The sequence below is a fragment of the Arvicanthis niloticus genome, chromosome 21, assembly GCF_011762505.2.
Source record: "Arvicanthis niloticus isolate mArvNil1 chromosome 21, mArvNil1.pat.X, whole genome shotgun sequence".
Classification (NCBI taxonomy): Eukaryota; Metazoa; Chordata; class Mammalia; order Rodentia; family Muridae; genus Arvicanthis; species Arvicanthis niloticus.
Window position 1 is genome coordinate 10,649,879 of NC_047678.1, and position 72,089 is coordinate 10,721,967.

The window sequence follows — 72,089 nt, forward strand, 5'->3', positions numbered from 1 at the left end:
TGAAGAGATCACCTACCCAACATCTCCTTCATGGACGTGCCCAACTAACCTAACTTCCTCCCACTAGGTCCTAGTTCTTAAGGCTCTATCACCTACTGGTAGTGTAACAGGCTAGTGATCAAGACTTAGCAAAACAATAGCACTAAATTTTGGACAGTGTTTTCATTTTGACCTTTTGGTAAACTCTTGTTCATCTTTCAAGACATAAATGTCAACATTATTTCTTCTCAGTTGCTTTTAGGCTCACCCAGAGTCACAGGCTCTTCTCTCCCAATGATCTGTGTTCATGTCTCATTGTGGTATAATTATTTATTTATGCATCTTTCTCCCATGTTGGCTTGAAGCTTCCTGAAGATAAATCGTTTGATTCCATTGTTTTTCTCTGATCACAGTACTTAATACTTGTACTGGAAGAGTGAACAGGCAGATGAATGGATGAGCAGATGCAAAACTAAGTGAATGGTTCAGCAGACTCAGTATCCCATCCTGCCCTTGGCAAGTGTACCCCAGACAAGATGTTTTGCCCCTATGGTCTAGTTCCCTACATTCTTATTGGGTTCCTAATATTGTGCTCTCGAGGACAGAGCCTTTCCCTGTGGGATCCCTGACTCCGGTGCTGGATTCCTGGAAGGGTAGTTCAAGTTCTCCCAGTAACTGTCTACTTATTTTTCAATGTACTGCACTCTGCCTTGTCTGTGGACTGAATTTTTGTGCCCTCTGGACTTATATTTTCAAATATGGTGGGTGAGTCTCTGGTCTTTGAGCTTTGAGGAGCATGTTACCTGGTGGTTCCTGTCATTTGCTTCTAACTTGACCCTCAGGCCCCAAAACTAGGCTCCCAGTCTCCCCTAGGTCCATCCCAACCTTTCAAATTAGAGAAAAGCATCAACATCGATCAATTAATATCAATTAATTAAGCATCAGGTGCTTTCTATATGGCTTTGTATCTAATCCTCTTGAAATCTTATGAGATCTGGGTTATTTCCATTTATAGAAACCCAGAGAGGATGAGACTTGCTCATATTTAAACAGAAGATGGCAGATGGCAGTAATCAACCTCGGGTTTGTCTGATACTAAGCACTATAACCCTTTCACATCTTCCTGTGAATGCTGGGTTGTTTCCTGGTAGCTATTTACAAATGCTATTCATCCATCTCAGCTATTCCAGAGAGCCTCATACCCCACTGAGCCTGCAAAGGCCAGAGACCCTGGACTGTCTGGCTTGTGTCTTTCTCATTTTCTTCTGTGACACCCAGGGTCGTGCCAATTATTCCAGAGTTAGTCAATTCCTACATACAGTAAGCAACTTGTCTATAAGCATATTTGTCAAAAGTTAACCAACTACTCCAGAGCCCAAACATCAACCACCCCATTTCTCATTTTCTCACATTCTTGGCTATTCTACACTTACCTACACTTAAAGACCACGTTATAAATCCATTTGAACTAGCCAATCCTAAACATTCCTAAGCACTCTTACCTATTCCTTCCCTTAGGAATCATGATAAAGCTACTTGACCAAGGTTTCATTTCTCTTCCTCAGGGCCTTCATCACATGATCTACCTCCTGTCATACATCATAATCCCCTTCTCTTGAATGCTTTTTGTGCTCAGTGGCCATCACCTCCTTGTCTGTTGGCCCTTATGGCTCAAATTTTCAAGCTTGATGGGGTATGAATCTAAGACTCAAGATACCAGTTACATAATCTTAGATATGTCTTTGAGCCTCTGTTTACTCTGCTGAGCAATGAGGGTGCTGTTATTCTACTTAGACTAATTGTAAGAATTAAGAAATAGATTTCCCGATATATGCTCAGTGTTGAAGAGCTAACTGCTGGTGTACTTGGCAACACTGAGACTTCATACTTATTAAGTTCCTAGCACAGTACAATGCACAACTCGTGGTGGACAGAAAACGATCTTGATTTGAACAGTGACAGTTGGTTAAAACTCCCTTCTCTGTGCAATTTCACGTTGATCCAAAAACAAATTAGCAGCCCTGTGATGCTGAAGAGCTATAAATTTGTTTGAGAGAGGCAAAGAGTAGATATTTTCCAGTCTTGGGAATAAAACATAGGTGTACTAAATAGCTGACACTGCCATAGCAATATAGAAGCAAAGGTTTAACCTTTACCATCAGATTAAGTAGATTTGAGAGACACTTGGGAGACTGGGTAAAGCACAATACCCCTATAAATCTGTGAGGATGTTTCCAGAGACAGATTATAAGGACACAGACACCATAGTTTAATACACTGATTTGTTAAAAACGAAAAAATAAGAACATTCTGAATAAAGTTGCCAAACCCCATATTACTACTGGGCTTCCAAGTTTACCTCTAGCTATTTTCTTCTTTAGCAGCTCTAGGGTGAGAGATAGAAGCCAACCACATCTATACCCCGACTCTCTTTCTCCCCAGAGCACACTGTTTCCCTTCCCTACCAAGCTCATTCCTCTTGTTGTATTCCATGAATGGAGAATTTGTTTTCACACTGTAGACACCAGACTTGGCTCTATGATTTGGCTTTGCCATGAGATGTGAATACATAGACCGTGTGCCAAGAACCAGCATGTACTTCTGCCATCTTTTCTCCTGTGATGAGGCCAGCATGTCCTAGACACAGGTTGCTCATTCAGCTTGGTTGCTGTGATGACAAGATGAAACCAAACTGCATCCGACCGCAAAGAACATGCCTGGCGGGACGTAAATACATCTTTGTTGATATAAGCAACTAAGATTTGGTGACCATAAGAGTAAGATAGAATAACTTTGACAGCAAAAAACATTTTCAAGGAAAATGATGCTGGTCTGATTTTCAATGGCAAATACTGGGTACATACATGGCAGCATGCTGTATGATCAGTGCACTGAATTCACCAAACTGTAGAGTTTAGGAGAGTCTTATAGGATGAGCAGTGTTGACAATAATGTACTGTGTATCTCAAAATAGAAGGAAGGGGGGATTTTGAATGTGCTCACCATACAGAAATATAGTAAGTATTTAAAGTGACAAGTATGCTAATCACTCTGGTTTGACTCTTATACAATATATACATGAATTAAAATGTTATATCCCACAAATACGCTAAATTATTATATTGTCAACATTCAAATACACAAAGCTATCATATAAGAGCCCAAAGGAAGAGAAATCAGATGTGATATGTCTTAAAATCCTAGATAGTGCTCCTTCTAAAGTTTGCTTTAATCAATCAATCAATCAATCAATCAATCAATCAATCGGTATTTACCCTCTTCCTCAAATCTCAAACACCAGGCACATCCTTGATGTTTTAATTTCTTCCCTTTCTCATGTGCAAGGGCAATTGGCTTTATCTACAAATATAGGTTCAGATGTGCTGCCTCACTCCGGTCCCGGGTTATTGCAAGCAACTCCTGACTAGTCTCGCTGTTCTTCCCCTTGCTTCTGCCACTCCAGAGTTGACACTGAAGCCACGTTGATCTACTAACAATATGTGGATGATACTGAATGATATGGCTCCGTGCTAGCAAACTTCTAATCTCCCATGTTTAAAATGACATTTTACCTCCTTATTAGGGCCTAAAAGAACTCGAAAACTCTAGCCCCCACACTCCTTAGTTTAATTCAATAAGTTCAAGCTTCCCTGAGGTCCTCTCGGTCTTCATGCTTATTTAAAATCCTTTGCACTTTACTGTGAATGGTCTTTAGTTGTTCACACAGCATCATCTCCAGGAGGCTTTCCCTGGCCTCTCCAAATTGATATCTTGCACAGTATTTCATTTCTTTCCTTTCATTTAGCTTCACTATTAATTGTCTGAACACACACTCACACTGAAGTTATGAGAGGCCAGAGGAAAGATTTCATTCCTTACGTTACTGAATACTCAGGAAACACTTACTAGGCATCTGGTATATAGGAGACTGAAGGATCCACGGGCATCACAGGTAACAAGTCATCAACAAGGCAGTGCTTTGAATATACTGCTTAGTCAGTAAATACCAACTGGAGAAGTACATAAATGAACAAGTCAAACAGCGGGGGTGGAGGGAGGTAGTTGTTGAATTAGAAACTAGGTCCAATGTACACTGTTAGTGATGAAGCAGAACTGTAGTAAGGAAGCAACCAACTGCTAATTAAGCCTGTAGGTTCATGTACATCAAATGTGGTTGACAGAAAATGAGCTCCTTTTTGGGACTCTTGAAATTATACAAGACTCTTTAAAATGTAGAACATAACTCTGAGTCGCCAGCATGAAAATGCCATGTCAACTTCTTTATTAGTGTGGTGACCATTCAGGCATCTAGGCATAACTTATTAAGTGCTTTCCATGATAAATGAAAGAAAAGACTATTTGTAATAACCACACTTGCACTGCTGCTTCTAACAATGCTTTTATGTGCAGGACTTGAATCTTTTAGGAATTTTAATTAAACCACAATGAGCTGGAATCCATGTTGAGATTCACAGAGACTGTTTATCAGGGACATTCCTCCACTGGCTGAATGCAGAACCTGCTTCCGCCCAGAAATTCACAGGCTGTTTTCCTTTATTCAGGTTCTGACTTACTTTCCAAAACTATGAAGGTACTCTCTTTCCTATTGTTCTTGGGAAAGGCTGTTGCTGTTATGCTGTGGTTTTGCTTCTGGGTTTGGTTAGTTTTAGATTGAGATGGCGGTCTCAATCCTGGTTGGCTTGGTACTCACTATATAGGGCAGTATTCTCAAACTACTGGCAGCCATCCAGCTCAGCGTTCTAAATGGTGGAGTTCTAAGCATGTGCCATCACTCCAGCCAAATGTAGTATCTTTGTGCAACATATAGCTTGTTCTGTTCCTTGCCATCACAGGGGCTAATGAAGATATAAATAAAATCCAAGTTCAGCAAGATCTCAATGATTCATGTTCATGTTAGACAAAGCCAGTGGGAAATTACAAAGCCTGAATTCTAGAGAACTAGGAAGTGATATGTGCTTTTCCAAAAAGTATATTCAATAATGTAAAGTAAATTAACCAAGTATTGACTTTTGCTTCTACTTGGATGGAGGAAGCTAAATTAGTAATAGATTAAAATGCCTTTCAGGAGCATATTGCATATTGATTTGTCTCTTTAGGGAGGACAGACATTTATTTTCCTACAAGATAGCTTACATATTTTTTAATTCACTTTTTCAAAGCACTTAGAAAAATGTCAAGCCAGATGCAGTCCAACTAAATGAGAACTTTGGATGAGTACATCTGGATTAATATTTTATTAGTTTTTATTATTTTAGTTTTATTAATGTTGTATTGTAAAACAGAAATGTATTCTTTAGCCACCATTGTATATGTACCCTAACATTTTTCCAAGCTTGTCTCAGAGATTTCTGTTTAGATGTTGAAGTATTAATAATGACTTCTTCCAGTGTGTTGTGACTCATACTTCAGGTAATCACTCTTCTCTGATGATTCAAGCAGCGAAGCCAGTGACATTTGAGAACAATAGAAGGGAGAAAAGGAACCAGACACATTCTTTCCTCAATATCTCTCAAGACATCATCTCACAGATTGGACTGAGGCTGCTGACCAAGTCAGGGGTTATTCACTTATTTCATAATTGAGGAATACCTCTGGGATAACAAAATTATGTTGAAGTTGCATTCACAAAAGAAAAGAGTACATCAATAGAGCAGAATAAAAGTCCAGAAAATCATATAATCAACTTTACATTAATGAGGAAAGATGGTATTTCTAATAAGTGGCTCTGATTAATAGATGGTAAAATGTTAAAACAAACAAACAAACAATTCTTAATCTCCCATCTTATATCAGGTACAAAAAAATTCCAAAAAAAAATCACAAACATAACTAGGAAAAAATATCCTACAGCACCTTCAAGACTCTGAAGTCTATAAATATTTTTGACCAGGACCCAATTGTCAACAACAAGAAAGAAATTATAAATTTTTATATTAATACTAAGAACTTTTATTTATAAAAATGTATCAACAAGACAGTTAAAAAATATAGTTCACTGAAAATAGCATTATAGTATTATAGTTGAAAATAGTATTCTTATGTATATCTATAAAGAAATTAGTGGACACTATGCAGAATTAATTCCTGTAAATCCAAAAAAAAAAAAAAAAAAGGCACACACTCAACAAGGAACTGGATGACTATAAACATAAAGGAAAACTTCTGGGTAAAAAGAGAGCCAGAAACTGTCTTCATATGAGCTAGTAGGACGAGGATCATCATCATCATCATCATCATCATCACCACCACCACCACCATCATCATCATCAACATCATCATCATCACCACTCTATTGTAAAAAGTGGAAGAGCTTTAGAAATCTACCAAGGATATGACAGGATACATAAAAAGAACAGGAAAGATGGATGACTCTGACAGTCAACCACAAACAGCTTCAACCATACAGCCCATGATCTGAAGAGAAGCAACAGAAGACACTTCCGAGAGCATCAAATTGTCTCCTCACCGAGCAGTACTGAGACTTCAAAGATTTTCTGCTCAATAAGAACATCACACGCAAAAAAGAGAAGCAGCGTAAACCAACAGATGCACACATTGTAATATGACAAACACAAGAAGGCAGGAAAAGCAAGGCAATGTTGCTTTCGAAATGCCATAATTCCTTAACTATTGTCCACAAATATAGTGAAATAGAACAAGAAAAGGTCAGAAGATTTAAAAGATGGTAAATTATATAAAACAGATAGAAAGAAGCAAATGAAATCAACCTAGACCCCAGAGGGGAAGTGAGCAAAGCAGGAAAAGATCAGTAAAATGGAAGAGAGAACAGTGACATGAATGAAAAAGTTAGCAACAAGGATGGGAAAATCCAGCAAGGACATTCAGATTTTAAACATTAGAAATGTTGGAAATGAAAAAGTGAATGAATGACATTTTTAAAAGGAGGAAGCATCCCTGACAAAACTTCCTTCAGCCAAGCAGAAGGAAGAATTTCAGGAATGATGAATTTGTTTGGTAAAATATTATGTTCAAATATTAATAAGAGAAAAAAATGACCCCAAGCATAACATCTAATATCTTTGGAATATAGTGGAGAAAATAATCCTAAGAATCCATGGGTAGAAGAAGCTGAGATAAACATTAAAAACAGACATTCTATTTAATGAATTATAGCATAAAAGATGCCAAATGTAGTGATGAGAATATAGCTCAGTTAGGTACAGGCTTACCTAGCATGGCTGAAGCTCAGGATTAGACCCCCCAGATCTAGTGTTGTACTATTTTTGAAGTCAAAAGCCAGAGGATCAAAAATTCAAGGACATTGTCAGACTCTATAGCATTTTAAAAGGCAGCATCTGCTACACAAGACCCTGTCTCAAAAAAAAAAAAAAAAAAAAAAAAAAAAAAAAAAAAAAAAGGCAAGAAGACAGAAAAGGAGAAAAAAGAGGAAGAAGAGCGGGAACATGAAAAAGAAGAGGAAGAGATAAAAATAATTGTCTTGAGTTCTCCCAAATCGAGACACAGAATTAGCTATCTATACACAAGAGGCATTTTAAACCTCAAACAGACATGAGCAGAGCCAGAGCCAAACCACTCCATGACATGTATTTGTCAAGATGTGAAAAATACAAAGAAAAATATTAAAAGACATAAAGGGAAAAAAGCAGCAACTCACAAAGATAGAAACACCAGTGCAACAGAAAATCTCTCATTGGCAACCCCAACAGTCAGAAAAACATGAACAGTATATTTTGAGTCCTGAAAATAAATAATTGGCAACCAAGATTACTATGTTTAGAAGACCTGCCCTTTGAAATTGATAAAGGAATAAGAATATTTTTAAGAGGAGTACAAATTAAGGAAGCTTATGTCCACCATGTAAGCACTACAGAAGGTATATAGTATTATTTACAGTGGACGAAAAAATATTTAATTAAAAAAAACACAGGAAATGATAAATTTCATTCCAAAAGTAGGTAAGCAAAGAAGTGAGAAGGAATCCATCTTGTCTGACAGTTAGGCATCAAATCTGTGATACTTACAGGGAGACAACCAACAAAGTCAGAGAAATTAGTAAACATCTCTCAGTAATAACTTTAAATATAAATAGACTCAACTCACCAATAGAAAGATACAGACTAGCTAACTGGATTAAAAACCATAAATCGAAGTACTTATTGTCTCCAAGAATCATACCTCACTAATGAAGATGCCCACTGAGAGACTGAAAAGACTGGTGAATCAAACACAAGCTGGTATAGCTTTTTTGATCTCTGACCTGGTAGATTTCAAAGAAAAGCTCATTGGAAGAGGTAAAGAGGCCATTACATATTTTTTCTAAAAATCAATCTATTAATAAGATATAACAATTATTCACATTTATAATAAATAATAAATAAGATATATATTCTGGGACTCCAAGTTTCTTAAAACAAATATTAATGCATAAAAATATTATGTCTTATGCAATAACAGTGGTGATTTCACTATCCTACTCTCATCTGTATATATGTCATCCAAACTAAAATTCAGCATAGAAACTTCATAGTGACATTGAACTGCCACCTAATGACTTATTGTTTTACCCACCCATTAGTGCATCTCTCAACTTCAGCTTTATAGTAGAAGCTTCCTTTCGCTTCTACTTGTTTTGATTCTAGATGGAGATTACCGCAGAGACCCACCCACAACCGGTCAAGATGGAGCGAATAAGAGGTTGTGTGATGCTTAACACCTACATCACAGATTACACAGTATCTGCATCACATCATCTCCTCCCCCTTCCTCCTCCTCCTCAGATAAAGTGCTGTTAGCAATCGGTGGCTACTGGGAGGGGGATGGCCATTTTTCCTTAAGAGAGGGGCTCTGGGTATATTAACCTTACTCCAGGGGAAAGCCACACATTCAAGGATACATGGGTAGCACAAATTTGAAATGATGGGCTTTAAAAAAAGACACAAAATTGAGAGCTGTGTGGGAAAGGAGATGAGTGTGGGTCCAGGAGGAATTTGAGGAGGGGATAAATTTTATGAAAATACAATGTATGAAATTCTCAAAGAACTAAAGACAGAAAAAGTAAAACCAGAATGCACCATGACAATCATACACTATGACCAAGGCGGTTTCATTCCATAGATGCAATTTGATTCAACATAAACAAATCAATAAGTGAAATACTTCACTATACTTAAGAATAGAAATCATATTTCAATAGAGGTACAATCTATCTCAATTATATCAATTAGAGGTACAAAGGGCTTTTGATGAAGTTTAACATCTTTTCACAATAAAAGCCCCGAATAAACCAAGAATAGGAGAAATTCCTCAACATAATAATAAAGATTATATATCACAAGCCTACAGCCAATATTATATAAAACGGAGAAATACTAAGAACATCTTACCTAAAGTCTGAAAAAAGATAAGGGTATGCATTCTCTCTACTTTTATTCAATATAGTTCTCCTTAATTTTTTTTTTCAGGAAAATGGATGCACCAGAGATCATTACATTAAATGAATGAAGCTATACTCAGATAAATATTGCATTTTCTCTCAGATGTAGATTCTCGATTTAGAATTATGCATGCATGTTTATTTGTGTGTGTATGTGTCATAAAATTGAAAAGGTGATCATGACAGCAAGAGATCACCTTATGAAAGGAGAAGAATAGGACTCAATAGCATACATGTGACATGAAAGTAGAGAAGGGGACTAGCTGGCAATATGGAAATCAGCCAGAGTGGGGCAGGTCACACAGAAGAGGACAATGAGAAAGTAATAATCGGAACACTCTATGATGACACACCAGTATAAATGTGTCATAGTAGAACCTACGGCTTTGTATGCTACCACAAAAATTATTTTAGATTTTTTTATATCATTAAAACTATCTAAAGGAACACTTCACAAAATAGGATATCCATTGGACTAATAAATACAAAATAAAAAATTCCATTATTCATCAGAGTAATGATATTTTATTTTATTATGTGCACAGGTCTGTGTGTGTCTAAGTATATGCATGCCACAGTGCACATGGAGAGGTCAGCAGAGAACCTCAGATGTCAGTCCTAAACTTCTACCGTGTATGAGGCAGGATCTTTGTTGTCTAGCACCAGGCTAGCTGGCCTGTGAGTTCCTAGGGATTCACCTGTCTCTATCTCCCGTCTCACTATAGGATGAGTGGGACTGGTTATAGAGGCTTGCTACCAGGCACAGTTCAAATTCAGGCTTGTGCAACAAGTATTTTACCCATGAGCCATCTCTACAGCTTGGACATAGTCTAAAAATAGTGATGTGTCACTGAATACCCATTAGAATGAAAGAGACTCTAAACCCTGTTAGAAAGAATGGAGCGATTGACCCTCCATATATAAACCAAATATCAGGGCATATTTGCAATGCTGTATGTAAGAAGTCTTCAATACTGTCTCCTAATCTAGCATTTAAGCATCTCTCATGACCCAGAAGTAATATGCATTACAAAAAAGGTATGTCAAAAATAATCATAACCCCAAACCCTTTTCTCTAGAAATGCCAATACTCATCTTTCAGCACACATTGACTGGAATCATGGGTCAATTCCAATTAACCACAGTACTCTTGCAGGTTGGACCTGAATATCCACTTATTAATAGAAAGAAGAGATAAATGATGATATATTCACAAGTTTCTGAAACAACAGGAAACTGCTAGTGGAGATATTCTTCACATATGTCATATCGAGTGACTGACAACATTATTCAGTAAGGTTTCAGTAGGTGTGACGCAAGAGGAGAACTAGGCTGCTCACATATTTTAATTTTTACTTCAGAATCATACAATTTGAGAAAAAGAATTAAGACAGGCCATTTTTAATATGTTCGTAAACTAGAACCATGTAGTTTATAGATAAAATAAAGTCTCCATGCAAGTTGCTGCATATTTCCATTTATTTTGATTATATTTTGAGAGGCAGATTTTACACGATAGCTTCAAACCAACATTAACCAAATTTTACACGAGCCATTTGAAAAAAGGTCTAAAAATGTGCTTAGTTATTGGTATTATATAACATTTATCAAGCACCAAGAGTGTGCTGAGAGCTGTACAGAACAAACATAGAAAGACACAATCCCTGCCTTCAGAGAAACCCATCCCTTTAGGGTCTTCACATAGAACTCTGCCTTACATTTCACACTCTATTGTTCATAAGGCATAAATAAGAAAAGTTGCTGCATTTCTCACTGTTACTTAATAAATATCTCAGACTCTTCAGTTACCAACAGCTACTCAATCTTTCCCTTAAAATACAAATTTCTGTAGTACAACAATATATAGTATATAATGATTTGGTATTCACACAATTGACCACAATATTCTTGTAGGTTTGGCTATAGTAATAATAGGAAACATGTTGAGTTCCAACATTTATAAATTCTCATACCGTTTGACCATTAGCAGAGGGGCTTAGTGCAAAAATATAAAATACAGATAAGGTGTCACTGTTCACAAAACGTACACTGCCTGTGTCTGACAAGGAATTAAGACAACGACAACAGTAGTACAGATATTCAGAACACTGATAGTTTTATCATATCTATTAAGCTAACCTTGCAGTTATTATTCACATGGATGCATGCCCTAAAATAATAAACAATTTATGATTATCTGGCAGCAAATGATGGGTGATTGGCTTCTTTGTGTCAGTAGTTTAAACAAGGGAATGCTGGAATAAAATGCCTTATAGCAGAGAGCAGAAAAGTTCTTTTGATGATCTTTTGGTGATTGCTTTTCTGCAAGGCTGTGTTCAAAACAATTTCAGATTAGTAAAAATGACGAAATAATTCTGAATTTCTTTGTTGGCTAGAGACATCTGAAAAATAATCCCGTCAATGGTAAAGTCATCTGGTTAATTATTTAAATACAAAGAAATACAAAGAATTGACCACAATTATTTAAATACAAAGAAAGAATGAATGAGAGAGAGAGAGAGAGAGAGAGAGAGAGAGAGAGAGAGAGAGACAGAGAGACAGAGAGAGAGAAGGAAGGAAGGAAGGAAGGAAGGAAGGAAGGAAGGAAGGAAGGAAGGAAAGCCAACAAAAATCAAGTGAATTTGTAGCATGCAGTGACTTTAGATTTGGGTATGAAACATGTACATTTTATAAAGACAGAAAGCCAGTCAACCACCTTTGCCTTGGGGCTGTTGCATTGCAACAGGAGATGAGGGAAATATATTATATATACTAAAGAATGTATACTTTTCTGTCAAGTAAACTTTGTCTTGCTTCATTATGAATATTGAGGGGTTGGGGGACTAGGGAGAGTCTAGGATATAAGAAAATCAAGTTGGTGTCAAAAGGAAAGAGATATAACTATAAACATAATCTTTTATGGATGCTGAGACCTCAGGCATCTGTGAGCTGGCAAAGGTGTGGTTCATCAACGTCAGACTTGGTACCACCTGCTTGAGGATGGCCACTTTCCAGAGAAAACTGCATCCTTACTTTGATCCTTATGATTTGGATCCTGGGTCTAAATGCTTTCTTTCAATATGGACAACATTGAGTTGGACTTAGAGCAAGAGTGGATTTCTTTGACTACCACCCCAGAAATGAAAAGGGTATTAGAAAATTCTACAGAATTCATTCACTTCTATTCTTGAATTAGGCTTATAGTCACATGACTCATATAGGACCCATTAGAAATAGATTTGCCGTATGGCAGTGACAATGAATAGAGTGTGGTTGGCTTCATTATATGAGCAGTTTCATCACAGGAGTGCCATCTGGCCTCCATAATCCCACCTGTCAAAGGGAAGAGTCAGGTTGGGATTTGACAAGATTTTTATTATCCTAGAAGAGTACATCTCAGCTGTTGAGCAAGCCACAGAGCAAGAAGCTGAAAAGTGCTCTCTCTGTTGATAGCTTAATCTGTGGTGTGGGGCGGAATGGTTTCATCACAGTGTGGTACAGAGTCATTGCTCACAAATAGGGTGGGATGGAACAGGGACTCCAAAGGATGCAACCTAATATCCTTTTTTGGAGTGAATAGACAACCTTATTTGAAGTGCCCTATCTAAAACAGAGCACCAAAAGACTAAACATCTGACAACAGATATGTATGTATGTATGTATGTATGTATGTATGTATATATATATATATATGTATGTATGTATTATGTTTGAATGCATGTATGTGTGTGTATGTATGCATTCATTTTCAATCATTTTCAATGACAAGTCCTCCATTCTAAGGCTTAAATTTCAGTCACCTAATTGAAGACCATTAGTCAACATAACATATCAATAGAAATAGATACCATGAAGACCTCTAAGAACAAAGGCCCCCTACAGGTGAGAGACTCCGTCCCTCATCTGTTAGCATTATAAAATGCACTGACCGCTCTTCACTAGTGACAGCAGGACCTGGTGCAGCAAGCTCAGCATTATCTGGAAATATTTAGGATGGATGCTGGACTTCTATTGCTTTAGAAATTAAAAGGCTTCTCAGATTTCACTTGCAGAAAGTATGCATACTTCCTAAAGTGATTATTCTTACTACCAAAATGTGTGTACGCTCCAGTTTGTTATTAAATAGATTAAAGGTTGACAACCATTTTTTATTTAATCTGCAGGAAGACATTAGACACAGATGTTGAGAAGGAGTCTTTCTGCCCAATTATTGTCAAAGCACCAATCAGGTGGGAACAGAGATCTAATAAAATTACAACAGCTTCTTGTACACTTGGAAAAATCTCGCTCTCGATATTTACTTAGTGAAGACCAAAATGAAACTCAGGTATTTAGACATATAGATAGATAAATGATTAAATAGATATTATTTTTTTTTTGCACTGCTGACAAATATTTAAAACTCCGGAGTAAATGTTGTAGTTGAAGAGACCTTGGTACCTTTATCACATTATTGATTAAGCATTCAAAAACTTTTTAAAGCCACGTAAATGGTTGGTACCAGTGGTGGATGGGAACCATGGTTTATAATTAGAAAGTCAAAATGTCACCATTGTCTCTGCTCTTCAAGGCACAAGGACAAGTTCCAAACTCTTCAGAATAGAGCATCAGGGACCACCAAGAATTAGAAAATCAAGGAACAGAGCCACATGCCCGAGCTAGAACCAGAGATCCTTTAGGGTGGCTGTGACCTTCAGATGTTGAGCATACCCCAACCAGCAAGCTTCCCCACATCATTTTGGGGACAACAGGAAGATTGCCTATCCTGAGTATCTTGGCCCACTCTACAGAGGATACTGTAAATCATGCTTGGCTTAGCAGTACAGCTCCTTCTTACCTGGGCCAAAGTAGAAGGTTCAGAAAGCTGCACTCAAGAACTCTAGCAACTCAGATGTTCTACAGACAATGACAGAAGGGCAAGATGGAAGTCAATAGCCCTTGATAAAAGTCCAGAGGGAAGCCACGTTCTTGTGGGCACACATCCAGTCATATCGCCAGCAACAAACTTAGAGTGTTAAGGAAACAGATCCCACCCCTATGCTTTTTTTTTTTTTAAATCATTGTGTCCACGTCAGTCATCTCCTCCAAAGAGCAGGTATTGAATCTGTTCTGTATAACTTAATGCCCACCATGAATCATCATCCAAATGAAAGAATCCAATTTTTATTTACTGATAATCCATGGCATTCCTTATATGGAAAAAAAAAAAGGATAGTGTACTTTTGAAAATATATTCAGAGTGTAGCTATGTCTAAGCTTAACAGCTAGGCAGATGTCTTTCCAGAGTATATACTCTCTGAAGATGACCTTCAGAACTGTAGAAAAGCATCCAGGATTTTGTCTCTATTCCAGCAGACTGTAGCCACACGGGGCCAGCTTTTGAAATTACAGAGACAGACATTGGGAGTCAGGAGCTGCGTGTAATGCTGAGTCCACAGGTTCAGGACTTCATTGTGCAGATCGGCACAACAATGACGAGAATGACTGTGCATGCAGCAGCAGTGATAAGAGCAGCGATCTTGCAAACCTTGGCTCGTCTAAATTCAGCTTCTTTCCGTTTTAGTAATGAATCATAGCCTGGAGTATAAATATCTTCCATCCAGTATTCTAAGTTGTTTGGGTTTAAAGATTCTTGGGTCTAAAAGCAAAGAGAAGGTGTTAGAAGTATGGTTAATACTTGAAACCACATCTAAGACATCCTGATAATTGTCACTGCTGGAGCACTTAAAAGTTATCCGCATCATTGTAAGATGCAATAGGCTGGCAGGGACCCATTCCAGACACCACAGACTGCACTGGCTCCTCCCTCACTAAAACTGACACGACAACATCAACACAGGGAAACTTAGGGGTCATCTCTACATAAGTTAACAAAATGGCCAAGACAAACAAGACTCAGCCTCAAGGGTATGTGACTAAGAGTAGTTTGGCTCCACTGTAGGGGAAGTAAGAAAAGTCGTTGAAAAATATTTTTCACCGGAAGCCTCTAAGAACAGATCTGTTCGAGTCAAGACTGCCTTGTAATTTTCAGTCAGCTCATTTCTCAGAGCTTTTACTGAAAATCAAAGGCACCTCCATCTTAATCAAAATGTAAAATATTTCCATTTCAAGCACTTGCAAGAGCAGGTTAGAACACTGTCCAAAGTCAAGGACTGCAGACTCATAGCAGACAGTCCCCACCCTGCTTGGTGATGATTCTACAGTAAGTGGCACTTTCTCCCAAAGCCAGCTCCTACAACAAATGCCTACCTAGAATTAATGTGCTATCTGCAGAAGAAATATCATATTTAACCTACATTTCCCATGATCCCTATTGCACAATGATGGCTATAATCTATTTCCATGAAGCAAAGCTGAGTTCTTGTTTTATGGCAAGCATTTAATAATGTGCCACACACAAAAAAAGCAACAGCACACTGCAGTCCCAAGTGAGGCCACCTAAACCTCTAAATCACAAATCAAATACTCTTTGTGAGGAAGGTTCTTGAATTGTTTGAGTTTTAGAAACATGAGCACATTAAAGTTACATACAGAGAATTTAAAAAATAACAAACCATCCCAGGCCTGCAACACTTAGAAAGTTCAGCCATGGCAACTGTTATTGGAGTAGGGGTGACAGGTCATTCCCCACCTGCCCTGTTAGCTACTTCCTTCTGCATCTTGCTCTGTGCCTTGTGGGGAGGGAGTGTGAGCTCAGTCAAGGGAAACAAAAGGAGAGAGAGTTGGAGTGATGTTTCTCCCGGAGTTCTTCCTACTGAGTTGCACCTGCCAACAGCTGGGCTCCTACCAGAAACTCTAACTTGCAGGGCTGTGTAGTGAGTTTCAGAAACAGCTCCCCCCGCCCTTGGCCCTTCAGATCCAGGAAAGGCAGAAGCTCTTCTCTCTTCAGTGCTAGTATCTAGGTATCACTCTGGCTATTGCTGGCCCTCAGCTTGCTCACATTTACAATGAATGGACAGTGAACAATCAGCTTTACCTGCTTCCCATCATCCCTTTGTGCATGCCATCTGCTTACTCTAGGGGGCTGACAACCCACTGCCATTCAGGCCCAAGATTTCATCTTTCTCTTGTTCATAACCACCATATATTTGGGGAGGGAGGGGCCCCATATACTATGGACTGCAGGCCAGTTCCAGCTGGCCTCCAACTCAAAGTGGGTTTTCTGCTTCTAAATCACTTAAGTAAATCAAATGAATATCTAATGATATGTAAAAAAAAACTGTATAAAATGCTAAGTTTGGTGTACAAAAAAGCAAGGTTATCGGAGGAGTTAGGCCCATTCATTTACAGATCATCTGGAGCCACTCTGGTGCTACCATGGGTAGGCTGGGCAGACTGGACAACACCGTACTGGCAAGAGGACAGAACTTACAGTGGCTGACTTCAACATTGTTTATAAAGTCTGCAAGCTAGACAGATGGGCAGAAGCCAGTGCTAGCCACCCACAATACCCCAAATACACGCCAGAATCTTCTCATTGTAGGGAAAGCTCATAAATGTCCTTGTAAGAAACTCCTAGGACCTAGTGTCCAATGCTGGAGTGCAGAAGCCTCTCCCTGAAGCTGACCCAAAAAGCTCTGTAGTGACTAAGTTCTACTATTTAAAATCTATGTTGTGTGTTTATGTCAGAGCTCCTTCATATACATGCACCCAAATACACACATATGCATATATATATATATGTATATATATATATGTATGTATATACACACACATACATACGTATACATGCACACACACACATACACACATACAATCACACACACACTCACATGAGAGAGGGGGGAGAAGGAGGGGGGAGAGGGAGAAAGAGAGCAAGAGTGAGAGTGCTCTGTCCTTCATGGACACAGTTGGGCCCCATTTGCTCTCCCTGACATGAAAAGCCTTCAGTTTTCCCTGACAGTTTCCTTGACAGAAAACCTCAAACTGCAATGGTACCACAGCACAGAGAAGTAATCCCCAGCTTCCCAGGGACAGTGCACACATATTCAGTTGTTAATTAGACCTGCTGAATGATGAAACACTCAAGAAGAAAGAAAAGATCCAAAGATGGCCCTATCGTGTTTGACTACTGACATGACACATGAATGGTATGCCCAGGTAGATTAGGTTTAGGTAGAAGGCTAGACAGGCAGCCTCCCCTGCCTTATAACCTTGACGGCCAACTCTGGCCATTATGGCCAAACAAGCTGCTCTTTTTCCCAATTCTCCACAAGCTGGCCCAGGAACGATGCAGCCTATACAAGGAAAAACAGATTTTGTGCTTCGTTCTCTCCATCGTGGGTAGAAGGAAATCATCCTCTTTTCATAGCTATCTACATTTTGTTGTTAAGAGTCTGACCGTGAAACAAACTATTTTTAATTAGCTTTTTTTTTTTTTTAATAACCTCAAGCTGTAACAGCACTACAACACAGAGAGGTAATCCCCAGGTTCACAGGCATGCATACTCAGTTGTTAATTAAGCCTGCCAAATGATGAAAGCAAGGCCTATACCAGTGCCTACCTGCTTTGTGTATATCACCAGTGGATTTACATATGGACAAAAAAGGCCCCTGGGAAAGCTACTCCAAAGCTAACCTGGACCAGCACTTGAATCTCTGCAAAGCAATGCAAACAAACAAGCCAGTGGCTCACTGCCCCACCTGGCCCCATGTCTGCTCTGCCTTGCTTGCTACCAACACATTACCAGGCAATGGGTGCTCTGTGCCCTCAGAACATGTGGCTGGAGTCTCTGCCCTTCCATTGCTAAACAGATTCATGTAAAACTCTGTAACCCAAAGGTCTATTTTTGTTTTATTCTATCTAGTTTTATCTTTATACTAAAAAACACCAACGTACCCAAATTGCATGTATTTGTAAATGCAAAATCCTTTTACTCTCTCTCTTTCTCTTTCTCTCTCTGCCTAAACTTTAAAATATGTTTTCAAAGTCACCTTCAGAGCATTGTGGAATATTGCTTATTACAACCTGTTGAGCCATTTCTACTTATGAGTGTTTTCTAATTGCAGGTTGGGTTAAGACACTGACTCAAGGGGTTCCTCATACAGCAAAGTTGCACAGAGTCTGCATGTGGGAGACTCAAGCCTGCTTGTCATCAGGAAGATGACAGGAGTAACAGCAGTTCAAGGGGTCAAATGGCATGTAGTATACACGGATATATATATACCATATATATATATGGTAGACTGGGTGATGGGAAGCTTCAAGTGACCCAGCTGCCACTACAGACCTCTTTCCCAGGATTGGGCCAGAGCTCCCTTGAATTGCTACCATTTAGGGACCCAAGTATGCAAGTATGGTTGCAAACCTTTTGTCTGAGACGAAGTTCTGTTAAACTCATAGCAATAGCAAAGGGGAAAACTACAGAGAGAAGAGAAGAGAAAGAACAGAAGATTTATTGTCTGATGGTCCAGTATAGACTTAGACCTGTTTGGCCTGGACCAATTCACCGAGCTTCCTGCTTCTATTGTTTCCTGCTTGGTAAATTGGAGGTGGTCAGAGTAATGCCTGCCTCATAGACAAATGTATCTAAAACCAAGAGATAGATAAGAAAGTACTAAGTACATTGACTGGCTTCAGCATCCACTACCAACTCCTGAGTGCCATGTCTCTCAATATCTACTCAGTGCCAGGATATATATATATATATATATATATATATATATATATATATATATATATATAAAATTCCGTTCTCACAACAATGCTATTAATGTCAATAGTTAATGCCCATTTCACAAGTGAGAGGACCAAAGCTAAAGGTGGTGATGTAAGTGTTCCAGGTCACACAGTGTTCTTAAAAAGCTTGGGATTAGGCCATTGATGCTGGTCAAATCCGATGTCTTTTCTCTGCCACATGCTGTACCTCCCATCCCCTCTTTGTATGGAGCAAGGCCATGACACAAGAGCCTGGTCATAGTGAGCCTACAGGCAGCTAGCTATCAGCAACCATACTTCAAATGCTTAGGCTGTCTGGCAATGCCTCATTCCCTTGGTGCTATGACCTTGTTGTCCAAATCCACAGGTGGCCATGGTTATTCCTTTACAGTGATGTAGAAACAGATGTGCTTTGAGTGGAACCGCTTAGAGGTGCCCACCAAAATAAAAGTGCAGTCAAAACCCAGTCCTGTGGTGGGTGAACAAAAAAGCATGCCCTCTAGCCATATGGTATTCACAGACCTTCCAGGAATGGCTCTTACCTGGGGTGGCTCCATATGGAAACACAATCCATAGCTGGCTCCCATAACATGCTTATCCCACGTGCTACATGTGGAAGGAGAAATCAGCTTGTGTTTCATTAAACAGTTTGGCTCAGGTCTTGTGAGCAAAGATTAGAATTTGCACTTGGTTTTAAAAGCATCATTAGCAAATCAGACGGCCGACAAACACATAAAACGAGTGCCCTTATTGTGAAATGCTTACAAATAAACAAGGTATAAACCCCCTTGTTTAAAATAGCAACTACAACAAAAACAGACCTCTCTGCTCTCTTATTAAAGTTTAGAAATCTATGGTAGGGACCCAGGAAGTTTAAGGTTGAGAGAGAGGCCATCCATAGCCCAGGACTAGGCTCCTCCCACCCAGGAACAGTGAGGCTCACCTGCAGATCCAGAGCTGTCAGCTTGCCTTTGTCACCAGAGTTCCGAGCGTATTCCTCTATGGTCCAAGAAGGCTGGCCCCGCTTCACCTCAGCTAGCTCAGTCAGCCGCATGTCTGTATACATGGGGTTGCTCTTCATGTGGGCCTTGAGGGAGGTGGGGTAAGGATGAGGACTGAACACCTGCTCCACCAGGAAGCCGTCTTTGGGCTGCTTGGGCAGTCGGTGCTGTGGGGGGATGTCATACTGCCTGTCTGCCTGCAAAAGAGCACAAAGATATCCAGAAAAGCCACAGGGATGCCATCGGGTCCCACAGGGCGTTTGACTAGCTAGCCAGCTTTTTTATCAATGAGGCCGCAGTAGACACCCATGCAGCAACAGGAATTTACTCATGGATTCATACAAAGTCTGCCTGTTTGGGAATTCTCTAAAGAAAGCTTTTGATCTTGGTAATACCAATAAAAATTACATGATTCCACAACAGAAGTAAGTTCTTTATAACCTGTCCCTTACACCATCCTTATCAGAATTGACTCTGCTTGTGCAGTTGGCCAGTGGAGCTCAGAAAAAAAAAAGACTCCATTATTTGTCCCAGGACATAGAGCTGATGAAACTTAGGTTTTAAACCTAATAAGCTAGTTTTAGAGTCTTTGCTTGGCTCCTGCATGATGACTCCTTTCTTTCCTGTCCCATTTTTTCACCTATACTCAGTAAATAAAAGGCACAGGTCAACCTGCATGGAATTACCTAAAAGCCTGCCATGGAAGGGAGAAACTAAGCTGGACATCACACATGGGGAGTGTCTAGTGACTCCCTGGTGCAAGTGGCCCTCTCAACGTATCTGTATAAGACTTAAAATAAAGGAGAAGCTTGGGCAGCAGTGTGGAGGTAGGAGTGTGTGAACGGACTCCATGTCAGCTTTGTCCTGAGGCCTTGAAACACATCACAGTACTCTCTATTCTCAGCGAAACTCTAAGAACAAGGTCTCTGATCTTTTCTATATCTACCTTGAGGCCAAAGGGTTTCCACATAGATGACCCTCCAGCAAGTATCCCCTCATAATTGGGATGGTGTTTCTCTCTGTGATCTAATAGGACTGTGTACAGACCCTTTAGCCAGAATTTGCCAGGCTGACCTGTAACCGTCTGCCTGCCTGTATCTTCCGCTGGACTTCGAGTGCCTTCAAGGCAGGGGAATAGCTTATTTATGTTTTAATTTTGGCTTAAAAACAATGATGCTAATAAATAGGGTGATCCATAAAAATGTGTCCAATGTTACAGCTCTGGGCATGTGAGAGAGGGAGCAAAGCATCCTGCACGGAAGTAATAGAAAGAGGGAAAAACGGATGTGATGGAAGTCGTATGACAAGTGGACACATGATGAGCAAACGTGGGTGGTTGTGAGTGTGCCTATCACACTCCTCGATGTGGGCTGGAAGCACGTATCAGCGTACCTCATCCATAAGCTGAGAAGCAATGGGTAAACCTTGGCTATCAAGGCTTTGGAAAGAGGCAGATTTAGGTAAGTCAAACAAGATGATGGGTTTCCTTCTTATTTTATAACCCATCAAGGCCCGGCAGCTTCTAAGACCCCACTGGTTTTCTTTATTCTGCTCACATGCCATTTCCCAGTCCTTGTGGTGCTCCTAAAGCAAGCAAATCCTGCACAAAGCCGGGGTGGTGGACATGCTCATGAGGATAACCTTGGTGTAGCCACTGAGCCGACTGTATCTCCACCACACTGCCTGGTGCCAGATGTGCAGTGCCTCATACCACCGACTCAGTAGCACTTCAAGCATCGGAACTGAGATTATCCCCACTGTGCATGGGGAAGACTGGGTCAGAGAGTTTAAGAGACAGACTCAATGCTGCCTGCACAGCTATGAAAATGACACCCGGGATTTGGATTCTCACACTCCTAAGAACATCTCACAGAGGTCAGCCTTGAACCTGCTACCGATGCGTTTATCCTTTAAGACAGTAGTCAGTATGTATATACATAACCTGTATGTTCCAGTAAAGGGTCTTATGCAGTACATCTGAACAAACAGAACTGAATGCTAGAAGTCAGAGATGGGCAACAATCTCTGTAGAAGTGTCCAGGTATGTGTGAATGAAGAGGCCTTGAGGAACACGGTGAACCCAGAGGCCTGAGCATGCAGAGATCGACACCAGCCATTCTCAACTTATCCTAAGCACAGAGGAAGTAAATCATACTGTCTTGCTGTAGAAATGATGTGAAGAAACATTTGATCATCTAACAAGGCCTGGCTGTAACAGTTCCTTAAATAGTTACTAAGTAGGTGACTGAGTGAATAGCCATGGCATTTCAGGAGAAATATAAGTACCCTCATCAAGGCAGGGTGGGCTTCGAGGTAAAATACAGCACTTTGGTTAGAAATAAAGTATGTGAAATCCAGGCTTCGTGGCTATAGGCACTTGCCACCAAGCCTGATAATCAGAATTCAATCTCCAGGACCAGGACCCACATGATAGACAAAGATAACCAGCAGCTACAAGCTGTCCACTGGCCTTCACATACATGAACACACACACACACACACACACACACGGGGGCGGGGGAGACAGAGAGAGACAGAGAGACAGAGAGCCACCAAAAATCTTCAAAAGTCTGGGTGAGAATTTTAAGACTTGCTGAGGCAAAGGAGATCTGCAGAGGATGTGAGAACAAGAGGCATTGCACACCTATAGAGAATTCTTTTAGGGAAGTAAATACAGAAACAGCCCATGAGATGAGAGATGGAAGAGAGGTTCCCAAGCCCAAGGTAGGGTGTGAAAGCTGGACTAGAGGACGCTGAATGGCAAACATGGCAGAGGTGCATGAGAAAGGGTAAATACGTGGACGCTGGCATCTAGACTGGGCATGTGTGAGTGACAGCTCATGTGGAGCCATCAGCTGGGAACATGACTGGGTCATGGCCACCCCCAAGTGAAACGAAGAAGAGACACTGGCTGCAAAGAAACAGAAAATGTCGTTTGAGACCCGAGGACTTCGAGAGCTGGACATGGTGGCAAGACATTTTGAGGGCCTGGTCTTCAGCAATTTCTGACACTGGATCCAAGTTGGGACAGTGACCAAATTTTGTTCATTACCCCAAGAAGAATTATCAATAAGAAGTGGCAAATACCAAGAGGAAAAATCACAATAGAAATAGCCATGCAGTCTAGCGGGGTTACTTCTTGATCTGGGGCATTTCAAGTGGACCTTACTTAAGGTGGTGGCTAGTCCTGCTGGTTTGGTGAGGCATTTGAGGTCAGGCTGGTTCACTTGGGTTTGGTAATACAATCACGTAACCATGTGAGTTCTCTAATGGTCATTTTTCAATGTTATATAAGATCCTGGGTTCTGGAAGTCTGGCCTGAGCCTGGTGTCCATGGCAAGCAGTACAGGGGGGAAAGTACCATGGGATGGAAGGGCTTCTTTGGGATTAGAAAAATAAATAATGCTCCTTCAATTTTCCCTTTCCTCTCATTATGGACCCCGAATTCAAACTCATTTTTGCAAGTCTGTCCTTCTGAATATCACTTGGGTAACCCACACCTCTTCTTTGGCTCTGCATCCTTGAAACCCACCCTACTCCTCCATCCCACTGATAGTCCAGTCCTCAGAGACCCTGGGAGGGCAGCACATGGCCTGTCCAATGACCACAGAAGCTGAGAGTGGCAGGAAGACAAGCCACAGCCTGAAACTGCATTATGCTGGCAGAGGGGAGTCACTGGAACCTAGCTAGAGTGAAAGGATCAGATGTGTGTCCCCTGGAACAGTCCCTTTCACCACAGGACAAAAACAAGGAAGGATTTGAACACACATACAAGCATGGATACCAGCAATGGTAGAGTGAGGTCTTTGATAAATGGTCAAAAGTTACACTCACAGGAGAAGTTCAGAGCACCATTATATAGGAAAAAAGGTAACTAAAGAGGAGAAGGAGATACTTCTTATGATTGGTTGTTTTTCCTTAGCAGAACAATGAAATCGTTTCCTTATTCTTAGTAATAAACTACTCATCTTATAGTGAAAAGGCTAATATTTTTTTAAGAGTAACATAATGCATGCAACAAAATTCATGCAAGAGACCTCACAGCAAGGACACCAGCAAGTCTCTTCCCAGTGATTGCCCGGTACAGATCCCACTTCTTCAGCAAGGACAAGAAGATAACCTTGGTGATGTTTGCCTGCCTTGATGCACTCCCCCTCCTGCAAAATCCTTCTCACACCACCTGTCCAATATCCCGACTGCACTGTCTACTGGCGGCAGCATACCAGCATGAGCTCCACCCAACTGACTGGCACCTTGGCAGAACAAACAGCCTGCTCCTGTTGCCCTCTCTGTTCTAATGTGCAGAGCTTGCCAATTCTGGAAGGGGAACCAGCAAGGCACAGTTACCAGCAAGTGGCAAGGCTTTTCATGGAATGTCTGAGACTGTGACTACACTGAAACCCCTCATGAGAACTTAAATTTCCATTACCTCCTTAGATTTCCGATGCCAGTCTTTGTTATTGGCTGGGCCTGCGTCTTTTATCTCCTCCTCATTGAGGCTCATCCTGTTGGTGTACGTGATGGTTCGCCAGTCTCTGGGAGAGTTCGAGATGCTGGCAATTTTAGACTCTGTGGCACTGTTCTCCTCAGTCAGGGACCTGGACGATGGTCTGGTAAAGAGGCTTTTCTTTAAAGCCTTGACACGCAGGCTTTCACTGTTACTTCCACTGGCATCGGAGCAGCACCAGTCAGGACTGTTCTCCAGCTTAGGTCCGTGGGAGCCACTGTGAGCACGGAAGACCCTCGGAGAGGCGCTGTCATCAGAAGGTGCCTCACTCGTCAAGGAGTTCAGGTCAATCTGCACATTCACTTTCTCTGGCTGCTGTATTTTCTGATCCAGTTTATTGAGTTTTCCAAGGACCTGGGAGATTTCCTCACGGACCCCTGACAGTGATTCCAGCTTCCGCTCGATCTCCCCAATCCTGAGAACCAGTTTGCACACACTGCTCTTCAACTCTTCCTCAGAGTGGTGGACGGATTCAGGCCGGTTACACTTGTCTCCCTTGCTGCTGGAGACCCCATTGGCGATTTTGGCGAGGTTATGCTCTGGTGAACTATCACAGTCTGACTTGTGCAGCTGAGACAAGGAGCCGGTGCTGTTGTAGCAGGATGACTGTATCACTCCCGTGGAGCCACTGATGCTCATGTCATCAAGAAACCGGAAAATGTCACTGATGTCGTCACTGACAATTTCTGAGTCATCATCCGAGTGCTTCATGGCATGCCTGTCACTGTACTTGGCCTGACCCGAAGGACACAAGTCTTTGCATTTTGGGGGCTCAAGCACATGCTGCTCTGTCTGGGTACCCACACTGCTGGTATCTGAGCTGTGCTGCCCACTGGTGCAGCTGATGCTTTTGTCTTTAAACTTCTTGACTGCTTCATGCTTCTCCAGGTCAACAGGGGACGAGATCTCTTTAGATTTGAGTCCATTTGGTTTCACTGCATAGCCAGCAGGGAGGATCTTCTGTTGATCTTTTGGCACCAGGTAAACTGGATGCCTGTCTGGGCCTGAGAAATTGGGAGTCTGGCTTCCAGAATTTGGGTAACATAGCTTCTCTTCAGAGGGATTTCTATTGAAAAAGGAGCGTTCAAAGTCAGGCACTTCCTCTGTGTTTAGGCTCCAGCTTTTGGCAGGCCATGGAGTCTGTTTACTGGACCTCCCTGGACAGCGCCTGGTATCTTGTGTTCCCATCACTGGAGTGGGTCCAAAATAGGTAGAAGCTTGAAGGTCATCTAAGCTTTCATGCTTCACCCGCCTTTTGTCAGGGATGGGGGAATACACCGGATTCAGGTACTGGTTGTGGTAAGGCATCTCAAAGCTGTGGTTAAAGAAGGCTGGCTTGTGGAGCTCCTTCTGACTCTGGGCCTCTCCATGATCATCTTCTGCTTTGTTAGTTGTACCAACCAAACTGGGGGATACAGTCATGAGATTGTGGAAGTCTTCTTTGAAGATGTTCCTTTTCTGAACACAGGACTGAACCACGAATGGTTCCTCACTGGAAATGAAGGTCTCCTTGATGCCTTGGCTGATGGGCAGAGAGTCCTGATCTGAAATGGACTCGTTCTCAATATTCATGGGGAAATAGGTCCTCTGCATCTCACATGGCTGAGGGCTGGCCACAGAATATGGGGACAGGGCTTGCAGCCTGTCCAGAGAGGCTGCCCGATTTTTCACCTCTTTGCTAACGCCCAACAGGAAGTTGGGCTCAGAGGCAGGGACAAACTGTGGGCATTCCTTACAGTCCATCTTCCGGCATTTGGATGACTGCCTTGTGGGGTAGCCTCGACTGAAGGGCCTCTCACTCAGCTCACAGTTCAGAGGCTCACAAACTGTTGGGCTGCACACCTCGGTGTCCGACCGGCAAGACTCAAAGGATGCCTCCTTCTTGCGCACCTTGTGACAACTTGTGGGCAGCTTCTCCTTGGCAGTGCCCCCATTCATCTGGATCAGGTTGAAGATTGTCACGATATCTGCCGCCACCATGATTTTCTTTGACTGCTGATTATTTACAGAGCATTTCATCTTGTCTTTGAATAAAGTGGCTGGAAAGTTGGGATCGAGGCATGCTGTGTAGAAAAGCACACTTCTCAGTTTGGCCAGCTGAGACAAATCAAACTGGGCACATAGTGACTTGCACAGGTCTTGATAGGAAACGGTACTTTGTTTACTGTCCAATTCTTCTAAGATCTTCACCAAAAAGAGAGAAGCTTCCTGGTTGGCCTCCATGATTTAGATGTGCAAGTTCACTGACTACACTGGAGCATCAGTCAGTTCTATTCTGACAACAGCAGAAAAGAAAGGGAGGAAAGACTGTTAGAAACAGTACTACAGCTCTGGGTCCAGATTGTTCCGACCATTTAAAGAAACACAAGGAAAACATTTCAATAACTAAAAATGTTTCAGAGCTTTTAAAATGGTCGCAACATTTGACTTAACAATTTCTTTCCTAGAAATCTACCTCAAAGAAACAATCAATGAAAATTAGACATGTTGGTGTTCGCTATATGATATTCATAATAGCAATAAAATTACTGTAAATATCCAAATAATAAGAAATACATACAATAAAACAAATTGGGGCACACAATGAGCTTTGCTGAACATGAAAATTTCATAAATGTACATTTTTATACTGCAACATAGCAGCTTAAAAAAACAAACTGCTAGGACATACAACATAAATAAAGCAAGACAGAGCCAGAGTTAAAAGACACTGTACCTAATGATTCCATTTTAATACCATTCTGAAATATAGATCAGTAACTATTGATGATGATGGTGATGATGATGATGATGGTGATGATGGTGATTTGGTAATGGCATAATGTTTGCTTATTGTAGAAATTTTAGAAAAGATGAAAAATTATGAAGAAAGATAAAAGTTATTTACAAAACAAGAACAGTATTACAGAACAGTATTAGGGAACTTTGTGAGGGAAGCAATGGGGAAACATTCTAGATCAGAAGTTCTCAACCTATGGGTTGCAGCCTTTTTGGTTGAATGATTCTTTCACAGGGGTTGGCTAAGTCCATTGGAAAACACAGATATTATGCTCTGATTTATAACAGTAGCAAAATCACAGTTATGAAGTGGCAATAAAAATAATGTTATGGACGGGGGTCACCACAACACAAGGATCTGTACTAAAGGGTTGGAGCATTATGAAGGTTGTGATAAACTGTTCTAGATCTTTCGCTAGACATCAGTTACTACACAGACTATTTGTCAAAACCAGCCAAGGCACTGTTAATATCTGTGCTCTTCGTTGTATGTAAAATTTATAGGAAAAGAAAATCAAACTCACTATTGAACTTGCAACAGTGTTCTGCATTATAAAGAATTTAGGGGCAAAAGTATAGATGCCTGCAAGTTACTTTGAAGTATATATATAAAAAAAAATCAGACGGCTTGGTGATGGATAGACATGTGATCAACCAAATATAGTAAACCGTTAATGGATCCAGATGGTGGATGCGGGATTATTCAAGATAATATTCTTTCAACTTTGCTGCAAGACTGAAAATTTGCATGATAAGATGTCGAGCTAAAGAGAGTACTGCTTCAGAGAGAGATCCGTATTTAAAACCCAAATTTAAACAACTATTTACATTTTAGTACACATCATCTCCCTTCATTTTGGTTTCTAGGAATACATAATTTCAAATCATGAAAAATCTTGCTTTATGCAGATTTATTTTCATAGTCTTTACTCAGTAGTGTACCATACTTTTATTGTAAAAGTTTTATACAAGTTTTAAGGTAAGGCATCATCTGTATGTAGTAATCTTCACACTTTTAAGTGTGTCATTGCTTGCACTTGACGGCTGTATATAGCAAACACAACTGCCACAATGAAGACTATCATTCTAGATGATTTCCCCATGCCCTTTACATACTACTCCTGGCAACTACTGATCAGAATGAGAATAAAATGGAATCCTATAGTACAATGTGTAGTCTCTTCACTCTGGCTTCTTTCATGCTTTATTCATATTGCCTATCCTGTCAGGTTTCTTTTTAACTGATACATTGCACAGTAAGAATGTACGTTTATGAAGTTTTCATGTTCAGTGAAGCTTATTGTGTGTTGTAACCTATTTTACTTATGCATTTCTTATTACTTGGATATGTATAATCATTTTGTTGATATTATGAATACCATATAGTGGACACTGTCATTTCTAATTTTCATTGGCCGGCCAAGCCTGCAGAGGAGAGCTGCCCTGGACAGGTGCAACTACAGAGCTACAGTCCCTCTGCAGGCTTTGTCAGTCCCACTGCAGAGCTTACCACTAGCCATGAATTCCAAAACAAAAGTGGCCTGCAAACTTCCCCTATGGAAAAAGCCACACCTGTGCCTCAGCACCTGATGCCAGTTGCTGACCAGGGAGACCAGCCTAGTCAGCCTGCAGGACAAGGCATCCTTTGTCACAGTCATTTTGTTGAGCATATTTCTTGTTTTCTGTTGGTTCTGCCATTTTTGAAATGGGTACATCAGTGTGGATTTTTTCCTCGTTTTCTCCCCACACTGACCAACCTGATTGCTGTCTTGTAGGAACTTTGGGTGGATCCCATACCAGGCCTAGGCCTCATCAGTGTCTTTCTAAGAGATGGAATGAAAGCTTCAACCTTTACTCCCAAGGGTCCACTGGCAGGTATAGGCCCTCCATACCATGTGCAGCCTCCCTGTGTGAATGCCTGCCATCACTGCATTCAATTAAACTGGGGAAGAGGAAGGTGAAATGGAAGAGAATCACAGCACGAACTAATCTGAAACAGGAAAATTTAAAGCATCCAATTGAATCAAATTCCTATAAGAAAACTCGCTATTGCTAAACATAGGCACCAGCTTCTGAGGTTTAAGGTATATCAATGATGCCCACCCACCCGACCGTGAATTCACTTCCTTGAGCACATGCTGTGTAGAAAGGGCCCACTGAAGCCAGGTTTGTTACCCTCCTATGATGCCAACATTTACAAGGCAGATGCAGGAAGATTACTGCTAGTTCCAGGACAGCCTAGTCTACAAAGTGAGTTCCAGTCCAGCCAAACTCTGTCTTGCAAACACCAGACATGTTCTAATTGCCATTGATTTTTAAATTGACAGTGTTCTGGAAAGTCCAGCTCATTTTCAACAAAAGCAATTCATTTCCTCAGACTACACTTAAATGGCAGGAGGCCATGGGCTCTTGCTCTGTCCTGAGGGCAGCTGCTCTTGATAGGCTTGTATAAATCTTAGCGTGGTGTCTGCCATGAATATCTGGAAACTCATGGCTAGCCTTTACTTGCATGAGAAAAGAAAATAAAGTTTAATGGGCTCTGTTCCTGCCAGGGACAAGCCACCAGGAGATGGACTTCGTCCACACAGTGCCTCTGCCCTGCCCCAGTCCTCGTTTCCCTCGGATGAAAACATTCTGTGTCAGGATGTTCTGGCTTGCTAGAGGCGAGGACAATCTGTCACGCTTGGTCTTGAAGTAAATAAATGGGAGTATCTAGCAGAGCAGAGGACAAATGAATGTAATTTGGAGAATAGTGTACAGCAAATGCGTAGTGTATTTTATGGATCTGGTGGCACCAATTGCATTCATAGCAATTTTTTTTTAACTTTAATCCCTATAACCACCTTAAGAGACCTCTTTTACTTTCACAATTACTCTCTGACAGATGAGGAAATGGGACTGGGGAACTCAAAGTGCTACAGCAACTGAGAGTAATAAGACCTAAATCTAGGGCTGCCAAGCTGTGCTTACTCCAAGCTGTGTACAGCTTGTACCTCCCAGGAAAACCCCAAGATACAGCTCCCCAGAGAGGCCTTCCCTGCTCTCACTGTTGCTTTACTGGGCATAAATGCATCCCCAAAATATCTATTAAAAAAAAAAAAAAGAACCAACCTATTTACAAAACTAAGACCCATTGTCTCCTGATGAAAGTATAAAAGTTGTAGGTAAGCCTGGGTTGTTTTTTTAATTATTATTATTATTATTATTATTATTATTATTATTATTATTATGAAAACTGGCATTAGAGAGTTGGGTCGATGGCTCAGTAGTAAAGCGCTTGCTATGCAAACAAGGATCTAAGTGTGGACACCCAGCATCCATGTAAAAAAGGCAGGCACTGCAGCACTGCAGCGTGCATATGTATCCCCAGTGCTGGGGGTTAGGAGGAAGGGGATGAACAGATTCCTGGAGCTCATTCGCTTCCCTGCCCAGTCCAGTCAATGAGTTCAAGGTTCAGTTCAAGACCCTGTCTCCCAAATAAAGAGGAGAGCCCTAGGGAAATCACCCAATGTCAACAATGTATGCCTTCATATTGTGCTGGCTAGTTTTTGTCAACTTCACACAAACTAGAGTCATTTGGGAAGAGAGAACCTTAATTGAGAAAATGCTTCCATTCAGCTTAGCTTTAGCTGAATCTCTGGGGCATTTTCTTAATTAATGATTAATGTGGGAGAACCCAGCCCAGCGTGCGTGGGTGGGTGGTGTCACCTCCCTAGGCAGATGGTTCCAGTTTTAAAGCAACCTGAGTGAGCCAGGGAGAGCTAAACAGTAGACAACATTCCTCCATGGCCTCTGGTTCCGTGCCTGCCTCCAGGTTCCTTCTTTGAATTACTGCCCTGACTTCCTTTCATGCTGGACGACGAAATAAGATCTTTCCTCCCCAAGTTGTGATATTTTATCACAGCAACAGAAAGCAAAGAAACATAGCTGCGTGAATACATACATACATACATCATATATAAAACTGGCATTAGATGCCTGTAGATGAGAAAGGTAATTGGACTTAGGAGTGGCCCGCACACAAAGGATGATCAAGCATTAGAGAAGCTGTAAGATTTTCTATAAAACTTCCTCATACCCAGCAGGGCGCTGGTAGTAAGCTCCCAGGCTCTCTGACAACAGGAGCCAGTGTTCAATATGCAGCCTCTAGCAGACTACCTCCCTGACCACACTAAGGACTCTACAGGGTAAAAAGAACAACCTCAGTTCACAGATGAGGAAACTGAAGAACTGACAGACAAATACCAATGAGAGAAAATACCTAAGTTTCCTGAAGTCCAACAGTGAATAAAAGACCCAAAGCCTTCTGACACTGCACCAGTTTCAACCTTGTATTAAAAGGAGCAGATATATCCATATGTCATGAAGTGGAGGGAAAAGGCCTCTATGAGGCTGACCTACTATGTGACATTAACTTTAAAAATTGACTCCATTCTGTATAATAAAGAGCAATACAAGTCTGCCTGAAGCATGATTTTGGCCTCCCTGTTTTTTCCTTCCCGAGTTCTTCAAAGCCTTCTAATTTCCCACTGTGGAAAACTCCATTCTCAATCACACATTTCCAGGGACCTTCATTAGTCCCATGAGCTACTGCTTCTGCCTAGTTTACATATCTCCTCAGAGAGAAAATAACAAGCTGGTTGTGAGACTCATTATTCAACTCTTATTAAATTGGGCGAAAGATCATAAACTCATTCCATAGGGAAGTTCTGAAAGCCAAGGACGAAGTTTCTACCCAGAGTAAGTGGGGATGTCCTCTCAGTTCTCAACACACGTGCCTCCCAGGCCAGCCTGTTCCCCCACCATTTCTACTTGGTATTCACTCCATGCACACTGCATGACCCTTGTCTGCAACCATTCAGCACTATAGTCCCTTTTTCTAGGACTGGAGGATGGCTCAACTGGTAAAGTATTTGTAGTATAAGCATTAAGAACTGTGCTAGGGTCCGCTGGAAACGCTAACACCACTCTCTTCTTGGAGCCCATGGTCTCAGGGAGGAAAAACAGTGTTTAGGATCAGTGCTGACTGTGGCTGCAGTGATCATCATATTATGACGGTGGAAACTGGGGACAAGATGATGACCTGACTGTTCAAAGGCACATGTGGGAGTAGGGGCAGATCTGGTCCTGGCAGCTAGAGCATTTTTACAAGCTTCCACACAACATGCCGATGGTGAATGGCCAGGGGAGTTTAAGCGAGATGCCTCAATGGGAAATGAGATGGAATCCAGCCAAAGGGGAGAGGGGAAGACAAATTGTAGAGATGGTACCATCTCCAATGGCCTAGAAGACTGAAGATATGGCTGTTTTGATTTCTAAAGGAAGAGTCAAGAAATGTTCCAGTCAAAGGGAAGGTGGTTAGAAGGTACAGGGCAACAGAGTTTGGTTAGGACAAGAAAAGAGGAAGGAATAGATAAGCAGGTAAAATTTAAGTAGGATGTGCCGTGCTTTGAATAGATGCCCTCAAACTTCAGATACAATCAAAAGATGGGTTTTAAGAAATGATTATAGGCCATGGGGTATCTAATGGGTGGGATGATGATCCCTTTGAAAGGCACTTCTTACGACACTTCTGCCTTCTGCCAGGCAGAAGGTGTCATAAGAAAGTCCTCACCAGACATTAGAAGCTGTTGTCTTCCTATGAACCACCTAGCTTGTAGGACCATGAACAATAAAATAACATTCTTTCTAAGTTAGCTAGTGTCAGGTACTCTCTGACCATAGCACAGTTGACTTTGACAGGCAGGATGCTGGCTCCAGGGAAGGAGGCTACAGAAAATAGAAGTGGAGATACTGTCAAAGGTAGTTGCTGTAAGGGAAGCACTGGGATGCAGCCAACTTCAACACATATAGGTGCCCAGGTGGGACACACATTCCTTTTTGTTTTCTCTTTTTCTTTCTTTCTTTCTTTTTTTCTTTCTTTCTTTCTTGGATTTTTTTTTTATTTACATTTCAAATGTTATCCCCATTTCCCGGTTTCCTCTCTGCACACCCCCTATCCTATCCACTCCCTGCTTCTATGAGGATGCTCCCCTCCCACCCACCCATTCCCACCTCACCACTCTGGCATTCCCCTACACTGGGGGATCAAGCCTTCATAGAACCAAGGGTCTATCCTCCCATTGATGCCCGACAAGCCCATCCTCTGCTACATATGTGGCTGGAGCCATGGGTCATTCCATGTATATTCTTTGGTTGATGGTTTAGTCCCCGGGAGCTCTGAGGGTTCTGTTTGGTTGATACTGTTGTTCTTCCTATGGGATTGCAAACCCCTTCATCTCCTTCAGTCCTTTCCCTAACTCCTCCACTGTGGACCCCATGCTCAGTCCAATAGATGGCTGCGAGCATCTCTATTTGTCAGACTCTGGCAGAGCCTCTCAGGAGACAGCTATATCAAGCTCCTGTCAGCATGCACTTCTTGGCATCTGAAATAGTGTCTGGGTTTGGTGACTGTATATGGGATGGGACGGTCTCTGGATGGCCTATCCTTCAGTCTCTGCTCCACACTTTGTCTCTGTATTTCCTCCTGTATTTTGTTTCCCCTTCTAAGAAGGACTGAAGCATCCACACTTTGGTCTTTCTTCTTCTTGAGCTTCATATGGGGACCCACACTCTTGAATCCACATTCTTTTCTACCTTTCAGAAACTTTGATGTGCCTGGACAAGAGGAGAATTCCAGATCCTTGTGTTTCCTGGTCCATGGATGCACTCACTGTAGAACAGTATGCAGCTTTGGAAAGGGCAGGAACCAGATGCCTGACTTCTGTCCCACTCCTGCCCCCCAACCGACTGTGGAGTCTTGTTACTTTTCAAGCCACATCCTAGCAGTGACAAAGGCTGGTGTGCAATGACTGAAGGTCATAGAGAGCAGGGACTTGGAGTGTTCACTGGACTGTTCTCTATCTAACTCAAACCTAAAAAGGAAAAAAACACATGCTAGCAGCGATAAAGGCTGGAGTGCAAAGGCTAAAGTGAATGTCCGCTCTTTCCCCACCTGAGACATAAGCTCTCACCGTGCTGACATCTGATCTTCATCTAACTAGAGCAGAGGAGAGGCTTCTTTCTGGTTGAGGCTAGCGGCAGTCTCTAGGAGTGCTGTATGAGATCTCTGGACAGAAGATAAGCTTCTTTATATCATCCTTGCTCACTGCTTTAGCGGTTTAATCATCCCTCTGTCACTAACTGCTCAGAAACCTGATGGGAATGAAAGACATAGCCTTGAACTGGATTAGCAAATGTCAGCTGGAAAGCATTCGTAATAAGGCATTCCCATATCCTTTTCAAAAGACAAAATGAAATAGCCATAATGTTCTCACTGCATACTGCATACCCATAAAAAGCACACCACAAGAGAATTCATCTACAAGTTCACTGAAAATCCTGGTTTTTTTTTTTTTTTTAGATTGTGGTTGTTCTTGTGATTTAATGCAAGTATGGACTCAGGACTATAAAAGAAAGGTCTTAGCCTTGAGATCAAAATGTGTAATCTGGAGCAGTAGCCTTCTTTGTGTTACCTCTCATTTAAATTTCAAATCCAAGGAAGGAAAACCCAGACTTTTCCCTTACAGATCTGCTGAAGAGGGGATTAGGGAATTGGGAAGGAAACTGCTGTGCTATTTACCTAGTGTGTACTCCTGAGAAAAGTAGCCTTGTCTTGAAGCCCTTAGTTTAGAATTCAAAATGTTATAAAGCTATCCCAAGACCCAAAAGAAAGGAACACTCTTAGCACAGAGGTGGAGAAAGAGCTCCCATTCTGATCTCCTAAATGCTGGAAAGCGCTTTTGTTGCTGGGAAGATTTTGTTGTTAACATGTAATGCTAAACCTGCAAGAAGGCAAGATAAATGCTCAGGAAACCAAAGTAGAGATAAGGCTGGGAATCACAGGAGGCAGGGAAGTACTTAAGCTGGAGGGCAGAGGAGGTCCCATTAGAGGGAAAGCAGTGAGAGGCATCCAGGAGCAGACGGGGAGGAACTGGGAGTATGCCCTGACTGTCCTCTATCTAACTCAGACCAAAGAATGAAATGGAATGGGGTGTGTGTTAGTCAAAACAGAAAACCAAGGTATTTGTCACCCTCTGCCTAGGTTCTGTATTTAACAATGCAATGTCCGTGTGTATGAGTACCTTAGACACATAAAACAATGTCAGCATCTTAAATACTCTTGGGTATAAAATTGTTGCCCTAGGGTATAAAAATTCTTAATCTAAGAAATCTAAATCCGTTCTATGCTGATGATCTCCTTGACACCAATGTGTAAAACTGCCTTGGACAATCGCAGGTGTACCGGGATCGCTGTCTTATAGGAAAAATACTAGTAATGATTTTAAAAATTAAGCACAAAAGAAAAAATTCGTGAGACACAAAGACACAAAATAACTAGCAGGGTTTGAAGCTCAAGATTTTTCCAAAAGGAACCACAATTGTAAAAGGTATAAATATTTTTAAAATTATATATATATATATATATATATATATGGAGAGAGAGAGAGAGAGAGAGAGAGAGAGAGAGAAGTCTATGTACAACACTGATAGCACAGCATATAATTTGGAAAATAAACTTGTAAAAATATAATCATTCTTTAAAAACAAGAGATTAAATAATACGTTACTTAAGTGAAGTGAAAATTAGTGATCTGAAAGACCTAAGGGAATATAGCCAAAACAGGACTAAGAAAACAAAAATGAAAGATAGAAAATTAAAGCTGAAAGACATATGCATACAAGGAGAAGGTTCAAAAAATGTCTGATAGCTGTTCCAGAAAAAAAGTAAAAGAACAGCAGAAAAATGCTAATGTCTAGGAATTTTCCAGAATTTACAGCACAAACCTTCAAAGAGAAAAAAACAAAACAAAAAAAAATTACAAGAAAACCTACATAAGTGCCGATGAGTATCAGAAGGGGCCTAAACACATCATAGTGAAACTCAGGTATGCGAGAAACAAAAAGAAAACCTTAAAAAGTTGAATTTTAAAGTCTTAGTTTTCAAGAATAAAACAAAAAGCAATAAGCAGAAATAAAATGTTTAACATGGTAAAGAAAATAAAATGTCCATAATTATAAGACAAACTATTATTGAGGAACTAAAGTATTAAAGAGAAACCCAGAGTTTTTCATTCACATTTCTCAGAAAGAAACTGAATTTAGGTAAAAGAAACAAATGTATTTTAATACTATACAAACATAAAATGATTTGATGACTTATAAGCAAAATGAAAAAGGGCCAGATGAGAGTTTTTTGAGTTTCCTTATATTATTTGGAGTAGGAAAGAGAAGTGAAGTAAGGCTGGACAGTAAGTTAAAATAATGTTAGAAAACATTTCAGGTGGTCATTTAAAGAACAAAAATAAACTGTAACATTTAATGTAGGGCTTCTGAACCAGGTGACAGAATTATTTCTAAATACATAACACAATAAATGTAAAGAGTATGAATTTGCCAGTTAAAAGGCAAAGACTCTCAAGTTGTATTCTCAAAAGGTAAAATAAAACAGCCCTGTATTACCTGTAAGAGATGTATTCAGAAATAAAATTACACAGGCAGTGAAAATATAAAGAAAATCAGATATAACAATCCAAAAAAAATCACAATGTCATTTATATTCTCCGCAGGTAATGATATACTACTTAAAGATCACAGGCTCTGGAAAAAGCTGCCCAAGTTCTCATCTGAGCTATTCTGTCCTCTAGATCTGAGATCACAGAGCTTACAAGTTTCTCTGTATGTGTCCCCTTAGCTTTAATATGTAGGTGACACAGCACCTATGTCATATGGCTGAGTTATTTTTGTAGCAGTACATGCCAAATACTAAGTATTCACTACAACTCATTTTATTATATTAACATAGAAGAGATGACTTTAAATTGAACAAAGTGCAATTCAGAAAACTATTATAAAAGAATGATAAAAAAAAAACTCACCAGAAAAATATAACCTTAAAAATAAATGCAGCAAAATTCACAAAAGTATAGGAAGCATGCCAAACTCATGATCTTGTCTTGAGATCTCTCTCCTCTCTCTCTTTTACACACACACACACACACACACACACACACACACACACACACACAGAGAGAGAGAGAGAGAGAGAGAGAGACAGAGACAGAGACAGAGACAGAGACAGAGACAGAGACAGAGAGACAGAGAAATTCTAAAGAAAAAAATTAGCCTCTTAGTAAAATTCTAGACGGATGTTATAAACAGAACTCTGTTCCTAAAAATAAAGTTCTTAATTTAAAATAAAGTATTTTGTAGTTAAGTTCTTTTTTTTTGTTTTGTTTTGTTTTTGTTTTTGTTTTATGAGACAGGGTTTCTCTGTGTAGCCCTGGCTGCCCTGGAACTCACTCTGTAGACCAGGCTGGCCTCGAACTCAAAAATCCGCCTGCCTCTGCCTCCCAAGTGCTGGGATTAAAGGTCTGCACCACCACCGCCCAGCTGTATTTAAGTTCTAAAGAACAAATACTACTTCTTTTATGGTAAGATATTTAACTTAATCACTAACATGGGTTCACAAAGAAATAAAACTGTTCCCAGATGGTCTATAATAGGAGGAGAATGTAGTGGAGGAATTGACTCATAGTTACTCAAAATATTAATCCATATATATTTAATATATTTAAGAATAAACCCATGCCTAGAAACTTAGGCTTCCATGTGGATCTACCACATCATTGTAACTTAAAAACAAAACCCAAATATATATCATGGGCATATCTTATTAAAAGAAAGTATAAAAACATACATGAAAATGAGAGCAGCGGGCTTGGGATGGTGGGGACAGAAAGTTGTGGTCAAAGTCCTAAAATCAAGGCTTCTGCTAGTCCACAGATCATCCACAGCTCGTCCATGCCTTGACATCCAGCTGAAATCAAGAGCGCCTCAGATAGCCTATACATAAGTTCCCGTTCTGTCCCCATGGGTAAGGTCCCTTGGACAACCCTCCTTACTAAGGAACACAGCACAGTTCCTATCTATCCCCCAGTAGCAGGGTTGACTCCCTTCAGCTCTTATAAGTATTCACACAAGCTAATCGTGTCCTCCTGTGAGAACCATTAAATATTACAGAGCCTATTTGTTTACACTGCTTCCAAGTTCAAGCCCATGTGGCCCTGGGCAGCATGCAGTATTCACCAAGCTCCTTAATAAATCCTTGTCAATCCCAGTGTCACAAGCACACTTTCAATTATTTGGGGGATGGGCACCTTCCTCACCAAGGGGAATAACAGCAAGTGATTACAACAAAATTAACAAACTTGAACAGCCATTTCTTTAAGCAAACAAAAGCCAGGCACTGAAACAAAAATGACAGATATTGCCACCTTTGAAATCTCATTTGCAAGTGGGCATCCGTTAGATTACTTTATGTACTTGTCTTAACTTTTTAAAAAAATATGTACTAATTAAAAGAAAAAAGAGTAAAGTCAGGCATAGTGGTATACTTGAGATATGAAGCAGGATGGTCAGAAGTCCAAGACCAACCTGGGCTACAAAGTGAGTTGTAAACCACCCTGCTTTAGATAAAACCCAGTGTCAAAAAAAAAATAACTAAATAAAAATGTAAAACTAGAAGATTAAGTTTCTACTTGCCCACTTTTGCCTGGGACATGTTAATTGTGGAGCTAACGTAAACTTTTGGATATAAGGCTTTACAAACGCAAAAAAAAAAAAAAAAAAAAAAAAAAAAAAACCACTAAGAAAAACTAACCACATACATTTTCTGGTTTGTTGCTATTTGTATTTTGCCCTGTTTCATTTTTATGAGGAAAGCCCTTAATATTAGAGGAAGCATGAAATAATTATTTCCTCAAGGTAACTAATCAAGAATCCTGGTTGACAGAGCTGGAGAGAAAACTCAACTGCCCTTCCAGAGAATCTGAGTTTCTTTCCCAGCACCCACATTGAGGGCTCTTGACTTCCTTTAATCTCAGCTCCAGGGACTCTGACAGCTTCTTCTGGCCTCCTGGGGCATGTAGTATACCAACACACAGACATATAAACAAAAGTAAATTGTAAAAGATAGAAGAATTCTGGTCAAAGTAGAAAATAGCTTGGGTAGTTAAATATTAAATACTAAATAAATCAACGGCACAGACCAACAAGATGTAGGTGTAGGTCAGGATACAGCATATAATAGCATTTCAAAGCAATTACAAGATGCTAGTGTGTTCGATAAGGGTACATATGTCTATGGATAATTGGTTAAATATTACTGGAATAGTCAGAAAACCAATTGGTTTTTAAAAACTGACTTTATCTTTACTCATAGCAGGTACATAAAAGCTGAACCCAAACGAGCAAAGTTTGAATGAAGGGCCAGATGATCTGAGATTCTGAAAGAATCTTCTACAAGATCCCAAACTCAAATCAGGAAGAAAAAGGCAGATTCATTTATATAAATGAGAAGTGCTTGGTCACCCCATCTCTAGACATTATAAAACCTGGAAAAGGCAAGACGCAGATGCTTCTTGTATCTTATTGAGAGCTCTTAAAAATTAATAAGGAATAAATAACCCAAACAAAAATGGCTAATTTACAAAGGAAGGCAAAGAAGAATATATAATATCATAACAAATGAAGCAGAACAGAAAAACAATTTGTTCGATTACTTTATTATTTATAAAGGTAAGGAGCATAAAAATACTGTTTTTGCCAAGTGGAAAAGCACTAAGTACTCTATGGTCTATAACTCCTGATATAGTTCAGGTAAGTTAGCCCCAAAACCTTGTATTGAAGGCTTGGTCATGAGCCTACACTGCTGCTGTAAGATGGTAGACCCTTTAGACAGTGAAGTAGAAGCCACATACTACCTAAAGTTTCATACACTACCTACCCACAGCCATAGTTCACACTTCACATATAGTACTACACAAAACCCATATATATCAACTTCCCATATCTAACACAAAGTACCTTACCCCAAACCAAACACCACTATCTACCCACACTTCATACACACCACCTACCTCATACCCAACACACACCATTTACCCACACCAACACATACCACCTACCTATATCCTACACAGCCTCCCATATCCTATACAGCCTCCCCATATCCTACACAGCCTCCCCATATTCTACACAGCCTCCCCATATCCTACACAGCCTCCCCATATCCTACACAGCCTCCCCATATTCTACACAGCCTCCCCATATCCTACACAGCCTCCCCATATTCTACACAGCCTCCCCATATCCTACACAGCCTCCCCATATCCTACACAGCCTCCCCATATCCTACACAGCCTCCCCATATCCTACACAGCCTCCCCATATCCTACATCTCTAACCTCAACTGCCATGCCACAGCCTCCCCATATCCTACACAGCCTCCCCATATCCTACACAACCTCCCCATATCCTACACAGCCTCCCCATATCCTACACAGCCTCCCCATATCCTACACAGCCTCCCCATATCCTATACAGCCTCCCCATATCCCACACAGCCTCCCCATATCCTACACAGCCTCCCCATATCCTACACAACCTCCCCATATCCTACACAGCCTCCCCATATCCTATACAGCCTCCCCATATCCTACAAGCCTCCCCATATCCTACACAACCTCCCCATATCCTATAAGCCTCCCCATATCCTATACAGCCTCCCCATATCCTACACAGCTTCCCCATATCCTACACAGCCTCCCCATATCCTATACAGCCTCCCCATATCCTACACAACCTCCCCATATCCTACACAGCCTCCCCATATCCTACATCTCTAACCTCAACTGCCATGCCACACCTACTATTTAACAGCACACACTCTACCCATGCCCTTCATAGCCATGGCCTACTCATACTCATACTATACTGAACCCTACACACTCCCCACACAGTCCCTAAACACTGTTCATACCCTCTACACACTCCTTACACAGTCTACATACTCTCTACACACACCCCACACTCCTCACACACTCCCCACACACTCCCCACACACTCCTCACACACTCCCTACACACTCCCCACACACTCCTCACACACTCCCCACACACTCCCCACACATTCCTCACACACTCTCTACACACTCCCCACATACTCCCCACACACTCCTCACACACTTCCTACAAACACTCCCAACATATACCAAACACATATCCCTACACACTCCTTACACACTTTCTACATACTCCCTGCACACTCCTCCATCCCCTTCACCACCAATTCCACACACACACATAGTCAAAAGCTCTAGTTTCTACAGCTCTGATGAATCTTCCCACAACCTTTCCCTCATTCCTGATGGCGGCCTCTCCTGCTGCTGGTCACTTAAGCTGCCCTAACATTCTAAAGTTCTCCAGTCCCTATAAGCTGTTGACCTCTTATGTTGTTGTTGTTGTTGTTTTTCTCTCAACTACTTACTTTCAGGCTTTTAAGATACACATAAAGCTACATGGTTATCATCTTACTTGAAACATCTTTTTTTTTAAGTCCCAGAGTTACCCCAGATGCTGCATTGTGGCCGCCAGCCATACCACAGGAGTCACTTAGGGTTAAAATTACCAAACACAAAGTAAACTGAGCAAGGCCACAGAGAATGGGCTTTACTGAGGAGGCATCTCAAGTCTGAGCACAATAGATTACTCACTAGCAAGCCTCACAGAAGCTCTCATTAGAGAGTATAGAAAAATACACAGGGCACCAGAAAAGCCACATAGTGGTAATAGTCAATAAATCATTCTGGAATAGTGGCATCAAGTCATATGTGCATGCATAACACATGTACACACACCAGCACACATACACATAGCCGACAGTCCATTCTAAAGGTCACTCTCTAAGTAAGAAAATTTTTTAAAAAGATCAGTCAGTATGCCATAGCTATATGGTATGGCCCATTTATTCAGCTCATCCCACTCCCCTATCATGTAACAAGACAGGATTTCATGGGAGTCAGGGTTGGAGTATAAATACCACATTCAGGCATGTGCTTGTTATTGGGGAAGGAAGGACTCAGTGCAGGTAAAATGTACATGACACACTGACAACATTTCACTTGGAATACTGAAAAGAGGTAGTGGGCCACATTCCTGAGAGAAGCCTTTCAGTGACTTGCAAAGGGTTCTGATGAGCCTTTAGGCACTCCAAAGGGGGCCAGACACCACACTGAGAAGGAAAAGGCTGTCCTGGCCCTCCCCCGAATTTTAATCTGTTTCATCCACTTAAATTTTATGTAAGCTTAATATAAAGGGTTCTATTCTAAAAGAGAGGAAAAAGGACATGATTTGATAATCTGGTTTGGTTCTCTCTCTCTCTCTCTCTCTCTCTATATATATATATATATATATATATATATATATATCATATATCATATATCATATATCATATATCACATATATAATAATATGCACAAAAACATGCAAAAAGTTAAGTTAAAGAGTTTTTAGATGCCCAGATCATACAGTGAGTTAGAAGCATAGAGCTGCTTCTGCCTGCCTTATGTTCAGTGTTCAATATCCTTCTTTTCTTCTTTTTCTTTTAATTTACACTGAGCCTGCAGGGTAAGCTCCAAAAACAAACATTTGAATGTCAGCGGGAAAAGCTAATCAGTGAGCATTAGCGCCGTAGTCACAGAGGAATTTGGAACCTTTTCCCAGCTAGTCTGAGGATCGCATTGCTACTTGGCTGGAGCAGCAAACAGGGCTTTCCCCTTCCTCCTCCCGGTCTTCACATTCCAGCTCCCTATGCATAGGCCATGCTGCAGCCCTGCTTTCTGCTTCGTGTTGTCCAAGGTTTCCAAAGAGCTTATTTGAGGGAGAAAGCAAAGACAGAATCCCATACCCATTCTGTGTGCTGTGGACAGAGACAGAACAGACAACTTGCCAGAAGCACAAATTTTTCAAAGGGAACATTAGAGTTTTTAGATGCTGGAAGGACACAGAAATTTTGCCTCTGGTGTTGGCCAAGAAAGTAATAATATTATATATCCAAAAATTCCTAAGGAATTCAACACTGACAATGGAACCTTTGTCTCTCTTCCAACTATTAAGTGGTGTGCAACACTTTCACACATCAAATTCATCAGAAATGCAAATGAAGTGTTTGATTTGCTCTTTCCCTAGCAACTGACATGTATTTTCACATAATTTCAGATCTATACCACTCTCACACACAATAAGAACTAGACTTTCCTAAGCAGATATTTCAGGTTTCCCTGCAGGTACTGGAAAAAAAAAAAAAAAAAAAACAAAAAAACAAAAAAAAAAAAAAAAAAAAAAAAAACCACACACCTCTAACCTGGCTGTTTTTTGCAGACACTCCAGCCTTTCTCATTTTTCTCTTATCCTCTGATACATAAAGAGAAGTCCTATTTAAACGGCTTGTTCAGGCCAGCCACCCACCCAACTCTCTCCCACTACTCTTGTTTGAGCAACGCCCCCTCCCAAGGCTGTCAAGGAGCTGACAGGAAGCTCATCTTAGAAGACTCCCATACCTAGAGCAAGTGGCTAGATTCTACCTGCAAGGAAGGCTTCATCAGGAGAGGTGGTAATGGAAGCTTGTTTGCAGGGAGATGGGGGTAAACAACGGGTCAAATGCACTGCCCCTCAATTACTTCTGGAAATCCTTCATGCCATGCTGCATAACATCATAGCAGAGCCAAACAGCCAAACCCCCAATCGCAGCCGCAATGGCAGCTGCCATGGTCCCACCAGCTCCTAAGAAAATCACCCTATCCTTCAAACAAAATGTAAGTTCTACAAAACCGACCTGTGGTACAATACAGAGTCCATGTCTCTCCTCCACTGGGTCTTGGCAAACCTCACTTAATTCCCACTGAAAAGACTAACTCACCTCACCATCCCCCACCACCCCCAACCCCCACCCCGGTGTTTACAACCTTTGAATACGGCCACTATTTCACAAACAATGCTGGCATGCAGGCTGTTCCAGCAAGCTACTCAAATCCCTCCGAGAAGCTCCGTGCACTCTTGCAGAGAGGACCAATGATTACTTGCTGGGTTTGTGGCCGGAGAGTACCGGACTTGGCAGGGATGGCGGCAGAGCAGGTGGGAAAGGCTGCAGAGCGCTGAGCTGGTCTGTGAATGAACTGGAGCTCTGCTGCCAGCCAGGCCTTGCTTTGGTGTTTTCTGGCAAGTGAAGTTGACCACCTCCAGGAGGAAAGACACCTCCTTTCTACATCAACGTGCCTGGAAATCTCAATTTTAGAATGGGATACACTGGTCCGTTCTTCTAGGGTTTGCCTAGTTCTCCACTTTACTCCAATAGGTCGGGGTGGGGGTGGGGGGCTCACACAGTTCACCTACTTGACCCCCAAAACACGGTTGTCTGAAATTAATTCTTAACCAGGAAAACTTGCCCGAACTATGTGCTCTTTGGCCATTGTCTCTCTACCTTCATCTCTTTTCCCTCCACCAGATATGGCTAAGCCTACCACCTACCACGCGCGCACACACACATGCACAACCCACATAAATACACATACCACCACATGCCTACATGCGCGTGCACACGCACACCCCTTTTCCACTACAGTACCGAGCTCAGTGGAAAGGGTCCCCGCGCCCAGGCGGCCTGCAGTCGGGAACCTATGGGAGCCAGAGAGGAGCACCAGCAGCCCGGGACTTTACACAGGGTCCCCGTGTAATAGCAACCGGCACATAAGCGGTCACACCTTGCACGCACACACTTGCACGTGTGCGCCCGGGTCCCTATCGGTCTCCCGCTTTCTGAAGTTACCTGTGGGGGCAGCTCCAGCTCTTGGTCCCCGGTTCTCCGCAGGTCTTGCGTGGCTCTGAGGTGGTGGTCCTCACGGCCTCCAAGGCAGAGCTTCCCGAAGGTTCCCTAGCCAAAAGTCGCCTAGGCTCCAGGGTAGCCCAGGCTTTGCACTTGGGGCAACACCCCTGGCGTAGGGCAACTTCAGCACCCACAGCGCGAGGTCTGCAGGCTAGGGTCGCACCCGGGCTTTCCTGGGCAGTCGGCAGCCAGTGCCCACTTGCATGATGGTGGGGCTCTCAGCGGCCGGAGGATGCGGCCTCAGAGTCCAGATCAGCCCCAATCTCGGTTTCTGAGGCTCAGCCAGTGTCGCCACGTCACGGTCTTGGATACCGTGGGCAGCTCGGGCCAGGAACCCGATGGCCAGAGATCCAGTTTAGCCCCTCCATCGTCTCCCGCCTGGAGAGCTGAGGAAAGTCCAGCAGTGGGTACGCGCTCCCTTGGGCTGGAGGGGCGGACTCGAGAGGGGCGCGGCAATAGCGCCGAGGGCGTGCCCTGCCAGAGGCTGCAGCCACCTAGAGAGTGGGTGCCCGCACCCCTAGAGTCCTGAGAAGGCCTCTGTTTCGTTATGAGTGGTGCCTGCTGCGCCGGGCAAAAGCAAGGAGACGTTGGAGCTGGAGGGAGCCTAGGGCCAGATCCACCCCCGGGGTTTGCTTCTCCCTATTTCCCGATGCTGAAGGTGACTGCGGCCCCCAGTGGAGAAGCAGAAGCTAACAGCGTTCGCAGCTCTCCTTTTCTCCTGGTGCACTCTGCTCGTCCTTCGGGGCCTCAGACTCTGCAGTGCTTCACAAGGCCAGGGCAAATTGGTCACTTGGCTCATTGATGTTTCCCTCTTGGCCGAGGTTGGCTTCTTTGGTACCCAGATTGGAGAGACTAGCGTTCACGTGACCAGCCCTCCCCAAACACGCACGCACACACTTAACCGAATAGATTTCCAAAAGTCCAATTGGATACATGGATGAGGACTGGAGTCTTTTCCCCAGCCACTCAGGGTACTGCAGTGGGACTGAAGTGAAGCAACTTGTCTGTCGTGCCACCGTCTATACAGATTGTCTTCCTCAGCTGGGAAAGTCACACAGGCAGCGCTTTAAAGAAACGGAATTATAGTTTCAAACTCGTGGAATTAAGAGAAGAGAAAAAAGAGAAAGGAATGGAAGGGGAGGGGAGAGAAGAGGAGGGGAGGGGAGAAGAGGGGAAGGGAAGGGAAGGGAAGGGAAGGGAAGGGAAGGGAAGGGAAGGGAAGGGAAGGGAAGGGAAGGGAAGGGAAGGGAAGGGAAGGGAAGGGAAGGGAAGGGAAGGGAAGGGAAGGGAAGGGAAGGGAAGGGAAAGCTACTATTTGGGAACAAATAGCTAAGGGGTAACACCCTCTCTGGGTCATATTAAGTGGCTTTTCCAAGAGTACAACTAAATTCAGGTTCCTGGATAGCTTTGTGACCCGTGGTCTGTCTTCTGTCCTTGGGAGGTGGTGGGGGCTGGAGGGACACAGGTCTCCATAACAGCTTCCCTGCGTGAGTTTCTGGCTGACTGGAAGTGTTCTAAAAGTGAACCTGTTAATACATGGATACTTTAAATAAAGCCTCATGGGGGTGATAAGCTGCCAGCTAGATTTTCCCAGAATTTCACCCTTATTTAACTTTAGTTCCAGGCAAGACCAAGCTCATATTGGAGGTGGGGTTGGGGGACAAAAGCAATTGAGAGGTAAAACAAAGGTCGAGTTTATTTGATCCACTGTACCTTGCTTGCCTAGGAGGCTAAATTTGTAAATGATAGTGTCTTGGTTCAAACATTCTAGGTGATAGTCAGCTCTCCATCAGTATAACAAAGGTCTGCTAATTTATACAGTAGGCAAAGATGGGCAGAGGGAGACCCAACCCCAAGGAATAATAGATAACCATGCTGAGTAAGAAGCCCATTGGGATTTCACTGAGAGGGCTTTGGATGCTGCAGCAGCCTGGTTGCTCAGAGAGTAACTGAGACCTAAGCAAACAAATATTTCTTCCAAAGTCAAGACTGGTAAAATCCAGAGAATTGAAGTACTTGGAATGGGAATCTGGATGAACAGCATCTGCCTGTTCCTTTACTCTTTTATTTTTTACATGTTGTTTTCCCTCCCCTTTCATCCTAAAGGAACACCTCTGAGTCCAGACTCCAGAAGGAAACAAATAAACCTTAGAATGGGGAGCGAGGGTTGTTTTATTTGGTCTTGTTTCCTTGTACACTAACATTTTTGGGGAAATTTGAAACAGTATGAACTTTTACATTTTAAATAGTATAAAGATGCATGTAGAGTGCAGGTCTCTGATCCTACACTGCCTCTTCTAGCTGGATTCTGTAAATCTACCCCTCAAGTAACTTCAGGCCTTGCAACATCCCACTAGTGCTCTATTCTGTACCATACTTCTCCCCAGGGCAGAGTATATATGTTTAGGATAACTGTCTACCCCAGAGGTCCATGTATTAGAAAACAAAATTGGTGCCGAGGTTGGGGCTACCCAGTGCAAAGATGAGTGGCCTAGTAGGAGGTCCTTAGGTCACTGGAGCCCAGCTCTTGAAGGAGCTCCTGGGATTCTGACCTCCTCTCTTTTGTGCTTCTTGACATTGAAGTGAGCAGTCCTTAAGATGCACCGCACCACCATTGGTATCCAAAGACCTGAGCAATAGCGCTTTCTGAGCTTGGACCTGAGCACTCAGAACTGTGAACTTAAATAACCCTTTTCTATTATAAGTTAATTACCTCAAAGCTCTGTCTGGTGGCCGGAAAATGACTAATGCACACAGGTGCCGGAACACTGAAGCCAGAGGGGCTCATGTGGGAATCTCTCCCTGGAGAGAGCCTGGGATTTGCCTCCCTGTACAAACTCGTCAGTCTCGACAGTCTCGTGCACACACGTTTGTGCAGTGAAGGTTATTTCTCTGCATCACTCACCTCATTGTACTCAGATTGGGACAAGTCATTTATAAATGTTCTACTTGAACTTAATATTTGAACTGAGAAACGTGGGTAGTTTCAGTCATACAGATCCTCAGGTGTGAAATTGATAAATCTATTGAGTACACAATATGTCTCCATGGGTGACAGAACTACTGCAACCACACAAAAGATATGCATCAATAGTCACATTTTCTATTTGGATTTCTCAGATACTAACATCTTTCCCAATTCTTCTTGCTTCAATTCTTTCAAAATCTCTCTAATATGCCCTATATTCTCTCTAAATGCCTAACTATATCTTTCTGCATATTTCCTCTCTGGTCTCCTTTCTAATGTCTTTCATTCTATGCACACATACTTTCTCCCTTTACTTCAGAGGAAAGATGATGAAAGAGAAAAATGAGCAAAATCAGAATTCTCCTTAGGAACAGGCAAAAGCTACCCTCATTCACACATGAATCCTTTTTTTTTTTTTTTGTCCATCATAATTAGATCTCTTTTGGGTGTGCTATAGATATACCTCAGTATTAGAAAGGACGCAGGCTATAGCATCAGTGTTATTGCATCTTACCTGATGACTATACAGGCACTCGAGACTATTTCTCACTCAGTCTCTCCTGAGCTTTGGTTTCTGCAACTATAGAAGTAAAACAAGAAGCCTCATAAGGTTGGGAAGAAGATCAAATAAATGCATGTGTAAGCTTCATCATAGACATTCAGCCAGTTTGCATGGCAAGAGAGACAAAGATAGAAAGAAAGGGAGAAGGAAGAAAAGAGATGAAAGAAGGAAGAGAGAAAAGAAAATATGGGAGACAGAAGAGATAAAGGAGGGAAGTAGAAGGAGGAAGGGAGGAAGGGAAGGAAGGTAGGAGTGAGGGAGGAATGGAGGAAGAGAGAGAGAAGGTGGAGAGAAGGAGGGAGAAGAGAAGGGGAGGAGAAAGGAGAAGGAAGAAAAGAAAGTCTTTTATTTCAGGTATCTAGGCAAAAGCTTGACTGTACCAGTGAACAAGGGAAACTCTTCCCTCCTCTGGGCTGAAAGGATAAAGTGTAGCCTCCTTTTGAGCCCTGAGAGATACTGCCTTGCTGGTGTAAAATGTCAGGTAGCACAAGCCAAAGAGCATGGGCTCAGAGGTTAGTGCTCACTCAACAGCATCCTCTATCGCTCCTCTGGGCAGCAGAGAATCCTGAATCCTCACAGCTCCTGGGGGCTCTAGGATAGGCACCTGTCAGTTCAGGTATTTTAGAAACTTACCCGGAGTTGTCTAGGTCCCATTCCATTAAACCTCATTATTCCTGCATTGTGTGTAAGGACTTAAAGGGATATGTATTAAGCAGAACGAAATCTCAGAGATTAAGACACTGGTTTCAAATAATAGAAAAACAGCGTCTACCCTCTAACGTAACCTCCCAGTGAAAGTGCTTTGCTATAATACCCATTCCCAGACGACCTTCATCACTGTCAGGAATGTACAGCAATAGGCTTATGAGACATGAGTTTTGGATTCAGTGAACAGAGTGGCTGTGAGTCCAGTGGGTAGAGACTGATATCAGTAGATTGCTGACCAAACAAATGGTGCCCAGAAGGGGCTATAAACTTCTGAACCAGACTCTGTAGATCTGAAAATAGAACACAGCTCTTTCCGATGCAGCAGCACCGTGTTCACGGTGGACTCCTCCTTGAATCTCCTCCACTGCATTCCGGTGCGCAGCAGGACAACTCCACGCTGTCCAGGAGTTTCTCCGAGTCCAGCTGGAGACAGGTGGTATGTTTGGAAGGTCATAGGATATTTGTTATTATTAATACTATTTCTGTTGCTATTTAGGGCTGTCCAGGTTTTTTTTTTAATTATCTTATTTTGGAAGAAGCTGACATTGTGAAATGTTGAGGTTTGTACTTCTGAACCTTGGCAGCTAGAGAAAGAGCAGGTGGCCTCGGTTGGCCAACCCCATTTTCTTTCTTGAAGTTGTGAATTTGAAGCCAGCCACATGGCTATGTTTAGACATTGTTCCACACCCTTGTGGTGTCTATGGAACAGTGGCCTGGGAGTTGTGAAAGCCATGGAGTCTTAGCAGACCCTTTGTGTGACACGGCCTTACATGAGTTTCCCCTCCAGGTTCCCCAGTCCCTGTGCATGACTACTGACTCGTCAGCTTCTGATTTCTTCCAAAAAATTCCTTTGCTGCCCAAGCAGGCAGAGACAGTGTCTGATGGTGGTAACTCAGAGTCCTGATTGCTTAGTACAGGAAAGATTGGCTTTGCACCCTTGGAAACTCTCGTGCTCTGGAAAACCTAGATGAGGGCTCTAACCTGCAGTGGAATGCAGAGTGTTCAAAATGCATTCATAGGGCCACAAGGGGACTCACTGCTTCCTTCCCCTCAGATACACAACTAGACGCATCACAATGTGGTCCACTGAACAGCTCTCAGCTCTATCATCTCTGACTCTTGTGCCAGGTGCTACAGTTTTTTGGCCTTCTGTTTCCTCACTTGTTTCATGATGGGATTGCACTGGATGCTCCTAGAGACCTGTGCTGCTCTGACATTTAAACATCTTGGGATATATAGAAGAGAGTCCCCAAACATCCCAGCTGCTAACTTTTTATAATCAAATGACTAATGAGCTGTTATGAGAAAGATATGAGGGAAGGAAGCAGAGAAGGGAGAAGGAGACCTCCCCTGCCTCATATGGGAAGGGCAAGACAGGGAAAGTTGTTGTCCTGTGCATGGATATGTAAGGAAGAGTCAGGCAATGCACTTTGAAGAACGGGACATTGTCGTTATTTGTTAATTTGTGGTGTCCAAAGGGGCCATAGCAATGTACTGTATGCACTAAGGGGAAACCACAGTATCTCCTTCCATTGATGTGCCATTCATAGATAAAGTTTTTGTTAAGTTGAAACTTGAATCTCTGAAAGAAGTGACTAGGACTTTCTTCTCATTCTTTTCAATAGCACCCCAATGTTCAACATCCAAGGGACTTGGGAAGCCAAAACAATGACTTTGCATGAATCTGGGTTAATATATTTTAAGCAAGAAAACAGTGACTGAATTATAGGCACTCTGTAAATATTTACCTCATGACTTAGATGCCCTTGTCAAAATTACTTCAAACAAATCCCATCTACTCTTAAGTCCTCAGAATAAAGTGTAAGGCCCAAGGTGTGGGGGGTACTTTACATATGTTTGCAGACTCATCTGTGCTGGATTTCCAGGGCACTCCACCTGGGTAGTTCTCTATGAGCCTCAAATTAACCTCACAATATTTTCCTGAGGGAGAAGTTCCATTTGTTTGTTTCCTTATCATGACGTGACAGATGGGTGAACAAGACCACACACTGAATAAAAAGACTTCACCAAGGTCATTTGGAAAAGAGGAATTGTCAAATGCTGATCTGACATTTTCTCCTCGAGGCTGAAGCTCGAAAAGAAATTAGAACTCCATTCACTACACTAAATATTACTGTCTTCACAGAAGTCAATGAACGGAAACTCAATTCAGAAGAATGGCTACAAAAGCCCCTTGAGGCTCTGCATGGATTGCTGGTGCTGTGGGTGGTGTTTTATGATCAGATAAAGCCTGGCCTCTCTATCAGACCTTCTGAAAACCAAGCCCACGATTTCCCCAGAGTTCTCTGGATCTTTGAGAAAAACAAAACTATTTTTAAGGTTGGCACAAATGCACACATGTCCAGGTTTCTGCTGAAAAAGCCATTTACTTCCTTATCTCAGAATGTTGAGGCTGCTGCTCAGCCTGTTTCACCCAGAACCGTCTCTGAGCTAAGCAAAAGAAAGGCAGCTTCATCAGCACAGACGATAGGGTAATATGCATGGACTCATGCTGCACACATTCTAAGTGCCCCCGAATGCAGAAATGTCACCAATAGATAACAGTTATTTGGAACATATTATATCTGGAACATCTGTCCTAGGACCTAGCTTACTTAATCTGTACAAAATGCTATAAATTAGGCCATGCCCTCGTTCTCATTTCACAGGTGGGATGTTGAAGCAATGAGAGATTTAGTTCTTACGCAGGATCACTTTGCTCATAAGCACTGGACCAGGGATTTGAGCCCAGGAAGTTTGACTCTAGAACAGTGGTCCTCAACCTTCCTAATGCTATGATCCTTTAATACAGCTCCTCATGTTGTGGTGACCCCCAACCATAAAATTATTTTGTTATTTCATAACTGTAATTTTGGTAATGTTATGAATCATAATTTAAGTATTTGATATGCAGTATATCTGATATGTGACCCCCAAAGGTTCTCGACCCACAGGTTAAGATCTACTGATCTAGAACTTGTTCTGTATCTTTTATCATGTGTCTTTTGTTTTTAAGTCTTAGAAGACACTTTTTCTTTGCTATATGGCACATATTTCCTTTGGTATATGTAATGTATCTTGGTGTCATTCCCATGCTCTAGTGTCTTGAGCAACACAAGATACTTACAGACATTACCTTATCCTCACTTAGTTCTTAGCAAAGCACGAATGCAACTTAAAGGCCAACAGTAAACAATTTCACCTAAGCATTATATTAAACATTTCTCAGTCTCTGGCTAATAACTGAATAATTAAATCTCCCTTTAACATCACAAAATACAATGTTTAACATGTCAAGACACGCCCCAAATTTTTATAGCATTTTCTCTTTGCTTTCCATTTTGCCTCATTACTCATTTTTCTAATATATTTTTATTGTTTGTTGGGGAACTTCACATAATATATCCCAATCACACTCACTTCTCAGTCTTTTCTGGTCTGCCTATCCTACAGAAGAAGAGGAAGAAGAGGAAGAGGAAGAAGAAGAGGAGGAGGAGGAAGAAGAGGAAGAAGAGGAAGAAGAGAAGGAAGAATGGGAGGAAGAAGAGGAGGAAGAATGGGAGGAAGAAGAGGAGGGAGAGGAGGAAAGAAGAAAGAAAAAAGAAAGAAACAGAGAGAAATTTAAAAAACAAAACAAAAAGAACAATAAAAAATCCACACAAGTTCAATTTGTGTTGCCCATATAATCACTAAGGCATGGTCAAACTCTGAGTCTAGCCCCTTACAGAAACCCCCACCTGTACCTCCACCAAAAGCCATGAGTTGTGGAGAGCATCCTTATTACAATTCCTAGGAATTCTCTTTGATGGCTTCCTGTCTAGGCTGTTACATTTTTGTGGGGTGAGATAAGGGTCATAGAATTCTATCTTCACTTGAGAGTGGGTGACAAGTGACTTCTCCTTTAAAATGTCTTACTCTCCACAGGAGAAACACCAAAAAAAAAAAAAAAAAAGTCCTCAGAACAAGGGATTATCAGTTAAATATAGATTGGTGTAGAGACTGGGAGGTCATAGAAATGAAAGGAGTGTCATTTTGTTGATAATTAATTTATTGCTTTAAATAGGAAATAGAGACAATCCTATAAAAATTTGAAGCAAGTATTAATTACCAAAAGAGCTTCCCTCTCCTGAAAAACCACTTTGCCAACCTTTTATATGTCCTTCCATAGGCAGACTATGAAAATAAAAGCCAAACAACATAGTGTTGTTTTATTCGATGGTAATTATCCTATATACATTATTTATATATTAATTACAAATTAATTTCTACCACCACGAAAATATTTGGAGGAGCACTATATATTGGTATACACACACACACACACACACACACTAAACTTGCCTTATTCTTTTCCTAAACTTCGAGATTACACAGACTCACATGCATTTGTCTTATTACTTTTATAGTTGTTTGACATTTCATTGCATAGATCACATCTTTTATTTAATGGCTCCTTCTCAGTGGATGTCCAGATCATTCCCAGATTTTTACTGCTGGAAATTTTGATGTAACTAACGTCCTTGAGCACATCATTTCACACGTTAGTGATTAAATACCTGTAGGGAAAAAAATCCTTGCAAGTGGAACTGCTGAGGCAAAGGGCATATGAAATTTTAATGTATCAATATTGAAATGTTACCCTTCTTTGAGGTTCTAGCAACACACTGTCCTTCAGTTGGGATTTTACTTCATCAACTGTTTGGTTTCTCCTCCGATGCTCTGTGCTGTCCTAGCTCAGGCTCATCTTCTTGGCTGTTTGGAAACACTTCTTCTTGCCTTTCTCTTCTGTTCTTTGAGCTTTGCTTATATATAAGAGGTAAAACTATTAAATTATTTTGGAAACCACGGCATATACTCAAACCAATTTTGCGATGGTATTTTTCTATTGAATTTCTTCACTTGTTTATATGTTTGGTTGGATGGTTGGGTGGATTTGCTTGTTGGTTTGATTTTATTTTGTCTTTTTTTTTTTTTCTGTCCATACCCCACTTTCTTCCTTTAGTCTCCATGCTGATTTTTGTTCTTTATTTATTTCTGATCAAAGTTAGTGTTAAAATAACTGAATCTTCTAACTCAAAAGAGTCATTTCCAAGTGATGTTGCCTGATTATGAACCAAGGGGAACTCTCTGCTTGAGGAATGTGGTTGGAGGCTGTTCACAAGGTTGTATGAGACTCAAGACTAAGGTTGGGAAATGTTTCAATTTCAATCTGTTTTCTTGGAAGGATCAGTTCCTACCAGGCTGCTGTGGTGATGGTCTGGCTTCTTCCCTCTGGTGACAAGCTGTTTACGTAGCTAGGGTTTGTCCCCATGTACTCAGATAGCTACTGTTTCTCTCTACATCAGAATCTGCTCTTTTGGACTAGGGTGTGTTGCCTTTTTTGGAGAAGTGCTAGTTTTTAGTGGACATGTAAAGGAGGGGATGTCTCCACATCTTCTTCATGCAGCATGCTCATGTCTGCCACAGCACTGAGAAGCCCTCTTCTTTTAAGGTTTCTCTAGGTAGCCCTGGCTTGCCTGGAACTGAGAATCTGCCTCCTGCCCCCTGCCCCCTGCCCCCTGCCCCCTGCCCCCTGCCCCCTGCCCCCTGCCCCTCTACCCCCCTGCTTCCTGCCTCCTGCCTCCTGCCTCCTGCCTCCTGCCTCCTGCCTCCTGCCCCCTGCCCCCTGCCCCCTGCCCCCTGCCCCCTGCCCCCTGCCCCCTGCCCCCTGCCCCCTGCCCCTCTACCCCCTGCCTCCTGCCTCCTGCCTCCTGCCCCCTGCCCCCCTGCTCCCCTGCCTCCTGCCTCCTGCCTCCTGCCATGTGCCACCACTACCTGGCACTGTTACTTTTTTTTAAATCAAAGATGGACTCTATATCATTTTTGTCAATTTGGAGGTCATTTCTAAAAGTACAATTGGGGTTGGGGGTCTTAAAATTTCAGCATCCTTGGAGCTTAAGTGCTGTCTATCTCAGTGAACTTCTCCTGATCTGGCCAAGGAGAGGCAGGTCTTTGGTAGATGTAGTGACAAGCTTGCAGGAGAACCACAAACCTTCCTGGACTTGAAAGGAGAAGGCATGCATTTGAAACCTTTCTTTGCTGATCACTCAGTAAAGTCTGCCTTTGCCTCTGTCTCTGCCTCCCAGTGCTGGCAGTAAAGTAAGGTCTTGCATGGTGCTGCCTCCCAGTGCTGGCAGTAAAGTAAGGTCTTGCATGGTGCTGAAGCTTCCACATCACTGTTGCTTCAAATGTGATACCTGCTCCCGTGACCCACAGACCACCACCTTCCCACCACAGGGGAAAGGAACTGACATAAACCTTTGAAAACTTCGTAGCACCCCAACAGGTGCCGGTTGGTTTTCATAAGCAATTGTGTCTTATTTTTGCATGTCTTCCTTCATTTTATTGTAATTTTCACTGTACTCATTTTCACGATAATTCATAATCACTGTAATTACTGTCCTAGTGATGTGTTTTTATTTTAATACATGAATTGTTGGCTTGAGCAACTTAGAAATTAAAAAACACGCAGTGATCTTCAAAGGAGCCAGTTTGCACAACACTGCTGCGTAAAATCTTCCCACCTCAAAGGATGTGGACATCTGTACCCTTGTGTGTTCTGTGGGGTCAGTGTGGGGCGACAGAGGATCCTCTGACTCTAAGGGAGTGAGAAAAGCCCAAAAGGGACATCAAGGTTAGTCCTTATCACAGAAGATAGCTTGATAGTCTGTAAAAACTGAAGAATTTCAATCTCAGGAGTAGAATAGAACAGTCAGGGCCAGACCCTAGTACTGAATGTGATGTGTTCAGAGGAGCTTTTCTTTTTCTTTCTTTTTTTTCTTTCTTGCCTATTGGCCTATTTGTATGCATCAATTATAGGGATGAGTTAAGTGACCTTGTTATTTGAGTTGTTACTATGACAAAATTCCTGACAAAATGAAAACAAACAGCTTAAGAGTTTATTTTGGCCCAAAGTTGAAGGGGGTACAAACCATCATGGCAGGAGAAGCAAGAAGTGGGAATTCTTGCACATGGCAGTGGGGAAGTAGAGGGAGAGAGAGATGGGAGGATTATGCTGCTCTGTTTACTTTCTCCTCTTCCCTTCTTATTCATCCCAGGACCCCAGCACACAGGATGGTACCACTCACATTCAAGATGACTCTCCCATTCTCATTTAAACCTCTCAGAAAATGCAGAGCCATGGTTAGATGTGGGTTGTTGTGTGACTTCCTGTGGAAATATGAACAAATGTCTGTTCATCTCACAGGACTGATGAGAGTACAAATAAATGATTTGGGTGAGGGTGGATCACACCTTTAATCCCAGCACTTGGAAGGCAGAGGCAGCCAGATGTCTATGAGTTAGAGGCCAACCTAGTCTACAGAGAGGGGTTCTAGGACAGCCAAGGCTACAAAGAGAGACTATGTCTTGAAAAACTAAATAAACACGCAAATAATCTTTCCATCTAAGTTCAGCTTAGTGAACCTTTGAATTCATTGTGGTTACTTAGAGCAGTGGTTCTCAACCTGCGGGTTATCAACCTACCCTTTCACAGGGGTCACTGAAGACCACAGAAAACACAGCTATTTACATTATAATTTATAACAGTAGCAAAATTACGAAGTAGCAACAAAAATAATTTTATGGTTGGTGATCACTACAACATGAGAACTCTATTAAAGGGTCATAGCATTAGGAAGGTTGAGAACCACTGCTGTAGAAGACCATGAATGACCAAAAAGCAGTTACATCACTGGAAAGTCCACCCCATAATGGGTGAGGACTTATGAGAGCTGCCTCCCTGGGGTGCCTGCATGCCTGGCCCATCAGAGAACCTCCTCTCCTATAATCTCTACTCCCTGAGACTTGGAACTTTTGCTTACTTCCTGAATCTTATCAGCCTCCTGGAGGGAATGTTTCCATTTGGAGGAAATTACTACAGAACACAAGTTGCCAGTGATCATTAATCACCACAGATCCCTAGAGAAGTAACCAACTACGTCTGCATCCAAAGCTCTTATAAATATCAGGTGAAGAAACTAAATATGGGAAACTATACCTCACTAAAAGGTGTGGCATTATTTTAGTATAGTTATCACCACTACTAGGTTTGGCTAATGTCACCATTTTGGGAGCCCCCTGTGAACCAAATACTTACATGGCTGCAAATTCCTTTATAGGGTCTTCAAGCAGTACCTATCAAAATATGCCCACCCCTTAGCCTAGATGTCTTTTAAACTCAAAAGAGATTCATAGGATGAATTCTACCTCTATCCGGTTACTACACTTGTTTTTGGCATTACAAAAAAATAACTCATTGAGTTGGAAAAGATTAATCTAAAATATATGATAATTTTATAACTAGACTAAAGTCTTTGTTCATACTGCATAACTTCATGAGGTGTGCAGATAAACTCTGCGAACAGCACCAATAACCCAGTATTCAGAGTCCTTCAGAAACAGCTATGTTGCAAGGCCCTGCAAACTATTTCCAGCATGTGAATCTGTGTCTATCAGGGTTAGGCTTTTAACCCAAACTGCCTACTGATCAGGATTCTACCTGACAAAAACATGACCTCTCGCCCTTTGGACCTGCCGTGTGCTTGCTCTACATTTTCAGAAATAGAAAAGAATTCTGTGCCACCTAGAACACTTAGTAAGAAATTAAACAGTCAAACAGGGACCACTGAGCCTGCAGCAGCAAATAGAGATTTTTAACCTCTCTTGCCCCTGCTTAATGGAAAGGTCGTGGGAAGTTGAGAAGACACTGGAAATGGGCCAAGGAGAGATCACTAGTGTTGAAGGAAGAGACCTTCCAGAGGGCACTATCTGAACTCAACACTAAAGCCTTGCAGTTTTAGAGAGAAGAAAGCTTGTCTGCAGCATCCATATGCTACTACTACCATGGATGGTTTCTGAGCCCCGCCTTAGTGGAGAAGTACTGTGCTGATTAGAAAGAGTCATTAACTGTACTTAATAAGACCTGCCTGCAGGGATTCCTGAACCTACTTGGGTTTAATGGGCAAGTACTTACATTAACAATTTTCTAACCTGTACGCTACATACTTGTGACTGTTAAGGACTGAGCTGCTTGGACTGAGCATTATTTGAACTCAAATCCTCACATCTGGAGTACAAATGAAAGAAAGGTATCCCCATCAAGGGATGAACTTGATAGGACAACTGCCCTATTGAAGCATGCTATTTCCCGGGATGAACAAATTCATCTCAGCTCACTCAAAGTTACTATGCTGCATGCAATGGCTGCCAACTGCCTGCCCAAAGGCAGATGGATAGTCTGCTACTTTTTCAAAGGAGACGTGAACAAGCATCTACTCACCCCAAATATGCACTGATGATAGACCAAAAAAACAATTCGACCCAAGCCCCGCTAAACCAATCAGCTTATTGGGCTTATTTACAGGAGGATGGATTACCCCAGAGTAGCTGCCATATGAAAAAGTTGCACCCCAGCATGGGTGATGACCTCTTGAAAACTGCATAAACACTGCATAATCCTCTTGTCATCTAACCTTAGAGCTGGAGTAGAGTGGGTGATCCATTACAGCTATTAATTTTCAAGTTGGACATGTGTCTTAGGTAGGGTTTTACTGTTGTGAACAGAAACCATAACCAATGCAACTTATAAGGATGACATTTAATTGGGGCTGGCTTACAGGTTCAGAGGCTCAGTCCATTATCATCAAGGCAGGAGCATGGCAGCGTCCAAGCAGATGCGGGGCTGGAGGAGCTGAGAGTTCTATCTCTTGTTCTGAAGGCAGCTAGCAAAAGGCTGACTTCCAGGCAGCTAGGACTAGGGTATTAAAGCCCATGCCTATGACATACCTATTCCAACAAGACTACACCTCTTAATAGTGCCACATATACAAACCATCACAACATGTCATACCTAGAGGACAATACTCTGCAACAGAGGCTTGATAGTTCCCTGACAAGGTGCAGATTTACCAGATTCCATGGTAAAAAGGTTCCTTAGTAGTTATCATTAATAGAAGCTCACAAGGACAGATGGAGATATTTTTATATTCTACATTATAAGGGGACACTTATACTCTGTATTGTTCAAAAGAATATGCACATATATTATGAGCAGCTCAGCAAACATACACTTTAATCCATTTGTTGTTCTGAGCTAAACCCCACCCAATCAGACAGTAAGACTGAGACTGCAGACCCTAACTCAACTCAGAATCCTTGTGTCTCAGCTACCCAGACAGTTGATAATGAATGATACATACATGAGATGATGAGGAGAGAATCACCAAGGCCATGAATTTCAGGGACAAAGCTGACTACTCAAACCTCAAGACAGAAGTTTTGGATGACTGACTGTCTTTCTCTTCCTTACATGATCTGCTGGCTAATGATGAGCTAGTTCGAAGACCCACTGGCTTCTCAGATCACTGGCTCTTTGGATAAACCAGAGCTTCCCCAAAGTTTAATTTTTGTCTTTATTCATTGGCATATAAACTCCGGTTTTCTGGATATAGGGCCACAGGCCATTACTATATTTAGGTGGATAGAGAGGGATGCTGAGAATAGAAGATCACACTTCAGATCAATGGCTTCTCAGTAGATTGTGGTGCTTGGATACCTAGGTGTCTGTTCCTGTGTGATCTTCATTAGCCAGCTACCATGCTCTTAGCCTGTCTTGCAAACTGCTGTGAGTTTGTGACAGTTGGAGGTATATTGTTAGACTTATTTTCACTTTTCCCACTTTCTGTTCCCACTTCCTTTAGTGTCTCAAGGTATTTCCACAATGGGTTTTCCCCTCACAACTGTTCATCTTGAAGATCAAAGTCCTCAAGAGGTTGGAGGAATGTCAAACAGGAAAAGGAAAGGAATAGCCCCATCAGAGCATGAAGCCATTATTAATAAAGTGAGTCTGTTCCAGAGAAATGAGACTTTTGTCATTTGGAAAGAGATGACAGAACTGGAAAGCTGAGACTCTCTTATTACAGGCAGATGACACTAAATGGGCCTGGATCCAAGAAATCTGTGCCATGACAAATCAGTTCCTCCTTTCCAGATGTGTCAGGTGAGAAACTTGAGAGATACTTGAAATACAAATGCCAACTGCCGATTCTGAGCTGAACTAAGACTTGCAAGACGTAGTTTTAAAAAGATAAAGTAGGGAGCCAAAATGTGATGAACAGCTTTAGCTATGGTAGAAAACAATTTACAATGCTAAAGGAAAGGTTTCAAAAAGTATGGGGCTCATATTTAGGTGGTATATTCTTGGATGCTGTTAGAAGGAGGAGGAGGAGGAGAAAGAGGAGGAGGAGGAGAAACAACTGCTTAAGAAGCTAAATGCAAAGAAAACCCCTCAGTATGTGGACAAGAATGGGAAAGCATGGAGAAGAAATGTAACATAACCATCACAAGATTTTTCTACAGCAGTTCCTCTAAAGGTATTACCTTGCTGTGAGGGGAGTAAGAATAGAAATCGGGCTCGGGGATGAAGAAGATACTTCCCCACCACACCATGGGACCATTGTGTGCTACTCCATGTCAGCCATCTCCAGGTTTCTATGTTCTCAACATGCACACCTGTAATAAAGTTGAGGTTTCATCTTTTAGGGAATACTATTTTTATTCTGATGATGGCTTACACAGACACATACCTTAGACCAGAGTAAAAGGAAGAGACCAGTTTTATTTGTTGTTTTTTATTAAAAATAAGAGATCTAATCAAAACTTTAAGATCATGAAATTAAAGTAACCCAACATGACCAGTTCTGTGAGTCATGCCTGACACTGCAGTCATGAGAAAGTGACATTAGGCTCCTCACCCCATAGGGGACTGGGACAGTACTGCCCAAGTCTTACATATATCTCCTCATCTTAACACAATTTTAAGGTTGCTGCTCTACAGGAATCATATGAAGTCCACTCTATCATGACCTCCTAGTGTCTGACACATGATCCATGTGCAATAAACATATTTTCAGCACTCCCCCCCCAAAAAAAAACCAAACCACCAATGAATAATGAACTAAGAGAAAGGAAAGGCTCCTTTTTTGAGTGGCAGTTTCCCCTTCTCAGATCATCCTGGGTCTATTGTGTTAGGAAGGTAATTACTCTAAGCAACATGTGCATTGAAAGAGTCAACATAGACTCTCGGATTCCTGATTATTTCTGTAGAGCGACACCCCTTCCCTGGGCTCTGCAGAGCACCCACCACGTGCTATGCTTTTTGGTGGTCCAATCACAGGGCGAATCAGAGCTCTAAAGGTAACTGCCGAAGGTTCAGAGTGATCAACTTGCTAGCACTTTGGGAGCAGTGTGGGTCCGCAGCTATATCCCTCCTGTGATTTGCATCATCATTCCAAGGGATGGAGGTATTTAAATAATGTGATTTGAAGACATGAGCTATCCAGGAGTTCCATTGGCAGACTCCATTTTTATTGTTTTCTCAGCCTCTTCTAGGAAGAACTTGACCTTTCCTTTACCTTTACGGTGCCTCGAATTATCCTCCCATAGCTGGAGAGCTTCTTCATTTACTTGCCGGAAGTCAGGAGTTAGTTCTTCAGAGCCATAAAGCACACAGAACAGAGTCTATGCTTTCCCCCTCCATGTCTGCCTAATACCGGGTGAGTTACCAACCTCTCCTCAACTGTTTCTTTCCACATGCTTTACTTGATTTAACAAAATCATTGGCCCTGAGAGTCTACAAATCTCTTTCTTAATGTTAATTGTGAACAACCAGAATGTCTCTTGGACTTTAAAACAGAAAAATTAATACAAATAGGATGGTTTGAGGTAAGGAGTCAAAAAGACACACACACACACACACACACACACACACACACACACACACACACACACACAGACATAAGCATGCCTGTTTCTTTCCATCTATTCTAGTTTAAAATGCAGGAAACGCTTCCAGAAGTTTATTGTGATAGACTTGGGAAATTATAATTGAAATTGGATCTCTTGCAAATCTTTGCTTCTGAGATGTTGCCGCCAGTTTTCATCATCTCAGGAGAAAGATGTGTACGTGTACAAGGCACAGTCTCAATTGTACATCTGTGAGAAGGTGTGTGCATATCACATACATATCATCTATTCACTCCTCTGTAAGCCAAAGTTTAAACACATGTGAGAAATCTTCAGCATTTCATAGGTCCCAAATGGCAGGCATTTCCTGTTAAATTAAGTTACTGATGTAATTTATTATATTAACTAAACCAATTTCCACTTGATGGCAATAAAAATCCTGTCTGCTGTCCTGGAACTAAAGGTAGTCCGTGGCTGGGCACATTTTGAATGCCCCTGCAAGTGCTGTCACGGATTAAGAAGATGCAATTAGATGACAGTGTCACCATCTCCTGTGCCTCCAGTAATAAGGATGGATGCTTCATTCTGACGGACAGAATTGGTCCTTTTCACACTCATTAATGACCTGAATGAGAACAGAATGCTTCGTCTGTCATTTTCCATGGCTTTCGAGAGAGATAGAATATTTAAAATCTTATTTATTAGTCTGTAAGGATGATAAATGAAGAAGATGTCATGATTCACCCTATGAATATAGACTTGTGGACTAGAAATGACATCACGGGTTTTGCTTTGGGGAAAAATATGCAGGCTTATAGTCAATGGGCTTATTGGCATTTTAAATATTTGCTCACTTGGCAAATAGGTGGTGAGTGTCTACTGTGTAAAAATTCATAGGGTAAAAAGGGATACAAGCTACCTGGAAAAGTACCAGTCCAATCAAGCATAGCTTTAATCAGATACAGCACATAATGTCCTAAAACTTGTTCCTAGGTAATTACTTTATCTCCCTGAGAGTAACTGAGGTCAATGATTTCTTGTAGATGCTATGGCTTATTTTACAGTTAGGAAAAGTTGAGTTCAGAACAGCAAAATGATTCATCAGCAGTTGCATGCAGCCAACTAGAACTCAGAGTTCCACTCCAGCCAAATTAGAAAGTTGTTTGGCCTCTTCACTGTAACACATTTTTACCCAGAGAATGTGGCTGTCAATAAACCACAAGGGGGAAAAAAGAGTCATCTTTTCCTATAGTAAAAATTAAGATTTTTTTTTTTTTTTTTTTTACAAAAGCAGAAGGCTGGAGAAAACACTTGAAGCACTTTTATTTGGTCAAATGCTCAACTAAAGTGTGTGGAACATTAGTTTTGAAAGCCGTGTATTAAAATCTGTTCTAACAATCTCAGTCTGTCCGTGAAGAAAGCTGAGACTTGTTTGGGGAATAATCTCATCTGTAAGCCCATCTGCATGAACACCGAGCAGCACTTCTGACTTTGCAAACAGCCTGGGCTGCACTCACTGCGGCCCTAATCATTATCACCTGGTTCACTGGCCGTGTCTGGAGCGGTGTGTCTGGGTTGTAATAGAAAATAAAGGCTTCGCATTGATTTTCTATAATGTTTTTGTCTATAGAGACTTGTAGAGACATCCCTTGGTTAACAGCCTTGGCATTGGCTATCTGAACCCGGAAGTGGAGAGCAAAACAGAGGTTTTGGACTGTGTATAAATAAGCCTGGCTCCTGAGGAATGCCTTACCGGCACCTGCAGATGTAACCCCTTGGCATGGCCTCCTTACAGACCTATGCTTCTGACAGGAGCCATGTACTTGATTTAACAAGGAAATCTATGTCATGTTGCGCTTTCTTTTACCTTTCTAGTTACATTGTATTGGGTCATAGTAATTAACAGAGACCAAAGGGGAGAAGCTTACTTAGCAGGGAGAAATATAAACACAGAGACCTGGGTACCTGCTCTCTCTGCTCCTACCACTGACAACTCTGCACCTTTCCCCTTTGGACTCTCACAATCCCGAAAGGCAAGAATTCTCACGAGTTCTGTTTTAGAGGTGAGAAAAATCAAGAGCAAGGGAGAACTCAAGTGACTTACACCCAGCCACACAGCAAAGATATCCAGTTTGAGAACTAGACCCAGGCTTCCGGCTTCCGGGAACCATTTTCCGTGAGCTCTCTTGCCACCTCCTTCCCACATCTTTTCTAACCCCGCACCCTTCCACTTCCATTCTCTGACATCCATATACAGTAAAGAATCAACAAAAATATCACATTGAGAAGCTGCTATCCCCCTCTGAGTGAGATTCACGTATCACCCCTTGAGCCCTGTTGCGGCCCTCTCCACTCCACGCTTGGTGGCCACAGTTTGCCGGCCCAAGCTGCCAATCCGGTCTTCAGGTCAGGGTCGAGAGAGAGAGAGAGAGAGAGAGAGAGAGAGAGAGAGAGAGAGAGAGAGAGAGAGGATAAAGGGGAAGAGACATGAAGAATGGAGACAAGACAGAGGTTCTGATCAAGTCTCTAGTCTCCTTTATTGAAGGGAAATCTGGGGTATTTATAGGCTTTTGCCACGTGCCTTGTAGACGCGTGGATACCACATGCCTTGCAGGTGTTGATATGACGTAAGCCTTACAGGCGTGGATACCATGTGAACCTTACAGGCATGTATGGCGTGGATAGCACGTGAACTGCATGCCTTGCAGGCGTGGCTACCACGTGCGCCTTGCAGCTGGGGGCAGTAAACAGCAACACAAAATATGTAGGATATTAGAGTGTGCTTCAGCTGTTGTAGGCTGTTGAAAAACAAGTCTCACGTCAGGGTATATGGCTCAAGATGGCTGCAAAGCTGATAGCCGCTTTCTGCTAAAAGTCGGCTCCCAACAGAGCCCTACTTGTTACTTAGCTTCTTTGAGTCTGTGGATTGGAACATGATTATCCTGTACCTTACGGCTAATATCCATTATAAGTGAATACATAACATTGTTGTTTGTATTTTTTGTTCCTTCAAGAGTGTCCGTATTCAGGTGTGGTCAGGTGAAATCTTAATTAGTCAGATAGGGCTAGAGCCTGTGATTGGAAAAGAAGGTGGAGCTGAAAATTTTACAAAGGGGGAGGGGATGGGGGAGGGGGAAGGAAGAGAGATGGAGACAAGATGGTACCTGAAGGAGATGATGATGAACCAGAACCTAGGAGCCAAAGAACGTGGTCCTAGGAGCCAAAAGTAATTGGGGATTTCACAGATAGACGATTGAGTAACGCAGGGCACATTTGTCTAATCTAGGTGTGCAGGTCGTATCTATATCAGTTGAGTTTTGAGTTCTTTGTGTGGGCATTTTGAGGGTTGAAGATTTATTGTTATAAATTACAAGCCTCTGGAGTTTTCATTTTATGAGGCTAGGGGATTAGAACCAGAGGCAGCCAGTTTCAGCAGGCTAGCGGCAGGGGGTGGATGGCTTGGGAAGTGTGAGCATGTTTGACAACAGTTAACTTCAGAACCTGGGCAGACCAAAGCTTGGGGATCCCCATGGGGGTGGGGAGACCACTGCTTCTCGCATGTAGCTGGATGTAGCATAGACTGTTTTCTTTACTACACACTACATACCATGTTTGTCCTTCTGAATCTGGGTTACCTCACTCGATGATTTTTCTCTAGTTCCACCCGTTTGCCTGCAAATGTCAGGATGCCCTTGTTTTTAATAGTTGTGTAGTATACCATTGTGTAAATGAACCACATTTTCTTTATCCCTTCTTCAGTTGAGGGTCATCTGAGTTCTTTCTAGTTTCTGGCTATTATGAATAAAGGTTCTATGAGCGTAGTTGAGTAAGTGTCTTCGTGGTATGTGAAGCATCCTTTGGGTCTATGCCCAAAAGTAGTATAGCCGGGTCTTCAGGTAGAACTAGTCACAGTTTTCTGAGAAAACACCAGATTGATTTTCACAGCTGTTGTACAAGTTTGTAATCCCACCAGCAATGGCAGAGTGTTCCCCTTGCTCCACACCCTTGCTAGCATGTGCTGTCGCTTGAGTTTTTGATCTTAGCCATTCTGACAGGTACAAGATGAAATCTAAGAGTTGTTTCGGTTTACATCTCCCCGATGACTAAGGACTTTGCACATTTCTTTAAGTGCTTCTCAGCCATTAGGAATTCGTCTGTTTGGAATTCTCTAACTCTTTGACTGTGTGCCCCATTTTTTTAAATTCCTTTATTTGGCAATGGTGTTTAATTTCTTGAGTTCTTCATATATTTTGGATATTAGCCCTTTGTTGGATGTAGGGTCGGGGAAGATGGGTAGAGAGGGGAACAAGGGTGGGGATCAGGAGTAGGGAAGGGGTAATGCTGAGAGAAAGAACAGAAATCAGTCCAGGTGAGGTCCATCTCTGGGATGGGTGTGGGGGGGGGGAGGGGGGGTACAAAGAAGAACAGAGAATTCTCAACATAGGAATTTCTAATGGCCAAGAAACACTTAAAGAATTGTTCAATGTCTGTCCTTAGTCATCAGGGAAATACAAATCAAAACTCTGAGATTCCATCTAGGAGTGTATGGGGATGACCCTAGTTGAGACCTCTTTCAGTGGGCCAATCTTGAGCCTGAAGAGGCCACCTCCTGTAGCCAGGCAGGACTTCAAGTGGAGGGAGGGGGACACCAACCCACTCACAAGACCTTTGATCTAAAATTTGAGTTGCCCATGCGATGTGCAGAGCTAAAAATAGACCAGAGATGGAGGGAATGGCCAACCAATGACTGTCCCGACTTGAGACCCACCCCATGGGAGAGAGTCGGTCTTAACACTATTAAATACTTGGCTATTCTAGAAGAAAAGAGCCTAGCATAACTGTTGTCTGGGAGGCTTCATCCAGCAGCTGATGAAAACAGATGCAGAGACCCACAGCCAAACATCAGGTAGAGCTCAGGGAGCCTTGTGAGAGAAGAGTGGGGAAAAGGATTGAAGGAGCCAGAGGGATCAAGGACATCACAAGAAGACTACAGAGTAAACCAGCCTGGGCCCATAGGGCCTCACAGAGACTGAACCACCAATCAAAGATCATGCATGAGCTGGACGTAGGCCTCCTATACAGATATAACAGATGTGCACCTTGTTCTTCATGTGGGTCCACTAACAATTAGAGCAGGGACTTTCTCTATGTTGTCTGACTTTGGATCCCATAGCTGGGCTGCTTTGTCTGGCCTCAGTGGGAGAGGTTGGTACTCATGGGAATAGGGCTCCCCTTCTATGAGGAATAGGAGACTGGGAAATGGAGGAGTGGGTGTGGGAGGAGAGGAGGAAGGGGATTGATATCGAGTTGAAAAGTGAATAAATAATAAGGAAAATATACTGAGGATGTTGCATTTGGGAATACATATGTATATGCATATTCTTATAAGCATGAAGTAGCAAGTAATACAAATAGAGAACATGAATTTGAAGGAGAGTAGGGAGGATTATACAAGAAAGATTTATGGCAAGGAAAATGAAGGAGGAAAAAGTCGTAATTATGATCACAAAAAAAAGATGTTACCTAAAATAATAAATAAATGCAATGTGAAGAAGAAGAGGAAGATGCCTTAGTTAGGCTTTTACTGCTGTGAACAGATACCATTACCAAGGCAATTTGTACAAGAACAGTGTTTAATTGGAACTGGCTTACAGGTTCAGAGGTTCAGAGGTTTAGTCTATTATGATCAAACTAGGAGCATGGCAGCATCTAGGCAGGCATAGTGCAGGAAGAGCTGAGAGTTCTACATCTTCTTCTGAAGGCTGCTAGCAGAATACTGACTTCCAGGCAGCTAGGATGAGAGTGTTAAGCCCAAACCCACAATAACACACTCCAACAAGGCCACACCTCCTAATAGTGCCACTCCCTGGGCCTAGCATATACAAACCATAACAGAAGAAGAAAAGGAAGAAGAGGAATAGGAAGAAGAGGGAGGAGGAGAAGAAAGAGGAGGAGGAGGAGAATGAGGAGGAAGAGGAGGAAGAGGAAGAAGAGAAGGAGGAGAAAGAAGAAGAAAAAAGAAGAGAAAGAGGAGGAGGAGGAAGAAGAGAAAAAGAAGAGGAAAAGGGGAGGGGGAGGAGGAGGAGGAGGAAAAGGAGAAGGAGAAGGAGGAGGAGGAGGAGGAGGAGGAGGAGGAGGAGGAGGAGGAGGAGGAGGAGGAGAAGGAGAAGGAGAAGGAGAAGGAGAAGGAGAAGGAGAAGGAGAAGGAGAAGAAGAAGAAGAAGAAGAAGAAGAAGAAGAAGAAGAAGAAGAAGAAGAAGAAGAAGAAGAAGAAGAAGAAGAAGAAACAGCAGCAGTAATACTTTACCCACTCAGAATCTCAGAATAGAGGCACATGCACCTTCCCTGGGCAGCACAGTAGATCTGGCTCTTACTGCAGGGGCTGATGAGCCAGCTCAGAAAGCATGAGAGTGGGAGGGCCAGAGCCATCAGGGCTGTGCAATTCAGATATCCCTCAGGCCCAGACTTAGGGCTTTGAATTAGCTCATGCTGTTGATGAACTTATAGAGTGCACGAAATGGCCGGTCCTACAGATCCAAGCTACAACAACAACAGAATATCCAAGAGGAGTCCCAGTGAGGTTCCAGTATTGAAAGAATAGCAGAAGCCAGAGGCCTTGTACCAGACCAACAAGTCATTGTAATGAATATTTGCAAGCAAAGAAATGTAGACAAAAAGGTATACTGTGGGACACACTGTGACATACTACAGCTTCCACAATACGATTTTTTTTCTCTCTTGGGGGAAAGTTGCAAGGATGAAGGGTTCCATGAAGGGAGGGGGAGATGAATGGAATTTGGGTGCACAATGTGAGCTTGACAAAGAATCAATAAAAAATAAAAAATAAATAAAGCTGTTATCCAAGGTGGATGTGATGGCACACAGCTTTAATCCCAACCCTTGGGAGACAGAGACAGATGGATTCCTGAGTTCCAGGACAGTCTCATCTAAATGTTCCAGGATAGTCAGGGTTACACAGAGAAACACTGCCTCAACTCTGCCCCTCCTTCCAAAAAAGAACCTGTTATTCTCTCTAATGTAGGTTCTTGTACTTTGTCCACATGAACACTGATAATGTATTTTAATATGTTCTTTTGGGTGATGATAGTGTTTGGAGAATTGAGGTCTTTGTTTTTCTGTATTTTGAAGGAAGCATGTAGGGCCCTTGAGAACATTATCTCAGCCCAATTACTAGACATTCTGGAAGTGTTCCTCCTTTGAGCTAGGCAAGAATACAGAGGATTCTCTTAACAGATCCCAGCTCACATGAATTTTTACCAAATTTCCAGATATTCATGCCCAATAGGAAAATCCAAACGGGCTGGAAGAACCTGTGGTAATCAAGGATGCTCTTTGGAATTTCTGTTGAGCCCAACGGGAGAGTTGCAGCTGGGACTCTACCTCTCTAGGTCTAAGCCATGTCATCTGCAACAGAGAACCACTTCCCATCTGAAAGACATGTTCTGGCAGACTACCCACCATGCTTAGGTTCCTGCCAGAACTGCAAGCAATTATGGCATTAGAACTGGGATACTTTTGTGCTTTTGTGTGTACTAAATTACACTGGAGATGGTATGCTCAGAATTAGGTCTAAGGAGGTTCACGGAGAGCTTCAAGGTGAAGCCTAAAGCCGCCCGTAGTTTGTAGAACATTGTTTCACATGAATGCCCATCAGAGAATGAACACCAAAAGGATGTTCAATTGCCAGATACTGTCTTATGGGTGGCAGGCAGCTTTTCTCATCTGTGCTTAAGCAGTGGTTCACAGATGGAGAAGGCAGAGATGAAGGGGTGGGTATGATAAGTAGGCTCCTGGTTTGGGCTTTCTCTCACCCTCTGCAGCTGAGGGTGAGAGAAATATAATAGAGACACAGTTCCTTAGGACTACCAGCCACGCACCATGTGTACCAGGATGATGATACCTCTCCATCTTGCAGGGTACCATAATTCAGCCTTACTGAAATTGTCACCTAATCTAAACAGTAGATTAGTTTACTTACTTAATGTGCCTCTTACAGCAAGAATTCACATCGATGGAAGGCTGGTACAAAACCACCTTAAATAATATTCTCTCACTTCAAAGGATATGTTTGTTTGTTTGTTTTATGACAAAGGAAGAATTTGTCTGTGTGTTGGTCATTTACTATATCCTAGGAAAACAATGGAAGTCTTCTTAAAAGTCTGAGTAAGAGGCAGAGCAGGGACAATATCTGACAATATCTGTACAGTTTGGAGTCTTCCCTTGACAATGCAATATCAGTGCAATGAACCAAGGGCCACCTGGTGTAATGTCCTTCAGTATCTAGAATGTGTACGTTTCATAGTTTTAGAGGCAGAAGTAACAGTGTTCTCTCTCACCTTAATTCCCAAACCCTTCCTTGCAAAACATGTGCTTCTATAACTAAATTAATCTGTCAAGATTACATCTAGGGAGAGACTTAACCAGGGACAGGTTAAGATTCCACTGAACTGGAATGTTAAGAAAATGATCTAGTTAATTTTGTACTTCTGTGCCAATTGATTAGAAAGTAAGAAAAACAGCCACCATATTGACAGGGTCTATTGTCTCTGACGGTCCCTAGAAACTAGAGTTAAAGTTCTCAAAGGAGCATATATATGGAACACAGAGGCATGCTTGGATGCTCTCGGTGCTAGTTCATCAAGAGATAATGGTAAGGGGAGAAATGTAGCAAGACCTAGCCTATAGAACAAGTGAGGTAATGGTGCAGAATGCTTTGGGATGAAGAGACAAGTCATCCTACCAGACAACCACTGGGTCAAGGCGTGGGAATTCTGGAGAACATACAAAATAAACTAATAATAATGCATGTAAGTAATGGTTTCGGGACATGTTACTGCAGCAAGAACTTCAGTTTGCTTAAACAATCTCAATAGTTCTCTCTTCCATCCTAACAAGACAAGACCTAGCTGCTAAAGTGAAGGTTCTGCTACAGAAGTGGTCTGCAGTCTGTTTCCAATGCTTTTGTATCTGTGCCGCTTACCACTGTGAAATCTACTTGGTTTCTTGATCAAGATACTACCCCCAATAAGTCATACAAACACCTGACACAACCCAGCTTTGGCTATGACAGAGCTTCCTCATCTGACTCTGGGTCCCTCTGCAGCGTCAGCATGGGAATTCATCCAAATCTCATCCATATGTATAACCTTGTATGAAAATAATGTTAGCATTCTATGAGGTTAACCTTGACCAAGAAGGAACGGAAGCCAGCTGATAAGTACTATGCACTTTCGTATCTAGGAGACACATTATGAACAATGCCCAGAGATGTCAGAATGTGTCCAAAGTGTCTGGATAATCAGGGACAATGGTCCCTACAAATAAACAACCTCTTTTCCTTCTCATCCAGTAGCACAAGAATCCCACATTTTGAACATATTCATATGTCAATTCAGCCCTGTTTCTTGGGTCTCAGTGACCAACTCAAAAGCCCAGTTCTAATAGCTTTTCCTTCTACCCTTTGCTCTCCTTATTTCATGTCTTGAAATAAATCACCTTACTGAATGTTCTCTCTGAGGGGCTCCAGGCAAGACACTCCTTCCCCTGCCCCCACTCCCACTACTCCTGTTGCCTAGTGAGGGGTCAAGGAAGATGTTCTTAATGAAGAATGTCTGCTCCAGTGTGACTCCTCAACTGAAAACCTACTGCTGGGTTTTTAATCTGTGACCACCTCTGCATGGAAATGGCGTGAGGCAGCCATACCTGACATTCCGCATTGTAAAAACTGTTTGACAGGAAGACCATCGCCCATTCTGCCCCCATTTCTTTTCCTCTCCCTGTCTTTCTTTCTCACACATTGACATGCATAGGCAGAACTGTAAACTGCTTCCTCTCTGTCCTGCCTTGTTCTTCACCACTTCCCTCTTAGTCCCACCCAACACTGCTGATATTTGGATGGGCTCTTTTCTGTTGAAGGGCTGTTCTGAAT

The 72,089-nt window shown here is 42.0% G+C and overlaps 1 protein-coding gene across 3 annotated transcripts; it reads right to left on the bottom strand.

The window, feature by feature from the left end:
- Nucleotides 1-10,831: 10,831 nt before the first annotated feature.
- Nucleotides 10,832-45,982, bottom strand: Minar1 (membrane integral NOTCH2 associated receptor 1). 3 transcript variants are annotated; one of them, XR_013105538.1, is made up of 5 exons: nucleotides 45,063-45,982; nucleotides 24,504-26,856; nucleotides 20,017-20,271; nucleotides 19,616-19,679; nucleotides 14,968-15,053 (listed from the first exon to the last, which is right to left on the bottom strand). XR_013105538.1 is itself a non-coding variant. In XM_076917339.1 (4 exons), the coding sequence occupies exons 2-4, from the start codon at nucleotides 26,802-26,804 to the stop codon at nucleotides 14,856-14,858; spliced, it is 2,754 nt and encodes a 917-aa protein (XP_076773454.1). In that variant the 5' UTR covers nucleotides 26,805-26,851; nucleotides 45,063-45,982; the 3' UTR covers nucleotides 10,832-14,855. The 3 variants fall into 3 exon arrangements, 2 of the variants coding, with proteins under 2 accessions (XP_076773454.1, XP_034340315.1); XM_076917339.1 differs by lacking the exon at nucleotides 19,616-19,679 and having other exon boundaries at nucleotides 10,832-15,053; nucleotides 24,504-26,851; XM_034484424.2 differs by lacking the exon at nucleotides 19,616-19,679 and having other exon boundaries at nucleotides 10,832-15,053.
- Between the last annotated feature and the right edge of the window lie 26,107 nt (nucleotides 45,983-72,089).

Excerpts from the sequence above, each read along its gene's own strand:
- Minar1 (XM_076917339.1), bottom strand. The coding sequence starts at position 26,804 with ATGGAGGCCAACCAGGAAGCTTCTCTCTTTTTGGTGAAGATCTTAGAA. Across the intron at positions 20,272-24,503 it reads GGCATCGGAAATCTAAGGAG|GCAGACAGGCAGTATGACAT; the intron begins GTAATGGAAATT and ends GCTCTTTTGCAG. Across the intron at positions 15,054-20,016 it reads TGACAGCTCTGGATCTGCAG|ACCCAAGAATCTTTAAACCC; the intron begins GTGAGCCTCACT and ends CTTTGCTTTTAG.